The sequence below is a fragment of the Rhopalosiphum maidis genome, chromosome 2 (genome assembly GCF_003676215.2).
Source record: "Rhopalosiphum maidis isolate BTI-1 chromosome 2, ASM367621v3, whole genome shotgun sequence".
In the NCBI taxonomy this organism is placed as follows: domain Eukaryota; kingdom Metazoa; phylum Arthropoda; class Insecta; order Hemiptera; family Aphididae; genus Rhopalosiphum; species Rhopalosiphum maidis.
In genome coordinates, this window is record NC_040878.1 from 66,626,900 (window position 1) to 66,698,988 (window position 72,089).

The 72,089-nt window shown below is 29.1% G+C and overlaps 1 protein-coding gene across 1 annotated transcript; it reads right to left on the reverse strand.

Annotated features, from left to right (window-relative positions):
• Positions 1–27,400: 27,400 nt before the first annotated feature.
• LOC113552545 lies at positions 27,401–41,318 on the reverse strand. The gene is made up of 2 exons (XM_026955406.1): positions 41,216–41,318; positions 27,401–27,855 (listed from the first exon to the last, which is right to left on the reverse strand). The coding sequence occupies exons 1-2, from the start codon at positions 41,316–41,318 to the stop codon at positions 27,401–27,403; spliced, it is 558 nt and encodes a 185-aa protein (XP_026811207.1).
• Positions 41,319–72,089: the final 30,771 nt, after the last annotated feature.

Genomic DNA, 72,089 nt, shown 5'->3' on the forward strand with positions numbered 1-72,089 from the left:
CAATAAAAGGGGGTGGATCATTTAAAAAACAAAAGTTTGTATTGCCACAGGGCATTTAAAAAAACCGGAACAAAAAAAAATAATCAAACATTTGAAATTATAGTCTAAGTTTCATTTAAAAATTCCAAAAATTAGGATTTGAATAAATGTATTGTTAAAAGGAAAAATAATGATACACATGCTTAATAAATCACTCTGTATAATATGTACGTGTATTGCACTCAGTAGAGAGTGTATGTGTGTGTATGTGTAATTTGTCTCTTAGTGCCACGAGTGCAAGCGATAGATAACGTGCTCATTCGATAATTTAAGTACTTACACCTGTCTGACCGATTTCCATGAACTTTCGAAGCTCATTCCAGTGTTTAGACGATAATCAAATACCTGTGGTACAATAGAGCGTGTGGATTGTTTCAAAAAATTCCGTCACCCATACGTATTACCTACCGTTAACCGCTACTGTAGTTAAAAACCTTAACATAGGATATTTTATTATTTATATGATTGATCTAATGGATTCTGAAAATGTTGAACTCCTCGTTTTTATCAATCGGCTTTATCATGGTAATTCTAAAAATTAAAAATAACCTGGTAAATTAAAAGGAAATCAAGGAAAACAAAAATAAATACTGAAAAATGGGAATGTTTACATAACACCTGTATTTGACAAAACCAATTTTGTTATTTTTACATAATTCGAGTAAAAACCTACTCTAACTTATGTAAATCAACCATTATCTATATAGATTATTATAAATATATATATATGTATGTTTTTCCTTTATGTATTTCTACACTATTCATCCAATCACCATAAAACTTTGGAAATATGTTGAGTACACTCCTTCAAAGGTTTTTGGCATATTAAATCCTATCTTTTGTACAATACGCTAATACATTTATAAAAATATTTATCCATTAATATGAACCATCTGATTACCTGGCTTAAAAAATAATTCAATAACACAGCTATAGAATATCGAAATTACACAACGGTATCAAGATACAGCGGCAGCTGTACTTAAACGACTTCGACAATAATAAAATTTCCCTTTAATCGTTATTCATTATTAGAGTTCCAAATTTGAAATATTTCAAAATTGAAAATTTCACTCTTTTTGAAATATATCAATGAAATATTAAAAAATATTTTTGCTTTTTTTAAATGTGTTCGGTTATATTGATTATATACAGAAAATATTGACAGTAAATATGCAAAAATATGCACTATACATTTTTGATATTTATCATTTGATGTATTATTAATTGGATCCTTATTGGTTATTATTATTATTATTATTTATTATACATATTTTCTTTGTTTCGCACAATAAACCAACTTTTGAAAATGTTCACTTGTAAGTTGACGTGATTATAAACTTTAAGATATAATAATTTATATTTTATTTTTCATTGCAATGAAATATTTCAAGAAAATAAATTTCATGAAATTTTAAAACTCTATTCATTATTGTAGTCAATAATACGGCCATTAAGGCAATATGAATAATTACGTATCCGTTGTTGTTTATTTTTAAAATTTATGTAATTTAATAATATTACAAAAAATAATTAAAACAATGTAACATGTCGTTTTTATTTTATGTTCACATGTTGTATACACAATTGTCCTTGTCTGTCACACGTTGTTAGAAGACAGAAAATTTAAATAATAATTTAGTTTGAGTGACAAGTAGTATGTTAGTATGTTGTATATTATCATTTTATTCGCATTTTCAAATCTATATACGATTAGTGATTAATGAAGATGAATCAAAAATGATCGTTTAATCACATTATATTTTTATTAATTTAAATTGTATTATACCTCATATCTTATTTTAAATGGCAATTTGGATATTTTTTATAAATAATTTTATACTTCGAATTAGTGTTGCATTAAATCGTACTAAATCTAATGAATTGGTTCAACTATTTAAGGCAGAGTATACCCTAGTATACTCCAGCTGATAATTACGTAGTTGTCATTAGTACTGACAAAACACGAAAGACAATAATTAAGAGTTAAAATTAATAACAAATTAAAAGAAAAATAGGTCAGTTTAGAAAAAAAATTTTAATTTTATACATTTTTATAAATTTAATCTAATTTTTATCTTAAATTTAATCTTATGTTTATCTTTAAGTAAAAGCACTAGATTAAATTAATTAAAATATTTTTTTTGTTTTCAAAAAAAGTTTCAATAAAAAACAACAATGCATATTAAATTTTCTTCTTTCAGAGAGCGCGGCTTCAGGCGGCGGGCCAGCTAAAATTTTAATAAAAGAATTATATCAAAAAAAGACTTCATATTCATCATTATAGTATGAAAGAGACATTTGTTGTATCGAGAATGTTTTAAGTTTTTTCCCCTTTTTTAGTTTTTAAATAAATTATTAATAAAGATATTTCTTTTTTGTAAACTGACCAACAGTGCTATAAAATAAGAGATAAGAGATATTTATAGTATACCCATCATCAGTACTTAACATGTTTTATACTATTCATTCTGTCCACTGTAACAAAGTTGTATTCTAACTGTTGTTAACATCATAAAGTATTCGATAATACTATATTGACCATAAACCGTTTAAAAATCAAACAAAAAAATTCAAAATTTAAACCAGATTGACGTAGTGATTATTGTAATAATAATATGTTCTGGTGGTATACGCGATGTGCGTATACATTAACATATGAATTAACATGGTTGCGTGTGTTATCTGAAATCGCACGTTTTTAACCGATGGAAATGGGGCGTGTGATTCACGCGCGTGCGGCCAAGCCGCCGACAGAAGAGCACGAAAACACACGAAAGAGAATTAAGATAGAACCGAGCGATTGTTGTCGCTGTCGGGGAGCAGGAGAAGACGATCGCCGGAGAAGTTTTGCCGGGTAAAATGGAAATGGCCTGGGTAGTGATAATGGGTCGATGAAAGGGTTGCGAACATATCGCGATCGAGTGGTGGCAGTGGTGTAGAGTGCTATTTACGGTGTGATTTTAAGCGGAATGAAGGGAGTCTGGGGACCTCCTAACTGATATATAATAATAAGGTTTTGAAAACAAGAAGCAGCAGAGTTGCGGCGAGGAACATAAACCAGAAGGGTATTGGTCTTTAGAAGTGCATGGTGAATTGGTGTGTGTGTGTGTGTTCGAAAAGGGATGTATATAATGTGATTATATTATACGGTAGATAATTATGGACGATTGGCTGATACGGAACGCGAGGGTAACGGCGATTGATTGAACGCGTGTGCGTAAACAGACTATACATTGATGCTCTTGAAGAACGCAGACTATGCCATGTAATACAATTCTCCTTGAAACGGCGAGATCGAATTTATTCAGTTCTGCAGTGAGATAATATAATCTATTAAACTTTCACTTTATTATAAAGGATTAATCAATTTTTAATATAATATGTTATTTTTAAGTAAACTATGTAAATAGTATAACACATTTGCAAAACAATCTTAAAATTCATAATTTTTATCTTAGTAATATTCATATGCATGCTTATACTTTATAGCTTGTTTTAATTATTTTTCTTGTTTTTAAATGTTGGGTACTGATTTTAATCACTAGATCAACAGTATAACTATCTACTATTCACGATAATAAAACATTTGGCAAAAGTAGTGAATTCACGCCAGTAAATATAGCCAATATAATAGGTGAGATAAAAGTAACTTTCAAATGTTCGTTTCGATACTAATCTGCTTATACAAACTTCAAATCCAAGTTCCTAGGTGTATATAATTAAATAATCTGATATAAAATTGAACTCGGCGATTTATTTTTTTAAGATATACTATGCTTGAGTATAATATTACTATATTGAACATATTATATTAAACGCTACAATAATATAAAATTAAATAAATCGCTAGTCATAATAAAATATCAAACAGTTCAACATGTAATCTTATAATATCGAATAATATTAATATTATTATTTTAATACGAGAAATTACATATTACAAAATCACCATTTTTATTTACGATCGATATGAGTTATAATATAATATTATATACTTGTTTATGACTTGTCATTTTCTTTGAAAAATGTATTTCCTTACCTGTGATTGTCATTACCTAGTTTTTCCAACCTATACAATATTATATGCGCAGTGCGCTGATAACAAATTTTACTATCCCTGTGTCGAGAAATAAATAATATAGCTATCAACAGACTTTCTCATATTTTAATAATACGTACGAGAACTTTTACTCCGACGGCTATCATTAAAACGATTAATTAAAAAAGGAACAAAATACAAATTAACTGTTTATTTACGAGTTTGTTTTATTTAATTGTAGTTTGGAAATTGTTAAGACTTAAAAGCTTTTAACGTTAAATTGCATTTAGATAGATTTAAATAACTCATTAATCATTATTCATAGTCAAATACATTCAAATTCATTAAAATAAAATGTAGATTTTAAATTCGTGTTATAAGTGCATTGATAAGTAAGTTTTAAATTAATTTAAAACGACGATTTAAATAACAAGTCAATAGCTAACAGTTATTAGTTTTACAGTAGAGTCCGCTTATAAGACTCACGGATATAAGGTTCAGTCGCTTATTAGACTCAAAATCGTCTGGAGCGTATCAATATACATTAAAATAAAAAAAAAATCGCTTACAAGACTCAAATTTCGTAAAATAAATAGTAGAAAATACATTTTTATGGTTATAATTTAGAAATAAATTGTTATTGAAAAATCAAATAATATTCGTGTTGATTATTTCTAGTTTCTGTTGGTACCTATACTAATGTATAATAATTTTTATCGCAGATAAAAGTTCACATTTATCGCAACGATTATCGTTATTATATTTTCGGCATATTAGAACAAAACAAAAAAACAAACTAAAATTACAAATTTTTTTCAAAAATAATTTTTCAAAATAAATAATTAATACATTATACGTACAACATCCTTTATAGTTTTTTATTAATGTATAATTTTTATAATATTTTTATATGTAATATTTATCTATTGTAATTTTAGTTTTTTTTTATCAGGGTTATTAAATTTATTCAATAATAAGTATGTAATATGTTATATGTGCTAAAGTATTAAAATTTAAGCAAAATATGTAGTAAAATAAAATTAATTAATACGTAATTTATTTATTTTTTTCCACTTCGCCTATAAGATTCATTCGGTTATAAGACTCACTTTGTGCTGGTCCCGAAGTGAGTCTTATAAGCGGCGTCTACTGTAGTTACTGTTTTGTTTTTATTTTTAGATAAATCTGATAAATGTGATAAATTATGAATTTTATGTAGATATACACTTGGCAATTTATAGACAACACAATAATACAATACAATGTAGAATAAAATATATTTTTTTTACAATTATTTTTTTTTTTTTTTTTTTTAATTTAAACGTATAAACGTGTTACCCAGAGCTACCTTTGAACTATGATAAACATTCCTTTCAAAATTTATGACGGACTCACAATTACTAAGCATAATATGAACATATTATAAAATATTACATATGTTTATTTTTAAAAACATCCGCCCGTGAACTGCTTGCACTTTTCTTCACACTCCTGTATTAACTATAATAATACTAAAAAACAGCATTAAGCGATTATCTAATAAATTATTTAAATAAAATATCTATACTTATACATTTAAAATAACAATAATGTGAAACAACTGTTTTAGTTTTGAGTTCATAGGTAAAACTAAAGTGGCTATTAAGCATTAAAATAATATTATGGTATTCTAGTGTCTGATGCACAGTAATTATTTTGCAAAACAATATTTGAAAAATATTTATTAAAATGAGTTATTATGGAAGGACAGCGTATAGTGAAACACATTCTGCATATATCGTAGAGTGAGGGATGTTGAAAACAATTGATGCATCCATGACCGAAGCAGTGGCGCATTACAGTGGGTGCGATAACTGCGGACGGAGGAGCGCGGTATGGTTTTATGCGTTCGTTCCACACCGCCCCTCGAGAGTTATGGCTCTAAACAAAGGGGTCCGCCGATTCATTAAGAATGTTTACCCCGATTTTCACTTTTATTTCTTTTATTAATTTCGCGTACCGTTCGAGGATATTCAAAGACCAAAGGCATTAAACGACTACCACTGTAAAGACCATACGCTGTGTATTATTGAATTATATTATAACGGCTGGTGCATTCTGCGCCACAGACATCATAGACGTTTTTCAATACTGAACAGTCGGGATCGAAAAACAAAACGTCACAGACCGCGTTCATTTTTAAACGTTGATTTTCCGCTGGAAATAGAATGCGGTAGGTATATCGATCTGAGTCGAATTGATGAAGCCTGCGAATACGTAGATAACATATTTAAGAAGACGCATTTTCCGGACGGTGAACCCCGTGGTAATGTTCACCAAATTCAAAGACACATTATTTTTGATATTTCCGATTGGAATCTGTCGTGTTTTAGATAGGTTTAATCATCTAAAATCGGTATTTTACGGTTTACTCAAAAGCATTTAATAGAACGTCGGTACACTTTTATGGTAATAACAATTTTACTTAATGTATAAATAAACAATCAACAATAAACTAACAATATGACGCGTTTTATAACGTCGTCGTTTTTGCGCAATGCAACTTAAAACTGTTTAGGAAAAAATTCAGTGTTTGCGATTCCTCTCGCCAAGTGGTTTAAGCACAACGGATTTTAAAATGTCCGTCGTGATCGGAATGCGATAGTATACTTTTTCACCGGTAGCTGTGTTCATAGGTTTTGGCGTGTTCCGTGCCGTCGACGACAGCAACGGTGGCGTTTTAGGAGCCGGTGGTGGAGGTGGTGGAAACAATGGTGTCGTTGGTACCAAATACGTATCCGGTGGTTTCGGAAAATTGCTCACCGTCGAAACTCCGAATGTATCTGGTCGACTGCAACCGTGGTTATCGGGAGAGGGCATTCTAGTTGACCCAAAGTCATGGCAACTACCCAACTCCAACGACTGAGAAGAATGATTCAATGCACTGATGTTTAAAGTATTCTTAATTACATCTCCTGCGTAAAAAAATATATATAGTAAAAATAATATTGATTTATCGTAAATATATCATAAAGCCGTTTAATAGAAATGTATTACTTTCTAGGGTTTCGTTCCAGGCTTTCAGTGACCGACACTTCCGAATCGACTTTTCAGTATCACCTAAGCAAACGAACAACGTGTGGCATGTGCCGCTTACGTATCATTAAAGTAAAAATAATGTATACTCATAGATTGTCAAGTGTAAATTACTTTTTATGGAAGTCAATTTTTTTTCAAACTCATGGAACATCGTATTCGACGTATAGTTACAACTTTTTATTAATGCAATTTCGCACACGAGTCTCTTTAGTTTATCGTCAATCGTTTCTGTAACTGTCCTCTGGTCTTTAAATAATTTGTCAATTTTTTCGTGCAATGTTTGCACAGATTGTTCATATTGACGCCACTGGAATCGAAGTAAAAATAATTTATTGTAAAATCATACTTTTATTTTTATTACTTATAAACTACAGTTTAACGGACATAGGTCCTTAAAAATATATTTAATGATGAACTTTTAATTAAATAATTTAAATAATTTTGTTTCAAAGGTACTTGTAGATATCTCATCAATATTTGTTTTTCTTCGCCGTGTCTGACCGTATCTATATAATATTAATCATATAAGATATTTGTATAATAACAATTAATATTATCCATCATTCACAACAATTATTACCCGATAATTCTGTCAATGTTTTTTCCAATGCTAAATTTTTTTCTTTCATTCTTACGAATTCTTCTTTTAATATTTTATTATCAATATATATAGTATCATTCACTGCCGGTAAATCTACTTGTACTTCCGTATTCTTATATATTTTATCATAATAAATAATCGTTTTCAGATAATTCTGTAAAATACGATATAATACGACTCGAATATATTTCCTTCTGAATGTCCCATACGTGACAATAACGCCTAGTAAAAATGAAATGATTAAATAATACATAATTGGTATATCACTCGAAAAATCTCTTTGGAAATGTTTATTAACTCAAGACTGAATAATTTGAAATGAACCTTTAAATATATAATATACGGCAAGTGTTTATTTTATACATAGTTACCAAAATACCATAGAGATTTCCGTATTAGATAATTTTAATTTATATACAAATTATATTGTATTTTTTTATATATTTATTTTTATAGCTCTGCAATCAAATGTACCTCATCATTGAGTAAATCACTATAATGAAAGGTATTCATTATGGTGATTTACTAGAATTTACTATTCAACATATTATGTTAAATTTAAATAAAATGATAAATAATGCAACGATAAAAACATTTTTATTAAAATTAATAGGAATATCAAAAATTAAAATATTTTTGAAATATAAGTACGTAACATGTTGTTAATAAAAAACATTTCATGAAAATTTCAAGCACAGATATTCGTTTTCGCTGTTAAGTACATCAAACAATATTGTCGTCAACTTAATTTGCGTTGGTAACTTTCTTTCCTCATTTTTTTTTTACACTACTTTTTCGTATAATAGACACACGCATAATGTAAAATAAGTACGTTTATCGCTCCATTCATTTTTTAAAACTATTTCTTTCATTCTAATCATTATACAAGCAGTCCATAGAATTCTTCTTATTATTATTGCCATGTAACTTTTATTCTTGTTAAGGTACAGTAATAAAAAAAGCATAATATTTTACCGATCACATAGATTTATTGGTACACGCCGCATACCTACACACTGTATCTTAATAACTTTTTATACTCACTAATTTGCAAATAGTGGAGACTGGGACGCACATTTCGTTATAAAAACAATGCGTATTAAATTAAAAAAAAAACATTTATATATATACTTCGAATATTTATAATATAATTTCAGACTGAATAATTTAGTTGGTTCTGTGTCATTATTATTATACGTCAAAGAAGAATTCGATTAGTTCAGCGACGATATACATATAGGATAAGACGAGCTATCATTGGACGATCTGTGCCGCTTACACGCAAGGAAAAATTAATTAATATCTCTTTCTCTCTCTCTCTCTCTTTCAAAGCAGAGATCCACGCATTCTTTAAACGTGATTGATACATATACCAAATGTGTATTGATGCCGGTCCCGACCAAAGTGATTGATACGTTAAATCCACAAACAGGCCGCTATTTATAAGCATATAGTCTGATCACGACGTCTGTGTGTACGTTGTAAGATTTTAAAGAAAATAATGTTTGGTGTTCGATGGAAGGTGTTTTTCTTTCCAACCAACCACCACATCATTTACTATATTCATTCGTATCGCAATGTTTGTTAAGGCGCACCGTACCTATTTACTTATAAGTACTATGTTTTTGCCGTGACTAGAATTTTGCACACGGGACGTTCTTCCAACACCGCCAATCGTTTGACATCTCAAAAATAATCAATGTAACAATATTGTTTAAAATGTTATTATAATCTGGACCACCGCTCCGTGATTGGCTTACTCTTTAGTAACAAATTTTTACTTGTGTGTTACTAATAAACTACACTATACTGCGTATAAAATTATATTTTTTTTAAATGAGAGGTGAAATAAAGTATTACATTTTTTTTAAAAATACATGTTCAAAAAAAAAGTATATTACCTACGGTGTTATTAATATATTACCTATATATTCATTTAACGCGGAAAAAATTGAAATTATATAAAAATTTTTTTTAATACATTTGAAGATTAATGAAATATTGACCACTTATTCAAATTTATTTAACAACTGTTCTATTTTAGGTGCATTTTTCTATGAAATAAATGGTATTTTAAATCTCTAGTGATTTTGTATAAACACTAAGTACTGAATACTATATGCACTGATTGATGATCTCCACAATCGACGATATTTATTCTATTATTATCTCACATTATCTATTCAATTATAGAATCGATTCGCGAAAAGATGGCTTAGCGTAATATAATTATAAGAATATCCTTAAGACATAGAAATTTGAAGTAATTTTAAAGATAAATATGCATTTAAATCTGTCCTTATTTACTATTTACCAAAAGAATATCACTACAAGTAATGGTATTTTATGTTTTAGATGAATAAATGTGTATTACCCTTACTTTAAGTGTTTTTTTTTCATTGTATATATTAACCTGTATTTTTCTTTGGGTTCGTAACACAATCACACAGTATACATAACGAGTACCTATCGAACAGAAAATACAATTGTTGAAATATGCAATTAGTATTAGTATTTCATCATTGTAAGCACATATTGTGTACACGTATCGATATTGTAATTTACATTTTAATAATAATCTTCTAGTTATAATATTACCTACATATTAGGAGTGCTAGGACATAACTTCCGATTGTTGTACGGATGTAGGGTGTGAGTATAGTATGACATAAATTATGAAATATATAAATAGAGCATTCAATGTACGTACGCAGAAACTAGCTCGCTTAACATCGTACTGTGTGTACAGCCCCTGATTCAGTTCAAATGTATGTTATGTTTATATTAAGTTACATTAAACTATTGAAGTATTATAATTTAGCTAGTTTAAATACCTAAATAGTAATTTTACTCAATTTTCAGTTGAAACAATTATATTATAATAGTTCATAATATTCATAAAAGATTTTTTTATAAAATACAATTGGAATTGCATTAATATCTAAAAAAAAATTTCTTTCATATAACGTTATACTTATTTGTTTGAATTTTGTGAATTAAACCAAATCTTCAATCATTTTATTTATTTGGCATTTTATTACAGTATTAACTAACAGATTACTTAATATAAGTTATAAACTTATTTTATTTGTCTGAAAAACAAAAACGTGACTTATTTATTAATTGTGTTAAGTCAGAGGGTAATTATATTTAAAGTCAGATAGACACTTAATACGAAAGTTTCTTTTTTATGAATGTATTAACAACTAAAAATAACATTACTATTATTAATATTACAATTATTTTTTATACACTTATAGTTATTAATTGAACACATCGATTAGTTTTTTTAAATGTTAATTATATATGTAATTAACTGTTTATGTTAATTGATAGATGACAGCTATATGATGTTATTTATTGAAACAAATATAAAATTTGGTATGTCATAAAATTATAGTACGTGTATTAAAATAAAAAATTAAACAATATTAATATCTCATGAATAGTCTAGTTCCGAGTGATCAAACGAGACAGTTTATTGCAAATGAAAACCGTCATAAAATATTACCGTAAAAAACTCGTAGGAGTATCGCATAATGAAATTAGATAGCAGTGTCGGCAGATTAATGGTTTCGGTTATTAACCTATCATTAATTTTAAGTTTTGGTTTTTTGACTTAATTATTGTGCTATTACACAGGGAATCACTCTTTCGTCGTGACGAAATCTCGTGGGCTAGTGACTTGTGTGTTCTATGGGATCATCAAGTATGACCTAAGGTTATTATTATTATTTTTTCATAATCATATTCTAATAATAGTAACCTGCATTTCCACACAATATTCAAAGCCAAATATATGCACGATGGTTTAGAAAATTAATAATCTCGCATGGAGTAGATTCTTTGTGAACATTAATATTATATTTAATTATGATTTATCATCTATGTGGACCTGTTATTATTTTGAACAAGGATAATACACAAGTAGGGAGAATCTCTTTAAAACTCGTTTAATCCTCACTAATTCGTTAGTAATCTGAGCTCTTCACTAAGGACGTATAATGGTATGTACCGTTTTGTATACCCTTTTCTTGCATGTATCATTCATTAGACGCATATTATGTCATTTTAATGACCGATTTAGTTGACACGAAAAAAATTGTGTATATATATATATTTATCACATATGTATGGTATAGATTGCGTTATATAACACGATTGTTGATAATAATATATATTAAATAGTTTTGTATAGTCATACAAAACAAGTATATTTATGATATACCTATATCAATTGTTAAGATTTAAAACAAATACAAACGTTTTAATTAAAATTTTAAATCCAAATTCAAATTTTAAGGTTGGGCGGTTTTGTTTTTAATTTTTACATAAAAGTTATAACGAAATTTTATAAAAACTAAATTAATATTTATTTAAATTGTTTGTTTTCGGTCGATATCAATAAGTTTATAAATTCATTAAAAAATAATTTATTTTGGTGACTTTTACAATTAATTGCTTTAGTTTTCTTTCGTAAGTCTTGCGATTTCGTTAGGTCTTAATAAAAAATATTATTTTATTAGCAACTTAAAATATTCAAAACAACTGCAATCTTATGTTTTATTATTTTATAAAACACGAAAACCTATGAACACTATTTCTGCGATTACTGTATTAACCTTAATAATAGTACGATGAACAAAAAAATGTTATCCTACCCTATTCCTGTAGAACGGCATGCGATTTTCTTCAGCGGATGGTTCGGACCTAAGGATCAACGAAGTACTTATTATTGCACGCGTATATGGTAATAGGTTTCTACTGAGGCTTTAAGTCAGTTCAGTGCAGTATTTTAATGACGACCATCTACTCCCCGTGTAATTATTTCTCTGGAGACACGTTTATCGCGATTATCTAGAACTTGGCTTGGTCGTTATAACCCTAAAACTCCTTCGTCGATGGAACCAAGCCAGTAGCAGAAATTTCTCTTGCCTATTCGCTCTAACAAAATGTCTACCAAAGTCCTAAATCTGGCTTTAAGTTTGTATTCGTATAGAGTGATGGTTATGTGAAATAGCGTGAGGCGCGCGTGTGCTATTTACACACAAACTAATCACACACACACGCACACAAAAAATGTACTTAAAAAGACACGGAAGCCGGATGGGATTATTTTTAGTTTAATTAACTAGGGTCCCTTCCACGCACTCGGCCTAGTAATAAACAACAACAACAACAACAACAACGTTATTAAATAAAATATATTATTTTTGTCTTCAAATTACTATTTTATATCACTATTTTAATGATTGATATACTGTATTTATAGATACTACGTTTTTAGCATTATACATTTATTGTTATACTTAAAACTTGAAATAATCAAATTTATAAAGTTATTTAAAAATAATATTTACAAACAATATAATACAGCAAGTTCGTCTTTAAATTTCAAATTATTTACTTTAGTTAGATTCTTGATTAAAACCTGCTACAGCTGGATACCTACAGATACTGCACGTGCAATTTTTACTATACAAATTTCACGTGTGATGTGTAGCATATTATTAGAGGTGTATAATACGCACACGTATAGTGTTATTTGCAACTACATTATAATGTTTTGTGGAATTGAATTTCACCGGTACGTCACGTGATATGTGTGCATGTGGTGCGTATAAACGCGTCGTTCACATTGATAATTTATAGTGTATAATATAATACTTCCCGTTACGGTTTGATAAACGACCGGTAAAAAAACAGACGGAACGTAATCAAAAGGTACAAGACGAAGAGCAGTAACACGGACAGCGTCACTGTGTGTACAGAAGGGCAGCTGCAATCGCAGAACAAACGAAACTAAAATGATACCGAAATAATGCATTGAAGGTGGAAGATCACATGCATCGGATTTTTCTGTGTTGCGAGTAAATAGTAAAAATCGAATTTTATCACCCCGTACACTGCACCGGCCAACAAAGAAAAATATTTCAAATTTTGATGCTAAAAAAAAAATAATGTTTTTTTAGACTTCATTCTGATGTAATATTACTTATAGTTCTCATACATTAAAATCTGATCATTTTTCATTGTAATAGAATAATTCTATTACAATATATTTTATTTAAAATAAAAAATAATTCATTGTAATAAAATATATTCAATTTTAAAAACCATTAATAAGACAGTAACACAATTGAACACATAGTGAATATAGTCTACATATTATATAAAATATTAATTTGAATTTTTTTTGTCGTACTTATATAATATTGTTGTATTATAAGTGGTTATATTTCAAGACGTTTATTGATTAAAGTCTGTACTTTAGAGTGTGTTGTATGCAAAGCTACTTTAATTCTATTTCTTGAATATGATTATTGGTCGCGGTTCGCTTCTATATAGCACACAGACAAAAGTAATAACCAATTGTTCGGTTGTTACGAGGAGGTGTTTGTACGACATCCATCCTTCAAGTCAGATATCGATATTTACTTACCCGGTAATAGGTTTTCGGTATATATTTCACTGCTGAAATCAGGTTGACGCTCACTCCATATGGGAATAACGCATGATGTAGGCATTATAAAATATGATTGCTCTGCACTAACATTCACGTATTATATTTCCATCTTGTTTTTGAACAAAAGGTTTCAATGTGGCACTCAACGACCGAGTCGAATGTCACATTAATGTCGCTCAGTTTTACAATTCGAACACTTATCAGATACCCCGCGCAACCATTGCATTGACGTGTGCAGGACCTTTCTCGACCAAACTTCCTATTGCATTGACCTATTCGTATATCGCAGTTGACACTTTATACTTTTTTTGTTTTACTTGGACACGTGAGACGACGTTTATTATTCTCACAAGTTTCGCCAACATAAATGTTAAAACTGTCAATTGAATTACTAAAGGAAAAAGTTTATTATTAGAGAAAAAACATTCTAGTCGAGAACATATTATATATATATTGTAAAGTATAAACGAAACACGCGCGTGTTGCTATAATTCAATATAAATACCCATCTAAACACGGCTAAATTAGATTTCCGACTTTTGTTATAAGACGTCCGAGTCTGAACTATAAAACGTAAGGCAAATACAACTGTAGCTATCTTCTCGACCGATCGTATCAATAAAATTACTCTTAATGAAGTGTTTAGCTGTAATTATAGTTTAAAAAATATATATATTTGAATAGTTGCGAGTAGGTGAATAAGCTGAATATAATATTATAATATAGTAGTGTGTACACAAACAAGAAGACAGAAGCTTTACCATTGTTTACATACCTATGTAATAAACTACGGTGTAGTGCTATAATTTAAACAGTGTAAATGTGTGTACTGGACTATCGGAAGTAAAGGATAACAATATGTCGTCTATTGTTTTTTTTTTATTTTTATCGTCATTTAAAATATTAATTATGTTATATACTGTTGTATAACAAAATACACGCACTTGCCAACCGTACCTATGGGGGTGGGGGGGAGGGTGCGATGGCGAGAAGAGAAGGGTTTGCGTACAGAAATGGCAAAGGGAAATATTTAAGAAACAAATACCACCAGTGAATTAAAATCACCATATTATGTTTACCGCGAGAGCGAACGTGAAATATATTATTATATTATTATTTCGCCCGAGAATTCACTGGGGAGTTCATTAAATATTACGGAATAAAATTGCGGCGAACCCGTCTGTTTCTTTTTTTTAATACCTGAACAACCACGCTATATACAACAACACAGAATCACAATTTTATAAAGGGTTTTTTTTTTTCAAAATATTATATTTCTAGTAGGTAGGTGCACACGCGGGTTCTTTTCAATACGAATTTAACATTTTTTTTTTCCGTGTCAATAACCACGCGTAGAGTACAAAAGAAACTCGGCGTACACCGGGTATTGGTTTTTATTTTATACCATATATATTTTAAGATCCGTATAAATTGAAATCGCTGGTGGTACACGACGCCACACTATGCCTTTATAATATACCACTACCGCTGTAGATCGGTAATAGGGGTTTTTCTTTTTTATTACTCGGAGGTCTCCGCATGCGACTATAATAATAATAATAATAATAATAATATATACAGTGCAATATTGACTTTTATCCATCCACGAACGATGGACTTCAAAACGCTATTATTATTATTATTATATTAAAAGACGATCTCGATCAATAGTCAAAGAACTAAAATTATTCTTGATGAATTGCAGTGACATTAATATTATTATCACCATCATTATTATAATGTCCGTCTGCCTTTATAAACAAACGATTTACAATTGCGTCGTAATTACTTCGTGTTTTTAATGAAATGCACCAACTACAACAATATTATAAACTTTCTACAGATATTCGTTTTTATTATATTTAGTTTAACCGTGTTTCATTTGTTCTGACGCCGAAATAAGGATATCATTGTTATTTGTTCCAAGTAATATAAACATTGTACGTTTTTTACGTTAAACAGTTTTTAAAATTAATATCGGACGAATAATTTTTGAAAAGTAATTTCAAAGTGGCGCACGTGATTGAAGTTTGTCGGAATATTAAAATTGAAATTTAATATAATATGCTACGCGCACTTTGTTAGAACAATACGCGCGTAATAAAGAATAATGAATGTTATTATTTATACTTTGTACTAAGTTTCGAGTGTAACAATAAGAGAAGCGGCTTTGGCTGCAACACGGAAAAAATATTCACTTTGTAAATTAACCGATATTGTGTTCTTAAAATATCAGACAGCGAGCAGAGAATAATACTATAGCAGTGACTCGAATACACCCATTTTAGATTTTTAGATTTCGAGCGAAGTAGGGGTGATTGGATGTATTGGTTTGACAATAACGTGTCGAAGTGTCATACGCATAACCCATTAAAATATTTGAAAAATGAACGCTAAACACACATAATATAATATTATCTTCTACAATGTATACATTGTAACAAATGTAGATAATACTATACTCGTCGCGGATTCCACAAACATATCAAATAGGTCTTTAAAAAAATACAACTTCTCTAACATTATTAAATTATATCTAATTAATATTGACTTAAATTGATCAAACTATTTGTATAAGAAGTCTTTCTAAAGTACTGAACTTTTATTATAACCATAATGTTAAGATTATTACATCGATTATAATACCTATTCCGTTTCTATTACAATTTTCTTGCAATTAATACTTTATCGAACTGTGAAAAAAATTGTTGTTTTCTGAGAACTAAATATAATATTATATTACATTGTACATATTTTATAGATAGTTTTACCCGTTTTTGCATATTTTTTTAATTAAAAGTATAGGTATTTAAGTAATACATTATACACAACAAAAATATATATAAAAAAAAATATGGTCTTAAAATATACTTAAAAATCCCAAAAACCAAAAGTTAATTTAATGTATTATGACATGATACAATTATTGTAATGAGAAAAATGAACACAAAATAATAACACGTGCTTATACTATTATGATACTTATTTTCGTATTTCTTTACGCCGTCCATTTTTTGTCAAAAACAATAAAATTGCTATCCGGGACATGAGAAACGAGAAAACCGTGGCAAGGTATGTCATGTACGGCTGACTAGAGAAATGCATTTGACGCTGAATTTCGTGGTGAGGAGATCCGTAGTGACGTATGCAACTAATAATCAAAAACGTAAATCATTGTGGTACCTAATCAAAAAATTTGTTAGGCTCTTATGTTATGTTGCGCATAGTACCTACGTTGTACGTTCAAGCTGTTTCTCTGTTGCACACCCGAGATGTTGAAAGAACGCCACACCTATTCGAGTTAAGATAATATGTATAAAACACGCAATAGGTATAAAAATGAGCATTTTTATACTCGCAACTCGCTTAAAAACTAGAACAGCGTAAAAATCTGACGAGAAAGCACAGATAATGCTCACGTCTTCAAATTCGATAATAGGTTATTTCGCTTTAATGTTTAAGTTAAACACACAAAATTGATCGTACTGAACGAAAATTTGTATGTTATACGTTTTTAAGACGGGTTTAAGACAACACACGTGGGTATGGCGTTCTCTTAAGTTTATTATATACCATCTAAACAAATATACAATCGACAACAATAATATAAAATTATTGTTAAAGATTATAGAATGTGCTATAAATATTGTTTAATATTTATAAAACACACAATATAAATTAATATCAGTGTTATTGATTATCACAAATATATGTTTTCGTTAAATTATTTAATATTGGTTTTTATTTGATGTATTATTCATAAATTCTAAAATTGTGAAAACTATGACTGTATTTTTGGATTTTTTTCGAACATGGTTAATTGTATCTGATTGATACCTACGAGTTAATTTGGATACATTTTTTAGTTTCGGAATAAATAACTAAAGAACAAAACTTGATGTTTATCGTCCAGAAAAAATAATTCTGTGCGTTAATTTATTTTATTAACTTCATTTTTTTTTTTTTTTTAAGAAATTATACATATTAATTTATTCAGGTTTTTTAATCCCAAAACTCGGGTTTTTTTTTTGGTTTTTTTTTTTGTAATAGTAGGTATGTAAAATGAATCTTTTTTTATATATTTTTAACACCTGTATACATGATACCACCTTAACTGTACAAATTGAAACTATAAAATACAACACAAAACAAAAGCCATCAATATTTTTTGAAAAAATTTAAAATTATTAAAATTAGAGTTATTTATCGGTAATAAGTTATTACTAAATTTAACGAATTTTCAAATAATTTTTAAAACACTAATACATATCATTATAAGTAATTATTTAAACTTGTACATAGGCGTATGATAATAGTACATCATAAAATAATCTTATCATAGAACGATATCATAACATTATTCTACTCTAAAATGTGCCATAATTTTTAATATTTTTCAACGCCTATCGATAACTTTTTTTTTTAAATATTTAATATTTATTATCCGTATAAAGTTAATATAATAAATAATATATTTAATAAAGATACAAAAAATATATAAATAATATTAGAACGGAGTTAGTGGTCCACTGATACTACTTTAAACCAATAACTCGAATAAAAAAAAACTGTTTTTCTCGATAAAAGGTATTATTTTATTATTACTCACGTACCAACTGCGGCAATGATTGCGATATTATTAGGTAGGTAATGGCGTAGTAATGCGTATAGTGGTTTGCGCATGATTCGTCTGGTACATATATTCGCACAAATAAACCGCGAATGCGAGCTGGTCGGACGCATTGCGTAAACCCGAACGCAATATAAATAATAATAGATCAAAATATTCGATTTATATTCAACGTTTAATGACTTATCGTGTAAAACACGATAACGAACGGATTTTCGCGTGAACTGTACACTATATTGAGTATAAATAACTTTGTGGTTTTATTATTATTTATGATGTTTTAGAAACGCGATGGAATTTTAAAAATATATTTAATAACATGTATATAAACTGTACATAAAAAAAAAAAATGAGAAATTCTCTCCGCTACCGTCGAAAAAAATTGGCTACAAAAGGCTATCATAATATCTCTCCGTGTAATAGTGATCTGACTCGTCGGTACTTTTTCATAAAGGACAATAATATAAACGCTACCGTGGTGCCATTTCCAGGAAATAAAATCATACTATACGTCAAAACCTGCAAATGTTTTATGAATAATGCGACAATCATATTAAAATATATCACACTGATAAAATGTATTATACTATTGTGCGTCACATGTGCAGCTGTGCTATGCAGCGGGAGAGAAAATAATTGTTCGCTAAATCTATTCCATTAAATACGTATACATTGCAGAGACGAATAACGTGCCAGTCAAATATTATTATAATATGGCCCGTTATAAAAAATGGCCCGTTCAAAACGAAGAAAATATGTTTTATTATCTATTAAAAGAAAAAAAAAGTACAGTCGTTTTATAGTGTGATATATTATTTGATACATTTCATATTTTTGTACTTTTATGATATATTGTTTTGGTATATCAGCTATTATAATATAGCTAAGATAATCCCTTTAAATACAGCCTATCTATAATGTATTATGATAAGAAAATGGTTATTGAAGTTTGAAATACACTTGAAAAAATAACAAGACAAGTATCATAATATTAATATACATAATATTATTATATTTTATTAGTTACTGTAAAACAAACACAGGACAACCGTGTACCCAAATTGACTATCCATAGCGCCGTGTGATCATAATGATGTTTTTTTAAATATTATGCCATAATATTATAATTCTATTAGCATACTACTTTATCCACACAAATTATTTCAAACAAGTGTTAACCAGTAGTATGAGTGTATTTAAATATATTAGTTGTTTTCTTGACTTTCGAAATGCAGTCGATTTTTATAAAAATTAATTTAGCATTTTTTCGTCGATTAAAATGTTTTTCGTGCTGAAATATTATTTTAAAGCTACGAAGATAAAATGTATAGAAGGTGAAAATTAATTAAACTCTAAAAGCATTAACGAACTAATACGAAAATAAATTATATAATCAATTTGTTTCATAAAAAAAATAAGTATAGATACCATTAATCCTCTTTACTAGCTTATTTTGCAGATTATAAATTATAATTGTGTATATTTTACAATTTATTGAAATAATATAGTTAAATCATGATCATGATTGACTAATATAATAATTTTTATATTTACATCAATCATCATAGTAAAAATCCCGTTTCACGAAGAAAACAAGTAAATCTCACGTGTAAACACGTCAAGACGCTTACGCGTTTATCGCAACAACGACTATTAACTAGTGCCCAAATTGTTCATAAAGACAGATTTTCCGTAATGCCATTCAAACTATTATGTTCATTATATACTGTTCCGTTATTTTACTTTTTCATAATATTCGTGTGTTATATAACTACGTTATATGTCAAGTCGTGTCAGCCAAATTTATGTTAACAATTATACATGAAACCCCTTTAAAACGTAACAGTCTCACCCTCTTACAATAATAATAATATATTAACGTGTTCATAGTGTGCAAATCGTGAACGAGTCCAATTATGGTAACTCGGTATTAATCATTCTCGAGGAAAACATTTTTGGTAAGTATTATTAGTCAAATACACGCACGCGGGACTCGAGATTTTGTATTTTTACATAGGTAGGTAAACTATATATTATTGTATTTAAATGCATTGCCGGTGACATGTAATTATTTATGTGAATACATTCTTTAAACGATTGTCTCAAACCCTGAAGTGATTTAAATCAATTTATAGAGTGGTTTACTTTGAGCGTTAATGTCTGGTACAGATAATATTTATACTCATGTGTTCGATATTTTGGTACCGTTTGGGGGTTCACGCAACTATTGGTAGTATGACGTATTCTCGTATAAATGTATAATAGCATATATAATTTGTTATGAACTAGTAACTGTATCAGGTGAACCGCTATGTTATTTTTCGATATATTACCCGCGGGGAAGCTACGTGTACCAGTTTTGGTACACTCCTATTTTACCGATAAGTTTTTGTATACCATAATTGGAACACCGTAGTATTTATCAAAAAGTGTCACGTAAATAGGGTACACGTAAATACTATTTGAACACGGGAAAATATTTCGTAGCCCACTAGGCAAACAAATTCATTAATTTCGTTACAAAAAAACATAACTAATAATCGAATATTAAATAATAATATTCTTTTCATAAAGTTTTAGGTTTGTAGCGAAAAATGTATGTTATTCACTTTTTTGTATTAGCTTAAATGTCAAATGACATCGATGTACCAAAAATAGTATATATAGCAGTTAACTTACTATTAACAAATTGATAACCATACTTATAGAATAGATATTCTATTCATGTTTTGACTTAACCTAAAACTGAATAATACATTTAAATGCAATTATAATGTAACATACTATAAAACATATTATCCCTAAAAATATGTGGATTTATTTTAAATCAGTAAAAAAACTATACGTGTCTCAATCTAAATTGCATAGTTAAAGTATTTTTTGTGTGGTGATGTAGCTTACCGTGGAGTGGTATAAAGTGACAGATGCAAAAATTCATCAAAGGAGGGAGTGGTTAAAGTGTATTTATCAGATATTATTCATACTTAATAACATACTTTTTAATAGCACAATTTTTAATTGATTCTTACAAACTGTTATCAATGACAACATTTTCATACTTAAAAAAATCACTTTCATTTTACAGACTGGGTACAGCAAAAATAACATAACGAGTTCAAAGAGGGATATTTATCCTATTACCCCTCCCTTGGATCCGCCACTGGTGGTATAGCAACACCAAAAGTGATTTAAATCAACGTATACCTTAATATAATGTCCAATGGCGATTTCTTCAGTTTACTGGGTGTCTATTTGAAACTCCTTACTCAATGGCCAAACACGCGGCTTTTTCACTTGTTACTAAACAGCGTATATCGGCTGGTACCCTTTATTTACCATAGGTATACTAAACGATTAAAATGTTTAAATAGATTACCGACTGATGCAGTTAATTCTCAACCCTACTGTCCTAAATCAATTTATTTCACAATAATTGCCACTCGTATTTCTACGGCGTACTTGCATTTTTATTATTTTATTTTTTAACCAACATAATATCATGTTCTACCAACTATAGAGATAATTTTATCTCATTCGGAGAATAATAATTGCTGCTTCATCTTCAATATTTATTGTTGTATTATCTGTCATCCAACTTTATTGTTTTGTTATGAGTGTACATTATGATTACTCTGCTAAAATATTTATATTTGTAAATATAATTCAATTACCTATGACTGAATATTTAATCATCACATATCACAAACTTATCGAAAAGTTCAACATGTAAATATTAATGATAAATTATCTTATCCGTTTATTGATAAGCTCAAACACGAATAAACTAATACCGAGTTATTAAATAAAAATAACGTATAAATTAATAAGAAAATGTAAACATAACTTCGCATATTGCGTGATTGAAAAACAAAAATTATAATAAAACTGATTGCGAGTAGCTTGTTTCATAGTACTGTGTACCTATATGCGACGCACGAAAGCCCATTTCAATGTCACCTTATTTAATTTTTTGGTTGAAAAGTACATAGACATATACATGTTACTGCAAACGTATATGTTTGATTCGTTTTGTGCGGATATACGTCATGCCTGCTGTATTTGCATCACTGTATAAAAATCCTGAATTTAATGCATAAATGAGTAAAATAATTAAATTAATAGCTTTCTATAATAACAAAGGACACACGTGTTTTGGACTCAAAATAATAAAACAATTAATATACAGTGGAGCGTCGATTATCCGCACTGCAATATTTTTGAGTACAAAAAGTTTAATTTAATCTATTTTTATCATCCGTTATGTTTTATCGTATACTGTAATGTTATATTATATATAAATATATGTGTACTGTAATGTTATATTATAAAATGGCTTGGCGACGAAAAATTGGTTATTATTTCAAATAAATACATTATGTTTTTATTATATTTTTTATATTATTTATGAATAATATATTTAGAATTATATCTAGTAAATTAGTTTTTAACTTTATATTGACATTTTCAATGGTTGTTTGATTATCCACACAAATCGATTATTCCCACCCGCTTCGGTCCCGATTAGTGCGAATAATCGACGTTTCACTGTAAATGCAAATAGACATAATGTATTTATACAACGGTACCTATTTTATAGTAAAACCAAGTGAGTTCCAATTCATAATAATAATAATAATAATTACATATTAATATAGTCATCTGTTTACCGAAAATACCTTTTGGTATAGGCCATCATTGATTTAATCATATTTTATAATCAACGATATTATATACGTACATGTCATTATGGAAACCCAATCGTTGGAATATTTTATCGATTTCATCCGACACCTTTATACACGGAAACCTAACTGCTCGGTGTCCGCGACCGTCAAATAATAACACACCTGCGATGATGTCCCCCGAGAAGGGATAGGGATGCCGGTGAGGTATTGGACGCATTGAGCCCCCACTCCCGGCGCCTGAGTGAATGTGAATGATGGACACGTCCCCTTCGTAGTTAAACAAATATTTGAAAAAAAGGGTACAAAAAAAAGAAAACGGTTTTCTGAGGTGGGGCCGCGGATGTCCTACAAAGGACCGTATTGTATTATCGTTCATTCGCGCTGCGTAAAAACAACATAATAATAATAATATAATATAATAATATAGTTTATCCGGGTAGACGGAAAACCGAAAAACAAAGAAAAATATTGTAGAGAAATAGAAAGGGAAAAAAATGAGCCGCAAACGACGAAACAATATACGGCGCGTCCGTGTGTGCCGTGACTATACTAAAAACGCGTTATACATATATTATATCAAACCGTCGGCGGGGTGGTCCGCGCGGGGACCGGTAGGAATATATAGCTAACCAAACAGCGGCGGCCTGTGTAAATGTGAGCGCCTGTGTGTGCGTGCGTGGGTGTATGCGTGTATGCGTGTGTGTGGCAGCTAGTGCTCGTTGTTTTATCGATTAGAAAGACTTTTGTGCGTGCTGCGTGGCCGTGGTGAGGTGGTGGCGAGGGTCGGTCGTCAGGTCGAGGAAGGAATCAGTGGCGTTTTGTAGGAGCGTAATCGCTGGGGCTTACCGTTCAAACACCTGAGACACGCCGAAATTACACGGACTATACGCAACGACGACGACAATAGTTGTTATAACAATTATTATTATGCTCCTCAAATCGATTAAAAAAAAAAAAAAAAACGCTTCGACCGCTTTCCGGTTCCAATCGTCGATGGAATTACAGCACCGGAAACGTATTTCTACACGAATCTGTGTGTGTGTGTGTGTGTGTGTGTGTGTGTGTAGTGTTAAATGTTACATAAACACCAACTATATGGTCACATTTATATAAACTGATTGAAAAAGCGTCGTTTCTACGTATTCGTTTTTAAGTTTTACCCTTTCGGTTTCTTTTAAACTCCCACCACGTTCTGACCCTTGTGGAATCCTAAGCGTGTGATGTATCGCACGTACTTTACACGCAGAACACTTTTTGTTTCAGGTTTCCGTATTTCTATTCAAGAATAACGTACTATATACGCGTATAAAATGCATAATATATTTTATTCGTGTAATAATGCAATTGTCACTCAGTCAGCTACGACTCTTGTCGCTTTCGTCGTAGTCATTATAACTAATGAAGATTTTATTGATCTAATGATATTATAATTTTCAATAGCGAGAAAAATAGCTCTAATTTTAGCTATTCTATTTAAAATTGCATGATGCCTGGTACGGATTATGTTAAATTAAACGCTAAAATGTATTTATAATTGTATACTAATACAAATTATTTATTGTTATATTTTTAAAATCACAATGAAAATCACTTATAAGTTATAACTAGCTTAAAACCGATTGGAAAAAACAAAATATTTTGAATGTGTATTAAATAATATATGATATAAAGTAGAAATACGTTATATTATATTGATCGCTTTACATTCATACATTATATTATATTCTTTATATTATGTTACTTTTATGATAATCTTATTTATTTCCTATTGCAAAATATATCGAAAACAAGGTAGCAGCTACCGGTTGATTAGTAGCGAAATATGGATGTTGGGTTTGTGCGCTATCAATATTAAAAGTAACATATAATAACCCAACACCACTAATACAATGTTTTAATGACATCGAATTAATTAAATATACGTCCATCGTTATTTCATATATCATGTGATGAATAGTATAGCCTAAATAAATAATTCGTTTACCGACAATAATCAGTATTTGTCATTTTATCATAGACTGATTGAAATGAGCTCAATTTTTTACATATTATCACATGTTAATATGTTATTGGAGTTGATTGAATCATATATTATTATATTATTTTAATATTTTATTAAATCATTATACATTTATTATTATATTATTACTCATAATCCTCTGTATGAAAATAAAAAGGTCGGTATATCATGTTTATAGCGTGTTTTTTCCTTACCTTGTTTGTAATTATTATTGTACTAACTATTAATAGGCATTCAATTTAAATACGCATTTATTTTTAGGTTATTAAAAATGAATAAAAATTTGGATTTTAGATATTACTTGTTAATCGTTACTATAAACAATTCTAGGATTTTTATTTAAAAACAAACGTAAAATACATTAAATGTGAATAACATTTGTGAAACAAGTCACTCAATATTTATGGTTTTAGATTCAATTTATGTTACCCATCCTTTGATAATATAAAAAGACATTATATTCGTGCAGTGTTAAAATATTTATATTTATTTATGTTTTATAAGTGTGTGTAGAGAGTATTTATTAACATACAAAAATGTTCAGAGAAATAATTGTAATAATAAAATGCATAAAACTAAAAGTAAAAGTTCATAATATAATAATAATAATAATAATAATAATACACAATATTGTAGTTTTAATAATATAATTTATAAAACGTTTTTTTTTTTTTTTTTATAAAAGTTCGTAATATTAATGGTACATACACGTATAATTTTTATAAAACAGTGAATAATTCCCATCATGGCATCATGCACTGTTATTAAATACTATACATTTTAATTACACGCAAAGCTTTGAATACGATAAATACTCGGAATCGGTCGAAAGATAATGTTATTGCTATGTAAAATTTTAATTTACATGTTTGAAAATAAAAAAAAAAAATAAAAAAAAAAGGTGATCGCATGGTTGGAACAAACATCGAATAAAAATCAATAAGGTACCTCACAGTTTATAGGTACGATGGCAATATGATGGGTACGGATTGGAGCAGCGGCGGAGTATCTTACGAACGGAATTACGGTAGCGTATGGCGGTACAGGTCAGAGGCCAGCTCGACTATAGTAGTCGTATGCACACGCCGAGTCAAAACATACAGAGCGGTGGCCTTGGCGGATTTTTTTATCAACTCGACAACGATATGATATTGACTATGATTGGGTTATACGCGGGGAGAACGCTGCGAGCCTGTAACACACTCTGTATGATGTATTATATATATATATATATAGGCAGGTACGCGGATTGAATGCACAGCGCGTATACCGGACAACCGTGAGATTCGATTGAATCAGTTAACGTATATTGTATGCACACTGGCGTGTCGTCTAACAGAACATCTATATCATTATATAGGTCCGACGAGATTTTCACTTCGGCGCGTTCGGCGAGACTTATCGGTGGACCGTGTTGCAGATGTTCAATCGGACCGGTCAAAAATCAATATGTAATCTAGATTAGATTTCGATGTTAAAATAATTAATGTATCAATAGACGTATTATTTTTATTTTTTTTTAATCAATTTATGCGCAAACCTTGTGTTTGAAAATGAAATTCGCAGAGTGACGTAGGTACACGAGTAACCTATCGTTATTTAGTAAGACAACAATTGAAAAAACATACATTTATTTTTTAAGCTCCGTTGCCATCTTTATCTACTCGCTGTGCCCCGACGGCTGCAGGACAACCCCGCCGCATACTTACAAACGAAAGAATATAACATGTATTTTTTATTTTGAACAACGGACATGACAGAAACGGTTTTGTTTGGGAAGACTGTTATAATGACAATATAATAATATCTGGACACGATCTTATCGACATTGATATTATCTCATATTAGAGGCGATTTACAGAAGCTCACTACCCTCGGTCCAGCGGCGGCGGCGCTTACGAAGCAACCGCTCACGAACTCCCTTGCGCGTTTCCACAGAGATTTCCGGACCGGTCGCTCGCTGGCCGAATAATCCAAGACTACGCGACGCCTCGGCGGTCGAGTTGGCGGCGGCGTCGGCGGCGCCGGCGGCTGTTGACTCGGCGGCGGCGGTCGACGCGGTGGTGTCCGCGCTGGTCGACAGCAAGGCGGTTGGCCGTACCGAGTCGGCTGCGAAAGATCGGCGTCCCGCAGCAGTGGCGTCATCGACGCGGACGACCAGTCGTATCTGTCCAACAGCCGGTCGATCGGTCTCACCTTCGATTGCGGTACGGCCAAGTCGAGTACGTCGACGACGTTGTTGTTGTATTTGTTCTTCATCTTGCTGTTGTTGGAACCCTTACCGATTGATCTGACTTGGCAATTTCGATTTTGACTTCCACCGCCATTCACGAGGAGTGGGGGAAAAAAAAAAAACGTTTCGCGTCCAGTAAAATGTTAAACTGTATATTAACAAAATATTGTAACAATTGTCGAGTATATTTTACTGGCAACTTCGACTAATCCGCACCGAACTGTTTATAACTCACGAGAACGAATTGAACGTAAAACGAATAATGCTTAAGAACAATATAATATTTATGATTATTTATTGGCAATTGACGAGACTGCGAAATTATAATATGACGTTTCGTCCGTACCGCCAGGTCCGTGCGCTGCTGTCGGTCGGAGCGAAACAATAATAATGTGATATACAACCAGTATGCGCGGCGGAGCGTCTTCAGCTCTCTTCGCACACAACGGAAATGTTTCCAAATGTCAGTCTTAAGCCAATAAACGTATATTATAAATGTTATCGCGATAATTAATGTGGCAATTATTTTATCACGGAGAAATAATGAAAATCGATTTTTTTTTTCTTATATACTTTATATAGTTTTCGTTTTCGTTTCCGTTGTAGATAACTTCTGAGAAGAGATAACTATTTTGATAATTTATTAGTTTGACAGCAGATTATCAATATAATATTTTATCTGGTACGAATTTAATACTGCTACAAAAGACGGCAACAAAAATTACATTAAATTGTCTTCAGTAATCAAAACTGCTAGTTATAATGGTTTTTTAAACATTATTCTTGTTGTGTTATAAATTAAAATGTTATTGTTATTATAATGATCAATAATGACCGAGTGTGCTAGACATTAGAGAGAATGAATAAGTCGAAATATTTAATTCAAATTTGTTATTGTCACGAAAAGAAAAAAAATCAATAAATTAATATAATATCATTGGTTTCAAATATCCTACAATGTAAATAATAAATAAATGTTACAACGATTATAGTAATGTAGCAATATCGGAGGAAAAATTAATATCTATTTGTCTAATGTAGTTTTGGTTTCCGTTTAAGTTAGCTATAACTTAGGAATGATTACTACTATGACGATGGTTTGATAGAATATTATTAATTTTTTTTATTTTAAAAATAAATTATCAAATGATTTTTAAATTTTTAAGGTATTTTATTTTCAATAAAGTACACATATTAGTAACAAATAAAGGGAACGTATATACCAATCCATTAAATTTGCCAAAGAAAAAAAATAATAGAAAAAATACGATAAATATAATATGTCTATACCGGTTTCCTTATTTTTCTTATTTTTATACCCAATTAAAAATATCAAAATTATATTTTTTTTTTTACTCTTTTTTCAAGTATTGTGTTTTGAATTGTTTTTATTTTATTTTAAAAATGTACAAAATATTTATTGTTTTCCTATTTTTGATAATATTTAATGGAAAACAAAATAAATAAAAGTTCAAAAATAGAATATGAAATTTAATTTGACCATTTAAAAACCAATGGAGATTGGAAATTTAATATGATAAAATCAAAAATGTCAGTTGTTTAGTATATTTATTAAAATAAACAGATAAAGACTACTGCAAAATGTCAGAATCATTAAAAACAACAGAATCTTTAAGTGTATGAACGTATAATATGGACCATTTATAAATAATAATAATTGAAAACCAATTATTAATGATGAGATAAATAATAGTATGTTTTCATGATAATTTAAAGGGTGATTACAAAAATAAAATATAACCTCAAAACGAAATATCCATAATTTGTATACGTATTTGGTGTTTGTGATTTATTCGACAGCAATAAACAAATAAATAAACTTTACTCAAATATTTAACAACTATTATGTAGCTAAAAATGTTTGTTAAAAAAAAACATACCAGGTTAGGTCGTTAGATGTAACATAATAATCATAATGTACAAAAAAAAAAAATTCAAAAAGTACACTATGCTGTGATTAAGTAATACAATGTGAGTTGCAGATTAGATTAGAGATAACTTATTAATTATTATAGTAATATTGTACCATGTTTAAACGTTAAATTCTATTGCCTATATTGAGCCCCTTAAAACATTGACAAGCGTCGTTTGGACAAAACGTAGGTATGTAAAAGATAAAAATTACATCAAAAATGTTAATTATAAAATTTAAATTATTGTAATTTCGATTATTAAAAAATGTAATACTATAACCATATAGACTAACATTATTTAAACTTGACGATTTATCTGAATATAAGTTTTTTAAAAAAAATTATGAAATATCATCAATATACATTTATTTTACACGTTTATAAAAAGAAATAAACAAAATTGAAAACTATATATCGACTGCAATTCGCCGTGAACTTATTGCATAATATTTTATATTTCCTCGTACCAATTTTAAAGTATATTATAGGTTATGGCCTTTGAGTAATAAGTAATGAGTGACAAATAGAAATAAAATGTTTAATACTTAAAAGAAAGAAACACTGGTAAGTACGTCGTTGAAATACACGATTGCCGTTAGCCCCACAAAGGCCTCCTGGGAAATGATTTTCGTGTCAGAATTTAGAAACGTTACATCAGAGAAGTACAATAATTATTATATGGGACATACCGTAAACAAACGAGCAATAAGTACGGAAAATATCATAAATAAATTAAATATTCTGTAACGGCCGTCACAGAAGACAGAACGACTGATGGGACGGTGAAATTGATCCACCAATAACGCCTTGTTAGCATACAGTGTACACGAATAAATAATAATATTATAGAGCTGGTTGGGAGTTAATGGATTGCATGATATTATATACTTATACATTTTCTCGCAGTGGATTTTTTTTTTACTGACAGTGATTTTTATATGAATCTATTCTCTTTACTCTAAACTATTTGAAATTCAAAACTATTATGTACTTAAAAAAATAAATTTCCTTTGTACACACTACTGGTTATAAAAATAAATTGTGTATAAATTGTACGGCGTGTTCTGAACAATAGAAAGTTTCAATTATTTCAGATTATGACTGCAAATTATATGTTTAACTGTAATCTTATCGGATTATTATGTCCAATGTATACACTAATGCAACGATTGAAAATCGATTTATTTGTGACAAACACCGACTTATTACAGCTGATTATTTTTACGTAAATGCTATTTGTTGCACAACCATGTAACTAAAACATTATCTAGTATTCTAGTTTATGACGAAGGATAGCTATAATATTAATTATTATCTAATTATAGCTAATAACTAATAGGTAATCACTACTTATCTAGTTAAAAAATCATAACATTTTTATAAAAAATTTACATTAACTTTTGTTTTGTTAAATAAACTGTACAATTTTGTACAAAAATTACTATTGAATTAAAGTTTTAAAATACATTATTATACTATGTTGAAATATCAATTTATACTTTTTATTTTAGTTGTGAGAGTCGTTACTTTTATTAGTAACTATAAACATAGTTATTCAGTTGTAATAATTTTCATACTAGAAAATAATAAAAAAGACTATTTTTGCATTCCGAAATATGCATGTGAAACTCATAAAATTATACTATTGTCAAATGATAACTTATAAACTGTTAAGTACAAATCTTTAGGGATAATATTATATAATATGGAATTTTATTATTTATTTTATTGTCTTATATCTATAAACAATTTTAATCATATTATAAAAAAAACGACTAACCGTGAGTAGAAGTAATTACTTTTAAATAATTATGCAACCGATATTTTAAATAGAACAATGACAAGATCGTCTCTTTTTATTACTGCAAACGTAAGTATCATTAAAAATAAGAAATATAAAAATAAATATTTACAGCAATAAAACTGTGTAAAACCACAGGAAAACCAAAAATATTGTAGGTAAATAAAAAATGTTTATTATATATTATTTATATTATGACCTACAAAACTTAAATATTATAATTATGTAAAATTAAATAAAGTATTTAAACAACGATTTTATTGATTATAAATAAATCATTCCAACGTGAAAATTGGAAAATACATTGAAATATTTTTATCATACAAATCAATATATACGCTGTTAACCAAATTTGATTCCAAGTTAAATATGATGAAACATTTGAACGTGGTAAACGGAACTATAGGACGCAATGAATACGATTTAACTTTTCACATCTATTAGGCAATATATAGAATACCAATAACACCGTATAGTAAATTAAATATATTGTTTATGGTTATTTTACTCTTATAGCATATACGGCTGTCGGCGATACGGTCACTAGTCAGCCTGTGTTCAAACCACGAATTACATTTTGTGTATAAAATAACCATTTAAAAGGTTTTTAAGAACATATTTTTTCTGTGTATCCATCAACCACCATCTAGCTGCTGCACATTTCCGGTGTCTGGGGCATTTTCCTTCAAGGTTTTGCCATAATGCCAAAATATCTTGTCACTTAAGAAGGTTTTACGACTACGAGTTCCAAAGACTGCATAATTTAATCCGACACGAAGATCTTATTTGTTTTTTTTTTCCCAATCCACCGTGCAGTCTACATCAGCAGAATTTCGAGGCGATGCAATAATAATATGAGTACGGAAGAAACTAATTGATCTCGTCGTACAACTATTAAAATTGATAGCATGTTTCTTTATAATTATATTAATAAACAACATAGTCGATTTTTTTTTTTTTTTACGGTAAATGATCAATAAACAATCCAACGTTAATTATTCGTTCTACTGAATTCTATAGAAATATTGAAATAAGACACGACAATGACCGCCGACGATGACCTTCTGCCCACATCTTTCCTAGTATTTTGACAATTATGTAAATGCTACGATATCGTACTCGATAGAAACAGCCAGTGGGGCTATGATTAACGATGGCATTATTTTTCGTTTTTATTATAATCAATTACAATACAATTATTGTTATTGCATTCACGTTTATTTTTTTCTTTATACATTTTATTTTAAATTTCTCATCCGTCTCATCTAAAGTCGTTGCCGATTGTAATTAAACGGCATTTTCATTATATGATTTTTATACCATACACTGACACTATACAGTATGAAGGCACGAAAATTATAAGGTTAAAATGTATATAAATTCAAACCGAAGACGTTGTGTAGGTAGTTAATATTCACGTAATTAAGCTACACGAACGAATTACTATTACGTTCTAATTTTGTTATTTAGCTCAAACATCAGTGAAACTATGCAACTCATAACTTTCAAATTAGATATATGTTTTACAAAACATTATATGAATACAGAACATTTATTTATCTAAAATGGTAGTTATGATAACATTTATCTAAGATAATTTATCGGATAACTTATTTTTTAACTATCAATCATATGTCCATATAGATAAGATAATAATATACAGTGTTATTTGTTATTTATCTAAATAAATTATCTCGCGCCGATAATTTCATATCACTATTATTATTATTATTATTATACGTAATATTATATCTACTCGAATACAATCGAATACAATCGGCGTTATAGGAGACTGCAACGTTGTTGCATCGCACATCGTTTGGGTAATATCGTGTGCACACACCCGTGGTAAGTATAGTAATACAATAAATCAAAATAATAAAACCAAAAATAAAAATAAAACCGCGCGGGGTCCGTCGAAAACCGCAACGCTTTTGATGATGACTATAATAATTATAATAATAATAATAATAATAATAATAATATATAATAATAATGCATTAATGGTCGCGCGTAGTGCTCTTTACCTACAAAATATATAAATTGATTTACCACCCGTTCCTTTGATGTGACCGGCGGCGCTCGGGGAACGACACAAACGCACAACGCGTATAATGGGACTTAATGGATTGTACCTATGCACATCACGATGTTATAATATTATACGCATTTATATAATATATACATAGGTGTCTACTAGTAATTTTCACCTTTGAACGGCAGCCGACGCGACACGTATTCTCGCGCGACGGTGCAAGGAATAACGATAATAGTAGTAATAATAATATAAATTAATAATGCGTATTTTACATTAATATATTTGACTGTAAACGCGTGAAATATTGTATATTAGGTGCTATACATCACGTCGTGTAATTTTTTTTTCTCGAAAAATGAGTTTTCTTTATTTTGTCTTTTTTTCATATAATAATAATACGATACTACTTTTATCATCAGACGATAAATTACGATTCAAATTACGCACCATCTTCGTCGTCATCGTCGGGACGGGCGCGCCCAAAAAATATATTATTACGAGGGCCGTGGCCGTGCGTTTCCTTTCAACGCGAACCGTATTTTTCTCGGCCGCGCGCTCGTCCGACCCCCTCGCGACTTTTTAATTTCTTGTGGTTTTTTTATTATTTCCAAAACGCTGGTGGAGGCCGTTCAACACGTTTTTATTATTACATAGTTTATAGTGTGGCTCCAACGTTTAATAATTAATATTACACTTTGCCGACGCCGCTGAAGACAAGACGCGTGCGGTGAACAGCGCGCCGAAATAATATATTATTATTATTATTATTAGACGAACGGGGGAAAAAATGGCACTGAAAACAAAACGGTGAAACGCGTGTTTAACGCGTAAGTTGTATTATGCACATAATGGTTATATATGTATATAAATTAAGTATATATTGCGGTTGCCAGTGCAGCCGCGCAGAGTCGCTGGGAAATCTGTTTTTCGTTCATTCATCAGCCGTTTGTGTGTGTATAATATGAACGCGCGAAACAACGGCGAACAATACAATGACGACGGGCGCGAGGCGGTTATAATGAAAAATTAACTTTTGAACTTTTGCACGACCGAAATGGGGTGATAAATAAATGCGGTGATGGTGTGTGTGGTACAATACCGGAAGTGTGTGTGTGTATGTGTGAGGGGTTTGGGAGAATGATTCTCAATATAATAATATAGTATAAAACGAGCTTAAGAGATTATATGGAATGAAAACAGTAAAAACCACACACAAATCGTGTATTGCGTTTTCACAAAATTTTTCGAATTCATATTGTCCCATGTATTATAATTATGGTCGAACAATTTTAGAGTGTTTCTTCTCTAAGCTCAAGACCATAATATGTATACATGCACTATGAAAAATTATATTATTGTGTTCGATAGTACCAACATTTTCTTCTTTTATAAAACTAAAAAGTATTTTCTCCAAACAGAATACCGATATAACGAATACAACATTGTTTGTAAAGTAATAATATGTTTTAATATTTCTCTTGTATATTTAATATGAATTTATGTTTCAGAAATACGTGGGTATACTCGTATAGTCGTATCTATTATATGCAATTTAGAGTTATGAGTTTGTTACTACGACAATTTAATCCTATAAATAATTAACCAAACATAAAGCCCATTTTAGCCCAATAAAATAAATTATACCTAACTGAGTATTGTTTTATTTGTCAGGACATTGAACTTTGACTTACAAACAACGTGTTGATGACCAGAAAAGTATAAGTACGGCAATTAATAATAAATCAAAACAGTATAATAAATTAAACAAACAATTTAATTTTAGCAAATTTTATTATTATGTAACCTAACCTATATAATATATAAATACATAATATGCACATTTTCATGAAAAATTTAAAATATGCAATGAAAAAACTTTCTTACGCATACCAGAACGCTCTTATTTTAAAATAGCATATTATATCGTACATCCGGTCGTAAATCAAAACAAGAAAACTAGTACTAGAAATTCCTTTAAATTCTACAAATGTCTGAAGAGTGTTCACATTGGCTATAAACCACGTATATAACTACTGCTGTTCGTCTCAACTGCTGCAGCCAGAAGAGACGGAATTACAAAACTGCGCTGCAGCGTTGTCTTCGTGTACTTTTTTGGTCTCACCGCGCCGCGCTATAATTAGTACGGTTTATTGTGTACGTATATAATAATATATTCGCCATTCTAGTATCTGGGTCCCAATAGCGAAATGTCGAAATCTATTACTGTACAATGTACATATTGTATAATACGAATAGATTAAAATAAAGCGTTCAAATTGTGCGCTATAACTGTTTACGTACACCACAATGCTCGCATGATTTTACGACAGATTTTAATTAAGTTATTTTTTCTAGAGCGGATAACATCGTAATTCATAACATACTACTACAGTATTTACGATTAATATTATCGTGGAGTATATAAATAATTCTATAGATATAATCTCCGTGAAAAATGTCTACGACGCTCGATTTAGATACAGAACGGAATAACCACGATAATGTAATCTTATAATGTTACCATACATTATCATATAGTCTTGTATTTTATAGTAAGAGCATAAATTATATTGTGATCTATGTGGAAAAAAAGGGTCAGTCGTGATATTATAATGATTTTGTATCCCATACAAACGTATACAATTTTTGCGGAGTTTGCCTCACTATAGAATTGTTTATGCCCAACGACATTACGATGTCTACGCAATCACATAAACATAATATCGGTTGAATTAAATTTTTATTGTATATAACTCAAAGCTTACAAATTCAAAGCGATGTGAAAAGTATGTGAATGCGTGTGTAAGACATAATGAAACATATAATAGGTTAGTATTATATTAAATATATTCATTGTTTCGAGAATATTAATGTTAAGTATTCTTCTAAAATATATTAATATTGACTATTTGATAAAATCATCACCGACTTTAAAATACATTATAAAGAAATAAATAATGTTAGATAGATAATATGATAAATTAAAACTTATAAAATTATAACGTATATATAAAATATATATCGTATATACACGACAATACGATAGTGCAATATTTTTCTAATTATTCTGTTATACGAATCATGGGTGCTACGAGGGGGGGGTGCAAGGGGGTGCACTTGCACCCCCCTGGCTTTACAAAAAATGTAATTAAATTAAAAAAATTGAATGGTATTGAAACTATTTTATTTTGCATAATTATCTACATTATTATTTCTATTATTTATTATTATACTTATTTTACATAACTGTTTATCTATAATATTATTTATATTATGTATTAAAATACTTATTTTTTAAATAATAATTGTAAACGCCTACGGTTGTTTCCAAATTCTTCAATTGAATTTTCAATGAAATTGGTATTCTCTTCTAGTCTCTTTCTATATACACTCATCATACACAATCCGGACAATCGGCCATCACCAGGACTCGGGACTAACATTTAAAAATGATTTTTTTTTTTTGCTTTTTTCAACGTTTTTCTATTATATAGTATTAATGTATAGGAAATTAGGACATGTCAGTTGTCGCGTGTATATTCAATATATAAATCGGTCACTTTTATCGCATGCGATAAGCTTACGGGACACGAATTATCGTGCAGGATAAAGGCTACTATTGTCATTATCGGGTTTTCTAATCGTAGCCACTAGCTCGCGTTACACTGTAGCCGTTGAAAAAAAACTAAAATAACTATGTATTATCATACGATTTAAAAAAATATTTTTACGTATTTAACTATTATTATTATTGTTATTATTATTACGTATATAAGCATTATTTAGAAATTAGCGTATACCTACTTGCACGATGCACATGCATCCCCCTGATAAAATTCCTGGCGGCTCCTATGATACGAGTGCACATATATATATACACAAAGTGGTTCAATAAGAATGCCCACGTCCATTTTTTCATTGTAGTATGATTTCATTTAAATTCAAATTTTCAAATTTCTAAATAAACTTGAAGACCATATTTTCTAATTCATGAGAATTTCCCTGTTACTTAAAGAGTGTCTGGCGGCGATACAAACTTCAATTTTTTAAATGAAAAGCATCTTTTTTATTTACTGTAAACTATTTATTGGAAATTTTTTAAAAAATGTATTTAATATATATATATATATAATAACTTAAGTAAACAGAAAAAAGCAATTAAAAAAATATTTGTTCAAATTTGGTTTGATACATCAACATTTCCAAAAAAATTATCTACTCAATAGTTAACTATTTAAAAAGAGTTGTCATTAAAACAAAAAATTTTGTATCTCCACGTGACACACCTTAAATAATTCAAATTTAGAACTTGGAAGTACGGTCTTTAAGTATATTTAAAAATTGCAAAAATCAGATTTTGAATAACTTTGATAATGAAGAAAAATACGGAGTAGATATATTTGGTGAATCACTCTGTATATAAAACTATGTTAGAGATTTTTTGCACTCACAATACGATATTAATACCAGGAATTTCCTATCTGTTTTATAAAAAGCTGAAATCAACAATAAATACGAACAAAAGATTTATTAAAATATAAACTCACTTAAGAATGGCCATATATTTTTAAAACCCTCATAAAATTGGTAGCGCGTCTATAAGTTAAGATAAACACATATAATATGAAACATGATATCCAATACATTTATTGTTAATTTGTTGGGTACTGTTGGAGCACTTTCCATTTTTTTGTAGCTGCATTTATCAATAGAGTTTTTTTATGTTATGCGCTACCTCTTCACTCCAATGGTACAGCAAATTATTTTAAAAATAAAAATATCAACTTGTTCTGTTACTCTTACACATACTTCACATACTTATTATAAAACCATATTATTAACTTCTTATGTTTAACTATAATATACATCAATGGTGTCGACAGAGGGAGGGCTGAGGGGCTGCAGCCCCCCCCCCTGAAATATCAAAAAAATTTAAAAATTATTTTAATTTTTAATGGTCTATGAAAATCGCTACAAAAATTTTAAATTGTACTTTATAAAAATTTATCAGCCCTCCCCGAAAAAATAATCCTGGCTATGCCACTGATAGACATAATAGTGATTGACATTTTTATAGAATATATACTTTAATGGAGCATAAGAATAAGTATATTTATCGTTCTGCTCAAAATCTTAAAAATATGTAAATTTATTGTAGATAATAATTAATTATGTTATGGAAGAATTTGGCATTTGTTTTAAGTAAGATTTGACGGTTATAACGATGTTATAATTACTGATTATTTATATATTATATAGCACTAAAAAGAGTAGAAATTGTAAATTGTATGAAGGTTAGCAAACTTTGTAGTCTGTATCCACCGTTTACTATTGTAAGAATACTAAGAATTATTAATATGTGTAATATGAAATATGAAAACAAACTAATTGTATAATACTATAACTTGTGTATAATGAATGCTTAATTACTATATTATAATTTATCAATTTAAAATAATGTTTCCAAATTGTACACGAAAAAATATTTTCTAAAAATATTCAAATCGCTCTCAATGACGTGTTATTCTCTATGGCTGCATTTTTAATTGGAATTTCATTCACATAATAATAATAATAATAATAATACATAATCTGACGTAAAAATCAATTATTAATTTTATAGCCTGCATAATTCTGCAGAGTAACTGTATAATATATTATGCGTCGAATTGCAAATATTATATTTGGGTTTTATCGGTAAAATTCCGCGGAATTATTGACGGTTGTAATTTTTTAGCGTGAATTACCAAAAATTAACAAACTTTCACGAATAGGTGGTTTTTTTCATAAACTTCGTCAATGTATAAACAAATACATATATATATATATGTATATGTAGACGTAAGTTTTTGGGAAAATTGAATTCGCGGTAGAGTGAGGGGGCGTGGGGTTATGCGAACGAGTACACGTTTTCCGAAGAAATGTTAAGGCTTTTCGGATCTACCAAACCGTAATTAATTTCTTTTTAGGTCAACCTAGCGCCGCTAAAGTCGGCTGTAAAAACAATATTTCGTCTTTTCTTTTCTTATCGCTTTGGCATCCACTGAATATCCCGGAACCGCGACCACAGCGAATTGATCAAAAAATACACGCACACTAACACACGTACCAGCAAGCGGTCCCTTATAAATCGTAATTTCAACTCCATTCACAACAAACGGCACTCGCAGACCGGAAGTAATTACAATGAAGATAATCACGTAATGTACGTATGTACATTGTATGTGATGTGTATGTGCGCGCGTGTGTGTGTGTTTGTATGTATTCATAATTTAAACGATTTAATTTGTGTATATAATAATAATATAATATATAAAAAATACACGGGTCCCTGCGCCACTGCACCTACTCTTTGATGTCGTCGCTTAGCACACGACAGTCGACGCTGAAAGTTTTTATCATCTAAACGTACACTGCAGCTGAGAGTACGTAAATTGCTCTGGATTATCGCGATAAAGAATAATAATATGAGATGGTTGTACTTATTATTAATTTATCCAAAATTGTGGGGCGCACGATGCGGGTCCCGTTCCTGACACGGAAATAATAATTATTAAAATATTTTATTTCATCGAATGTAATGTTTTACATACTATAAACGATTCGAAAACATTGAAATAAGCATGTAAAGCGTAGGCATAATATTGCTCATGTTAGAAGGTTTACGCCATACACCTTCAATTATGCCATAAAATTGTAATAATAACTTGTGGAGTTAATAAAATAATTAGTTAAATTTCCCTTAGACCTATAGACATTTCGTTAATACATTTAGAGAGAAATATTAATTGCATGGGTGAGATTTGATATTATTTTCTAGTACGAGTTCGTGCCAATTATACGTTTCAATCGATAATCATACTAAATATTATAATAGACAATAATATTGTTAAGCCAAACAATTATAATATTTAAAAAATGGTAATTTTTTTATTATATATATTATAAACAAGTTTAGACAGAAACATTGAAATATTATAATCTAATTGTTGTATATGTATGTCATATCTTTGACTTCGAAGCAGCGGTAGCGGCGTCATCCGTAGTATTAAAATACAACTACGCAGCAGCTGTATTTGAAAACACGTTCACTATAAATATAATATAATATTATTCAGCGGTATCTATATAACATTATCTACATATTGTAATATACATACATATTACATACTTACTTTTTCATCGGGATATGTGAGATGTTTTATTGTTTTTTTCTTAGTATTGGACAATATTAAACGCGGTATAACTATACGGCATATGATATACATTTTAAAACGAAGTTTCAAGTCAATATATATCCATGGTATGTTTTTTCGTTATCCCCACCATATAGTGTATAATATTATGAAAAAACGAGAAAATCGACCACAAAACCGGAAGACACGAGATCCTCTATTTTCAGTACTCTTCGTGCAATTTCTCCAGCTAATACTCGTCTTTATCGTTTAATGTAAAGTGGGATGGGGTGACGGTATACATAATATACCTATAATAGAATGAATAATAATATTTTCAACCAGAGTCGTTACGCGATACTGTCATATAATTAATAATTATATTATATAGGTACCTACTGTTCGGTTACTGTTATTTGTTGCAGTTTTTGCGAGCGGTGTTGAGATTTCATTACCGCACGGTAATATATTACCTGCAGCATCAGCCGGATAATAAGAATAATGCAATATTAAACAACATCGTACTAGAGAAGGTTTTTGTTTAACCACTTTTCGTTTTCCATTTTTTTCCGCCATTTTATCAAAATATATAATATATTAATATATACATATATATTGTAACAAATGGCCGACCATCTAAAACATAATAACATTACCATTTAAACTTTTTCGCATATTTTGCATATATACTATTAGCCACCCTAATTTCGAGGGCATATTATATAATGGTAATAATATATTATATTATGACGACTTACTTTGCTATAACAGTGGTTGAATTTCAATGTTTTTTACTTGATTTTTGAATAATGAAAAAATACAAATTAAATACTACCTACAATGTATTACATTCTACTAAATTCTCAAACATAAAACTGTTTAATTCGTAAAGAATTAATATTGATCGAAATAAAAATTCGACAAACCCAACTCGATATTATGTAACTACTAAAGTAGGTACTAGAAACTAATGACTAATTAATAATTATCATTGATTTTCACTGTTTGACTTATGCTAAACAAATGTATAATATAACATAATGTTAAATCATAATAGCGATATATCAAAAAACATTAAAATTAAAATGACGCAGAAATGTATAAAGTATGTGTAAACTAATAAAAAAAAAAATCTGCTAATGCTTAAGAAGTATTTTAAAACCCACGCTATTCAAAATATGCTGAATGCAATATATTTTTTGTTTTTTTAATAGGTTTATTTCTTTTAAATGTATTAATTAAGTTAGACTTAATCGTATATTTTGTAATATTTTTTTTTATAGGTACCTTTTATGTACGCAGTAATAATAATTATATCCTTTCACCGTCACAAATACCTTTAACTCTCTTTCCCTATCATTTACTTTGTAATTTCAAAAATTTCCTCATGATACATAATTTTATATTTTACATTTCATAGTTCTCAATTTTAAGTTTTGACAAATTTCTGGATACTTTAACATAAATTATCTTATTATAATTCATTCGTACAGGACTACAATAAAATTCTCACAAAATGTAAACAAATTTTGTTCCGTAATATCGTTATATCCCTTTTGTAACACTGCATTGGGAGATTTACGTCGTACATAAAATAACAAATAACAAGAATGGAGTAAAATCGTCTTCTAAGAAATCGAATAGAATTTCAAACAGAGGAGGGAGTCGTTGGGTATAATCTGGATAAGCGGCGTGTTTATGATACGACACCCGATGCTGAGAAACGGTCAGAAAAATAAATAAAAAAATAACGTCACGGAAAACGGTTACAGCCATGCGACACGATTAATATAATATCCTTTATCATTTTTTTTATAAAAAAAAAAATTCGGAAGAATATTTTTCGGTACCTAATCGCATTATAACACAATAATAACAACAATAACAACGTATCTAAAGAGTTTTTTAACTATAGATCCATTACACGCCTATATAGGGAGTTTTTCGTACGTTTTTTTCTACCGTGAATCCCACCCCGAATTCATATTATTATTATTATTGTTTCTCTACACATGGGGAGCACATCAGCCTTGCTTCTGTAAGCCGTCGCGCAGTAAGGGGGTGGACGGACTCGCAAGTATACGACGTATAAATGTAGTAACATATATTGTAATAATAACAGAAGGTTCTCGCACAATGCTATCGATTCTCTGGGAGTCGTGCGGTGGTCGTTATTGCGTAAGTATACTATTTTGAATAAAAAAAATTTTAAAAAAAATGCGGCGGGACGAGCCAACACGCGACTCGTCCAGCGGTGTGTGTCCCCACGCAGTCGAAACCGTGAAATCGATTAATTGTGCCGCTGCATATGTGGAGGACGACGGACGCTGTTAGGAAAAGGACCTCGGGGTAGAAGAAAAAAATAAATAAAAAAAAAAAGACCCGAAACGAAAAGAACACCGCGACACAAACCGTAAACCATTTATATAGTAGGTACCATTGTACTGCTGCAGACCCGAGTCAAATGTGAATAAAAGTCACCAGGGTTCCCTTTTTTAGGCGTGCCAACCCTTTCCGTATACAGACGCACGCAGTGCACCGCTATATAATACTATTATTGTTATTATATTATATTATTATATCATACACTGTGTGAGCTGCACTGTCTGACCGACCGACCCACATTTTTCTACGACGCGTTCCGACCGTTTTGAGTGTTTTAACGATGACATCGACAGCTACGTCCGTGTTTAGTAACGGCACTCGTATTGTACAAATGTCGCATTTATTGAGGTCCTATAAATTAAAAATAATATAAAGATATATATATATATATGTGTGTGTGTGTAATGTATGTGTATATTTATTATCGGAGGTTATATTGGTGTGACGTTGTACAAAGTACGGCCTCTGCACTGGCCGACGGAGATTTAATATCCCGAGCCCAACTGCTTTATACGCAGCACGTCGTTCCCAGGAATTCTTTATTTTATATATAATATAACAACGTGGGGTATTCTCTGTTCCCATTCCTTTTTCTTTTCTTCAAAAAACGCGTTTAAAGAGAATATTTTTATTGTTATAAGTTAGTAAAATTCGGAAAATATTGCACCATCCGACCGGGACACGACATGCGTGCGTTAAGCCGATTACAATACGGTATTTTCTAATTTAATCACCACGGTCCTTGCATGTTTGTCTTCAACAACCTTATATTAATATGGCGTACCTACTTTTCTATCCTGTAATATATTTTATAACGATTATTCACTAAATTTTCAGTGCACATATTTCATTCACGAAATTACAACTGCCGTTCCTTGTATCGTCCGCGTGTTTACTGTCATAACACTCTTAATGTTAACAAAATTTATTTCCAAGTTACACTTGCTGGAGGATCCATCTTATATAGCTATACGTACAATTGAAATTTATGACGATATTTTAAAATATACGAACGTTTCGGTAGCTTCAAATAGTTGATATCGAATGGTTCAAATTCAAAGTTATTTGTTTTATGAAAGGATCTGTCGCTATTTAAGCTAATCCAATTTGTGTAAGATCGTATTACCTAAATTGTTATTACTAAGTTTTTAGACAATAAAAGCAAAAAGATAAATTACATAAAATCAATATAGTACATTAATACGATTTTAATTTATTTACAAATGAAAGAATAAAAAATAAGAATCTAAGTAAATTGTATTCTGAACCAGCGACTACTATACTGATGAATCACTCTATTGTTTATTATTTTTTTATTATCTGTCATAGTTTTTGTTTTGAATTGAATTCTTGCCAATTTTTAAATTACAAATAACTAATTATAATATGACATTAACAATTTTATACCAAATTAAATGTTGCCTGTCAGTGGTACTCTAGTTAGATACAATGCAAATAATACACTAGAATAGAATATACGCAGATATATTCAGTAGTAACTTGTTAGTGTTCCATATTTACTAATAACGTATTCAATATCACATTATTTAGCATTGTATTATACTTAAACGGTTTTACTTATATTGCAATACAATAATATATTTTTAATATTTGAATACAATGTCAAAATTTTAGAACCGTTTTGGATTATTTATAATTATGACCAAAAATGAACTATTTATTCAGTGTTAAATCTAATATTGTATAAAATATTTTTGTAGTAATTTCAACATTAGTTCGAAAAATTGTCTCCACATTAGGTTTGTATTTAACAAAATATTGACATTTTTTTGGTATATATACTCGCAGTTGAGAATCGTTTTTCAAATACAACAATGTACATTGGTTTCATATTTTAAAGACAATACCGACCCAGCGACACACCCAATTTCTGTATCACGCTTAAAACTATTGATTTCAGTCTCTATTGCAACTCGAACTGTATTATATGAGTTATTGTACACAAAGTTAAAATTCAGGGAAGGGTCCAAGTTTTTGAATAGTGTAGAAGTTAGACAATATTATACATATGTTTGACTAGTAAAATGCATTACACTTATTATTTGGTTTGAATTGAAGTCAACAATGTGTGGTATATAGTTATATATGTTTAGGGGTCCCGAACCGTCAACTGGGCTCGATATTAGTTGTCCCGCTATCGTTAAACCGATTTTAAATATTAGCGCATCAAAGACCCTTTGCAAAGATCCAATCAGGCATAAACAAAGCGAGACATTAACTTATTAGAGTAAAGTTTAAAAGTAAATTAGACCATTCGCACTTAATGTAATCAGTTTCAAATTGAATAATGATGTATAATATATTAGTTTAGCGCGAGGATTTACTTTAATCATCTCATATTAGAGCATATTATTGTGTTCATGCCATGAGAACCAGCTCTATAGTCCTATAGGTTGACCTGTTAACAGTTATATTATGCATTTTAATATTTTTTTTAAATATTAATCTATTATTATTTTCAAATAATAAATGTTCAATTTAATACCTTCAACGCGGATGATTCTGTATAATTTTCATATTATTATCTATTATTTTTTATTAAATCTGTAACAATTTTCTCATACTCTCAAGTTTTTATAAATTTAAACGGAAAATATTAGCAAGAATTTCAGAATTTTAATAATGCATTGTGTACAAATGTAATATACATATACCTACCACTTATAACATTATTTTTGTAAAACTCACAACGATTACCCAAAAATACGATAAGTTTGTTACCTACGTAAAATGATAATCTTGGTCTTATCATCGATTTAAATTCAACAGCCATAACAATAATAATAATAATAATAATAATAATAATAATAATAACATTGGTCCAGCATCGCGTTTTCCATCGTATCGTAGTATAGTATCGTACACTTGTACACATCCGTGGTCCTAAACTCCTAACCCTTTATTGCGCGTGGTTATTCTTTCGTCCGTTTGTATAATTGAAGCGCTATCTAATTTAATTTATTTTTGTTTTGTTTGACATCGACAATTTCAGAATAGTGAAGTAGCTGTTACAGGTCGCAGTCGTTTGTCTCTCACGACGACGTCATGTCATCGTAATGTTTTAGCTTCCGCTCACATTATAATAATAATATTTGTATAATTTATTTATCAAGTATAATAATATTGTTATAAACTATAATATATGTATATGCATAGGTAGCTACTACCTACGTGGCATATAAGTAGATAAGTACTATATATATATATAATATGTTTCAGTGACAGCTGACAGGCTAAGACGTCAAACGCAGTCTGCACCCGGTCTGTAGTCAATTTTCTCCACAGCTCAGCTATATACATATATATATATATATTACTTTTACGAAGGTATAGTTTTGTATGGGTACACAATGTACAGCAGTTCAAAGACGAGCTCGATTATATTGCACACTGCAGGACGGTGCGTCGCATTAGCCCCAAAAGTTGACACGACAAAAACATATCCGGTAACCGCGCTGTATACACAATAAATGCAATATTATTTTATAATGTGGTATATAATATTATATTACAGTGTCACGAGGATGGCGGTGCGAGAAAATTGACGACCGCACGATGTGCGGGAGTCGCGAGTCGAGATCGTAGGCGGATAAAACCGTAGACCCAACAACTAATAGTTTTTCAGAGATACCTTTCTCGTTTGTTAATTAATTTGTAAAGAGGCATAGTGACTAATGAAACTTAAATTAAATGTATAATACGACTCTTGGGCGCACGTGTTTAGTGCCCATATAGACCCGTATCACTTTTCTAAATCCCGTTCCCGATTCGACGTTGCGCGAGACTAAACAAAAACATCAAAGACTCTCAAATTGGACAGCGTGGGCGCTCCGCACGACGAAATCATAATATGCTGCGGACGACAAATATTATCGTCAGTCTCGCATTATATAAGCCACCACCGTGATTTATTTCGAACGCACGGCGCAGCGCGATAGCCATATACGTACGTATACCTTTGCCGGAGTACCCAATTATTATTATTATTATTATCATTATTGTTATACATACGTGATATACGCGCATCGTCGGATGTTAGAATAATAATAACAATATGTAAATTTTTCTTTTTCACGTCACTCCAATTAGCCGGATTATCCTCTAATAACAACATAATAATAATAATATACGGCCCGCGCACTGTCGCGGGAAAACCGCGCCGCCGTCTTATTTGTCTCTTATTATTCATCGGGTCGAGATCATAATCTGTGAGGATCATTAGCGCGCGGTGCTTACGAATGTGTAATATCGTTCCATTTGCGGTCAAGCGTTATTATAATATATTGGCTAGGCAGGTACGGCACCGGTTTATTTGGTTGAAAACGACTGAAAAAATAAAATAATAATAATAATAATAAATTAAAAACGAGTGTTCGAATGCCAACGACAGAATTAATAATTATATTGTGACCCGACAATTAATTTTAATTGATGTATATTATATTTTTACGAGCGAAACTTTTTTTTATCGCTGCGATTTCTCATTCGTATTAAATGTGTCTGGAATAGGTAGGCACGCACATAATTATTTCACTCCATATATAATATAAACGTTTAGAAAACGATTTTTTCTCTCGACGAAACACATTCGGAGCAGCTATTCATTTTTTTAACTATGTCGTATTTCAATTTATATTCCTAACCAAAAAAATAATGATACGATGTATATAAAGATGAAAAATTCAAATCTACAGATTCATAAATAAATCAGTAAAATTATTATACATTTCAATTATTCTTCACCCGTGAAATATTTTAATCACTTTTAAAAACAACTGCAAAGGAATATATTATACGCACTTGTTTTTTTTTTTTTTAAATGACATGAGTTCGTCATTTGTGAAATATTTTAAATTTAGTCATGTTGGTTTGAAGTATTCACATGTAAGTTTCAACAGTGGCAATAACATTTATAGTGAATGCACATCAATACATCATGGTCCAAATATTTAATTAATATTAAAATTAAACAGGAAAAACTTTTCTGACGCTGTGACATGTGGTTCTACAAATATGAAAATCAATATAAACATTACAATTTGACTTACATCACCTTGAAAAAACATTACATATTTTTTACATATCATTATACTGCACTGCACTTATATTTACGCCGCAAAGCGTGGGTCATATAAATATTTCCAAATAACATTTTAGTTTTTTTTCCAAGTATTTTACTAACGTAACCGTGTACGTGCACCTATCTCTAATATTATACTGTTATATTCTCGTATATAATTTAGTTTCAAAAGTTTGGTTGAATTATTAAAAATAAAAAATAAAAATACATCTAATAAAATTACATCTTAATAAAATTTATATTTAGGTTGCGTGAATATAATTAAATTATACACATTTCTTTGATAACGTCGACAAGCGCTAATGTCTCCCACGACATTATTACCAGTAGGTATGCAAAAAATAAACAAAATTGAATGATAGATAAAATCTTGTGATAAAACCAAACGCCGTATTCGTGTTTTTTATACAATTTTTATTTATTTTATTGCCGACATTAAACGTAAGTAACCAAATTACTGAAGATTTTCTTTTTTTTTTTGTACCATATAATGGTGCGTTATATTTTATTTCGTCGAATCAGCTCAATCGCTCTGAAATCCTTTTTACTACCTGCATCCTCGTATACGTATTTTATAATTATATGGGATTATTATTATAATAGTAAGGTTAGCCGTTAGGCATTTAAATATTTATATTTTAATATTCGAAATACTATTGGCAATGGGTTACCCGCGCGTTTCGGATAACATCATAAAAACCACACGATATGCAAATATTATAATTTATAATATTAAAATTTTACATAACATTGACTTTGCTCAATAGCCGATATTTCGATAACCTACCAATAAACCTACATTAATAAATTAACATAACAAATATTATTCTATTAGTAACTAATTATTAAATATTATTTATTATATGTAGTGTATTGTTTTGATGGGGGTGATCTGTGGACCGATCATTATTATCGTACCTTACATTTTTCGTGTTTGTCATCTAAAATTCTAAACATTTTAAAAATTAAATAATTGTAATGTCCATTACATATTAGTTTATTTTATAATATACAATTATTAATACGGGCAATTTGGTATTGTTGAATAATATGTTTTAATCTAAAATACAAGCGTTTTTGGAATATACGTTGCAGTTACAAATTTCAATGGCTTACAATGTTTCGTCGCTGATACTCGTTAGCACTTGTGGTACTTTCTGTTGGCCATCCCCACAGGTCTAATAGTATTGTATAATATTATAATATTATGATTTATACATATCTTTTGCACGGCGTAAGTATTATGGGATAAATCTCATACAGGTATAATATACCTAAAGCTACAATGCTACATTGTGTAATTAAATTAATATGATGGTAACACCACCACAGGATTTCCATGGATAATATTATTATTATTATTATTATGCTGCGCATAAAGGAGAATTGGTATTTTGCGTACACCTAAGCTATAATTTCAATTAAACATCACACACATATACGCATGTTTACACAATTGTTGTATGCAATATTATATTATAATATAATACATTATTGATCGTAATGTACCTTTTAACACGACCATCACGCGTGCTTGTTGGTATAATATATAATATATAATATATAATTTACAGTAGTGTATTTACACGTATGGCGTTGTAGGGACTTACCACTTACGCTATGAAAAGTAAATTAAAAAGCTAATTTACATGCGTTTTATTTTTGCAACCCCTATAGTTTATAATAGGTACTTACTATTTTTTTTTATAGAAAATCCTGCTTAATACTATCTCTCACTAACAAAAAAATAACAATCTGTAAAAAAAAATTAGATTCAAACAGTTCATTATTTTTTTATTATTTTAATTGTTAACTATAATTTTGTATAAAATTAATTTGATTTTAATATCTAAAAATATATTCTCCATGACTGTAAGTTATAACTGACCTAGCAATTATTACAATTACAATATAATATACGTTCTTTAACGTCGTCACGCTTTTGAAAAAGTTTTTGCTTATTAATTATAACATGCATTTCTTGGGTAAAAAAAACATTTATTTTAATGAACTCTATCTCTAAATAAAGTCATTTTACAATTTTATTCGAATAAAAATCATAACAGTATCTACTAAATATTAATATCACAAATTTCAAGACTTGACGATTAATATAACTTGTAACTCTTTTTTTCCATACTTTGAACTGCGTTTATTAATAAAACACGATTGACGAGATTATTATTTTATGATCCATATCTCATTAAAATATTACTCTAGCTCTAACTCTAAAGTATCAATTTGCCTAATCGAGAAGTAGAAATTTCCACCCACTTGCGCATATAGTCTAAAATGTCAGAAACGACTCGGGAATTTGGAACGTGGGCTTTTATTTAAATTTTTTATCTTAGAACCGGATCGAAATTTACGATATTTGCGTATAGCATGCGCGCACCGATGCAGCAACGAGAGACGTGCACGTGCTCACTTCGAGCGCGAAAAACAAATTTCTACAGTGACAATAATAATAATTCAATGGTGGGGCGTGCTTGAAAAAACAAAATAAATGAAAAAAAAACCCTAAATTTAAATCACCACCGAATCGTCCGTGTCGTAGCGTAATAACTCGTTACAAAGGGACGGAGGAGGTTCGCTGTGACGCTAGGGAGGGCAAAGGGACTTTTTTCCGACCGCCGATTTTTGTTGCTGGAAGGGGATTGTGGGGAGGGCGAGGGATAGAGATGGGCGCGCGCGACAAACGCCCGGCCGGAAATTGGCAAAACCCGCTTGCGTCCAAAGTGGTTCGAAAAACATATTACGATATAATATATTATTATATAATAATATTTATGGCATAAAGCGCGTATACATATGCATCGCCATCGGTCATGCACACGCCGCCACCGGAAACGCCACCGAAACGAGTATAATATATATTATATATGTATATATCGTATGTGTGTGTGAGCGCGAGTAAATCGAATACAATATTATAATGTACGCGATACCGTATGTTAAATAATAATGATATGTGCATAAAGCAAGATATGTGTATATATAATGTATTAGCATGTATATTGTATATTGTATATTGTATACGACTGTTGGATCGTATCTAACGATGACGGCGTTTAGGGGTGAGATAATGAGCGATCGAGTTAAAACGCCTAACCAAATCGATGTACCAGTATTATAATAATGTCAGATAATTCTCTACAGCGCATGGTTCTTATAATATCATGTATCTACAGGTATTTTAGGTTACATATAATATATGACCGTTTTGCGACACCGCACGTACCGCATTAACTAATATTACACGTCCGATAATTTTTTTTTATATTTATAGGTAGAAAAAATTATAAGAAAAACTGTATTAAATTATAAAAAGAAAATTTTATATAAAAGTCTAATCACAAAATAATCTGCAAACTTTCGAGGTTTAAAAATTCTAAATTTAAATGCTTTTAAAAGCTTTTTGTGACTTTGTTTTTTTACCGTTTTTTATTGATAAGTGAACAACTTATAAGGAAACTTGTAATAGATTTATACAAATTTTTAAATTTCTTTTTAAATGTTAATACCAGAAATAAAATTATTTATAATGTCTATAAATAGCTTAAAAATAAATATGAGTAATTAGAAAATCATATTATATGTAGGAAATGCTAACAAAAATATTTTATGAACAATTAGAATATTATCTAAAAATATTCATTTTTGAATAAGAGGAAAAGAACAAAATTGATTTATGTATACATAGAGTACAATTTAAATAATAATCTCGTATTAATAATAATATAATAAATTCAGTATAGAGTACAATTGGAATAGTTATGAAAAATATTTATAGTTTTATAAAGTTGACGTCAATGCCTAAAAGGTTAAAAATGTAAAACGTACTTTTATAATATTAGATACAAACATCATTAAACCGTCTTAAAAAATCTTAAGTATTTTCGGATAAAATATTACAATTTATACCTATATAATACCCATTTCATACGTACATGTAATATGTATCAATGGTTTTCGGAAAAACAAAACGGTGCAAAATCCAAATGCTGATTGGCTGTCTACAGTATAGCACTAGATTAAATATTATATCATTACTCTAGTATATTGAGTACTACTATAGTACTAGCAGTGTTGTCTTGCACGTTTCACGGATTCACAATGTTCTTCAAACACAGTTGTAGACCCACACACGCATAAGACACTCGTCCAGATCAGCGTCTTTAAAAACGCGTTTTGGACGACTGCGGTATGATGGTTAGCAGTACAGGAACGGGCAGTGATCAGTATCGATTAAGGTGATGGTGATATATTTGTGTTGGAGACCGTTAAAGGTGAGTTGCGTAAAAAAAAATTTCACTAATGTTGAAATGAAACGGCTGTTTCCGGGTATGGTGTAACGGTGTCCGACATCAGCTGCGACCGAATGCAGACATGAGTACATTGCCGGCAAAGCGAGTATTACGTAGCGTATCAGACAAATTTACATTCACAAGCAAAATTTATATTTGTGTTTTTACATAGATTTTAGTCAAATTTTTATTATGAATGATTTCGTATCATACTGCACGCGCGCTCATTGTTTGTGTGAATCCGTGGTTACCGTTTTTCTAAATTTTATTATTATTATAATTATAGTTATTTTCATCTAAATTATATTATATTATATTATACTGATGGGCTTTGTTATTATTATTGTTGAGCCATAAGCGCTAAGGTTCTTGTATTGTTCTTATTATATTTATTTGTTAATAATATTTGTTAGTCTATTACCATATTGTTGTAGGGTATAATTGCAACAAACTCCTATTTTTAATACATTACATTATGAAGTACAACCTATATTTATATAATATAATTGATATATATATATATTATAATAGATGAACACACAATTCATTCACATAACACTTTATTATTAATCAAGTTAATTTGAACATTACTGATGATTGAGTTCTCGACTGTTCACACTCATTGTAATTACACATATCTGAGTACACAACTTTAATAAATATTACAATACCTAATAATTAATTGTTTTACATAGTGTTGACAGATGAAATGAACTAATAATCTAACGTAGCGTAAAATATCGCAAATCGCGTAAATATATTTCTTTACACAATATAATATTATGTACTTAATGCTATAAATGATCATGAGAATTAAAGAATATATACTTAGAAATAAGAATATCTTATACCTATAAGATTACACTGATAAGTAATAAACTTACTATGCCATGTTTTTATCAACGATTTCGACCACCTCTTCAGAAAGCATTTTAATAATTATCCACCACTTGTAGTATTGTAATAACGAAACCACGAAACCATCTATAGTGTATCACTGTAACATTAAATCGTAACATTTAATAATATTGATAAAATATATGTAAAATTAATGATCAATCATAAAAAGTATTATCATGTAATAATAAAATAATAGTAAACAATTTAAAAAATATAAAACTATTAAATACTATTTTTTTGCTTACAACAGACACCACAGCAACACAACTTTCTGAAGACACTCAGAAGTCGTTTTCCCGGTGAAGACAAAAAGTGCCTACGTTGACAATGGTGAAATTGTTTCCACAGAATATTCCCAGATTTCCTGATGGCACCATTTTGTCTTTAGCTAATATCCACCACTGCTTGTCGTAGAATTCCCAATTTTTATCATCCGGTAATACCTTTAGCATCAGCTCCTCGTTCAACGGCTAGGAATGTTTTTCGTCAAATGAAGACGACAAAGAAATAGATGGTATAAATCGTGTGAGCCTACCACGTAAGAACAACTGTCGCTTCGATTTTGGTCGTGGCACTGACCAGGACGGCAATTTGACGACGACGAATGGCACTTTGTCGTACAGGTTTGCGACCGTTCAGTCAACCTGTACGGCGGTGGCGGTACTTATCTTCTACCTGTCGAAATAAATTTGATCTTTGTGCGAGTTCCATGTGTTGATCGCCAACTCAATACCTAATGTACAGCAATCATTACCCTACCATAGGCGGAAATCCATTGAAAAAGTTGGGGGACTTACGATTTTTCTCATAAACCAAAGCCGTTAAAAATTTATTAATTGTATGCAATATGCCAATATGTATGTATAACGGATTTTATTTTAATTTTCATTTAATGAGATAGATCTCTGAAACCGGAGAACGGGTTTTGTTATTTGGGATCTTGTTAGATTCAAATTGGTTAGGGGAAGTGCAGCAGAACTTTATATTTTATAATTAATTCACTATAAAGCTTCAAAAAAAAATTAAAACACATTTTATTGGGAATTTTTTTTTATGTTTTTCAGCTTTATAGCTTTGTAGTGAGTTAACGATTGAATATAAAGTTCTGAAAATCTTCACAGCACTTCTCCTAGACTGAATGAATCTAACAAGACCCCAAATAACAAAACCCGTTCTCAAGTTTCGGTAATCTACCACTCTAAATGAAAATCTAGCGAAAAATAACTATTTTTTTAACTGTGAAAAATTATTCAGTGGTTCTTTTATCATAAAACATTCATGCATTATTTCAAAAAATATTCATGTTTTTAAAAATATTTTTTTACATTGTTTCAAGTTGTTAAAAAAAAAACGTTTTTATTAAAAAATTATATTTTTAAATATTTTTTATCCTTATATTTTTTTTAAGATTTTTACTTTTTTGAATGAAAACATAGAGTTTTATTTTCATATTCCAAAGCAGAATAATTTCTTAAGTATTTTGATACATAAAAATCAAATTTAAGGCGAGTAGTTAATGAGTTATAAGTATTTAAAGTTTAGTTGCGCAGAGTCGAGTGATACGGGTTACCCGAAATAATGAGTGTTTTATAATAAAAGAATCACTCTCTATATTGTATTTTCAAATTAATATAATTTTATATATTTTGTTTTATTTGACAGACGATAAAAAATAGGACTATAGGACAGTGTTCCAACTTATAATTTTAATTTTCGTATAAAATATTATATAAACAAATTTATAATATAAAAATTATTATGTGTTATATTTCTTATTTTTTAAGAATATAATTTATGAAAATGAAACTACAAAATTTTTATGTTTGCAAGAATGTTTGAGGGGGCTTGGTGGGGGGGGTTAAGCCCCTCAAGCCTCCCCCCCTGATTTCCGCCAATGTACCCTACCTTATTTTTTTACTTAACTTTCTTAAACGTAGACGTTTTAAATTCGTATCATTATTTGTTAATATTATAAGACAATCGGGTATTAGAATTGAATAAATCATTTGATTATGAACAATTAATTGTTGAACCCCTTCTCTCAAACACAAACTGCTATCTCCAAATAAAATTAAAGCTACCTATATGATATTATAATTTTTTTTTAATTATTACATATTTGGAAATATGGTACCGGTGAGTTGTAGGTTTAGACGTATTTTTCAATGTGGAGTAATTCAAAATACTTTTCAAATTGATTCCAAAACGTTGACACTACATTTATTCAGAATTTCAAAGTACAGTTTATTGAGTGAAGAGTGGTGAAGACACATGTAACGTTGAGTTCAGTCGGATTATACTTGGTGGTAGCTTAGGCGGCAAAATTAATTAGTGGCTATAGTTCGCATGAGATAATAGAATCGTTCTTCGTGTTTTGATGACGTGGAGAATAGCTTATATGAAATGGTTCTGATTGAAAGTAGACGCTATAAAAAAACTTAAAAATTGATTATAAATGAAAATGTAACCACGAATCACGTTAACATATCGTACATATTTCGGTTAACGTAGATCACAGTGTTGAGGATCGACGACGGAGTGAACATTTATTAAAAAAAATAAACAGAACACAAATCATGAACAGAAATTATTGGTTAGTTAGTGTCACTGCGCTATGCACAACTATGCATTATATATTATTTTATTTATCTGTCAAAATAATTCGTAAAGGGAGCTGCTGGATTTGCAAAAACGATTGACCGACGGAATTGATTGACATGACATCAGTAAAATAAAAATCACGTAGGTACTGATATTATATGTTACGTGCGTAGTTGCATAGATGAATTCTTCGGAATAGCAAAATACCAAATTATTTCGCACCGCGGATCGGCTGCTATACCGGCCCGACAGACGTCGCCACATTGCGTAGGTGCGACTCCGATTGCGATCAGCCGTCTTGTTTCGGACCACGAGTTCGTGGCGAAAAAACCGACGTGATACACATGGCCGGAAACCGGGACGACGCGTAGTTTTTAATTTAACGCGCGTGTGCTGTGTCTACAAAATATCGTACACGCAGTAATAATCATTACAAAACATGAGCTCTTCGAAACCGCATAGTTTATTTTGAGCTAACAACATCTCAGTCGAATGACTGTTTGTAAAAATAAACAGACACACACACATAATTTAAAAAAAAAAACATTCAATTAAAAATTACACGCGTGTTATTAATATGCATATTTTATTGTAGACAATTTAGCGTTAACGATATTACAAATGTTGACATGATCACCAACGAGACTACTCGATTATGACCAATCAAAATAGCGCACGTTCTATTATTGTGATAAATCATTATAATATATTGAAGTGTGTGCCGCCGCTTTTGTCGCTTGCTCGTGGTCGCAAGCACTGCGAGTGCAATACGCGTTCGTCGTCTTCGACGGCCGTTACAACGTGCGTTACTATACTGTGCAGTTCCGTTACCGCGCGCCCGCATATTCCGGGTGACATCGACTCGTCTGCAGTTACCTTTGTACACATCATGCTTCGCACTCGTATATTACACCGCGTTCCGACGTGTGTCGTGTGTCGTGACGACGTTCCGTTGGCGCCACGCCGTAACGCCATCGGTTTGCAATGTTACGTAACGCTTTATGCCGAGCCAATGTACAAAAGTCAATCTGCGTTTGATCGAGATTGGCACCGCCACAACCGACGCCGTTATTACTCCGATGATGATTTAGTCATGATCCAGACAATATGTGAATAATATTAATAATAATAATAATGTTATTGCTATTTTATTATTCAGTAATATATTCATACGGTATTCTATAAATGCTATCAAAGGCGCGCACTCGGGTGCAACAGAAGGTTTACGCGCTGCATATGCGATTAAGATTTTCGCAAGTCTATATGTTTTGAATGTACGAGAAAATCAATGATTTTTTTTATTTCTGAGACAAAACTTTAAACATAAGCATTTGTATAATACAGACAGATATATATATATATATATATATACTCGAACAACGACTAAAAGTAAAAAAAAACCAGTCGGTATTCACATATAAAGTCGAATGGCATTATTTTTACTCGTATATTTAAATTAAGTACTTAACCACTTAGGAGACATTTCGTTCTTCGCCAAAGAAATGGGACGGATCGGGATCAATGTCATTCGTCGCCGTAATCCAGGCGTCATCTGCCGTCTTGTCGCCACCGCTATATCACTTATATCAGATAAGACCCACATTATATTATGTTATTTTAAATTTCTGATGTAAATGAAATACTACAGTCCACGCGCTGTGATGGTGTTAGGCTATTATTTGCAATAGTTTGTTCAACTCATTGTGTACCTGTATTATTTGGTATGATCATACATTCCTACCCTCCCCCCATGATGTTTATGTTTTGTTTCCAGGTGTAAGTAACTTTTTCATACATTTATTGTTATTCGTGTTGAAGATTAAGAATAATAATCACTTCTTTTCCTCGCTAAGAGCGCCTAATTCATGTGTAGTTGTTATGCCCTATCTTCAAGTATCCGCAACGCATAATAGAAAATAGATTTTGTTCTTAGTTGCGCTATCAAGCACACGTTTGCAAGTGTCACGCGGCCCACTAAAGATGATTTCGACAGTTCCGCGACGGTGCGTAAACACATATTTATTGACTTTTCTTCGACCATCGTTAAATCAAACAATCATATGGATTTGATTGTAAAAACTATACCTACCAAACTGCCTATCAATATTTACAATACCTGTCGAGAAAATGTCAAAATAACATTCATAATCACTTAAATCATTGGTAATATTTTCTAATTGAATTAAGTTGTAATACGAATGTTCTAAAATAAAATATTAAATTTTACGAATCATTTTCATATTTTAAATATTTTAAATTTTAAAGAAAATATGCTATGATAATCATATATAAAAAAATAACTGGTAACAAATATATACCACTGTAATAAATATTGCTGTAGTTTTACAATTTGTAAAAATTTATTATGATACACTTACAATATTATTTAAATTATAAAAATATAATATGAATAAAATAAATATATATTATACTATTATAGTTGGAAAAAAAAGTATTAATATGGAAGTATATAACTTAATAAGTAGAACACAATAATTTATAATGGATGTGTAAAGTATTTATAGTTTTAAAACAATTGATGTAATTACTTAATAAGTTTAAAGCATAAAACATACTTTCAAATTACAAACAAACAACATAAATCTGACTTATAAAATGTTAAATCTAAATCTTATTTCCCGAAAAAATATTAAAATTTATGTCTAATATGCATTTAATATAGTAGGTACAATGGTTTTCGGAAAAACAAAACAGTGCAAAATCCAAATGCTGACTGGCTGGTTACAATCACGCACGTTTTCCGAACACAGCTGTGTCCAGATTAGCGTTTTTAAAAACGCATTTTGGACGACTGCGCTATGACGGTTAGCGGTACAGGCGCAGGCGGTGAGCAGTAACGATACAGGTGATGGTGATATATTTGTATTGAAGACCGTACAAGGTGAATTACGTAAAAAAAAATTTCACTAATGTTGAAATGAAACTATTGTTTCCGGGTACGGTGTATATGTCCGACATCAGCGGCAATCGGATACAGACATGACCGGTTAGGCAACAACTTTGGCTATGGAAATAAACTGCGTACTTTTTGTATGTGGGAACCCGTGGTTATCGTTTTTCAACATTTATTGTTATTATTATATTATCTATATAATTATATTGTATATTGATGGGATTTGTTATGATTATTGTTTAGCCATAAGTACAAGGTTATTATTCTTATTATATTTATATTTGTGAATAATATTTATTAGTCTATTACCATGTTGTTGTACGATAACATAGAAATCCCATTTTTTTTTTATATCCTATATTTATATAATATAATATATCATACATGTGCACACAATTCATTCGCCGAACGATTTATTATTAGTCAGGTTAAGTCGACCATTATTGATGACTGCTCACGCCCACAGTAATTATGTTGTAAATAATGTAAATACTTAATGAATTTGATGCAGTGCTATTCATACCGTAAACAAAAACACACACATGCATACAGATATACAGATATTAACAAAGTCGTTATTATGTATATCTTATTCATTATATTTTACAATTTTTTGAGTTGTAATTTCAAAAAATTGTATTCGTATAAATTGATTGTTATAATAGGTATACCTATAAAAAATTTAGCTATACATACAATTTACATTATGCATATACAGATATGTAATAACAATATCAATGATACTAACGATAATTATAATAAATAATATTAAACAATTATAATTACATATTTATGTTCTTAGGTTAGTTACCGGCCGATCAATTAAGCATTCGTAATGAACGTGTATGCTTGCACTTTGAATAAAATGTCTTGTGCTTCACCTACATCCAAAAGTCGTTATGAGTGATGCTCCATTGTAACTGTTATTGTTGTATATTGTTCGTCATTATACGTGTTTACACACGTTTTTGTGTTTTTATTATATATTCCTGTTTAGATGTCATCCAAATCGGTGACTTTTATCACTTATAAAGTTATAACTAATTTTGTTATTCCAAAATAAATGGATAAGCTACCGTTTTTATATGAGGTCAACAAGTGTTGTATATAAGCTAAATAATTTTAATATTTTAATTTTTTAATTTTAATTTTATAATTTAATCATATACTTATGTCCACCTCTATATTATAAAAACCTCAATCTATTTTAGCTCACATCACAGTCACCAAAAATCTTTAAATTCATCATTGACAATTCATTAATCTAAATTTCATACAAATGTGTCTTATACCGTATAGAAAAATAGTATAGGTTTCACATTACACCTAAACGTACCTAAATGGTTTCAAATAATTATCAACCTTTCATTAATGAGTATTATATAATTATTATTGATTGAGTTACCCAAACATTGCTTAATGCTTTGCAGTAGTACTATTAAAACTAAATACAATACAACATTTTTTAAACTGTATTTTCATTTATTAATTTTCTTAGTGTAATAACTAAAAAATATTTTTTTACCTTATATAATTTTATAAATTTAATTTTTATTTTAAAAAGAAGACTTCTCGCGACCCAATTTTAAAGTTAACGCAACCCAAAAATGGGTCGCGACCCACCGGTTGAAGACCACTGATCTAGAGCTCTGCTTTAAATAGACTATCTCAAGTTAAGAAAGAGGTTGTGTTGTTATTGCGATGAACTCGGATGAATAACGACGAGAACAATTGTTAGATGATACTCATGATGACTTCATACGATTATATATTATATCTATATACTTTTTGGTTTATACTAAATTATGATTTATGATTATCAAATGTTATTAATACATTTGTTTAATAATATTTTGAGATATGAAAAATAAAAGTTAACTTGATTAATAAGAAACTCTTTTATTAAATTTACTAGTATAATATAACATAAAAGATAAAACAATTCAAAAGATTAATCTAATATTCTATAATAATGTGATTAATTAATATACATAATATACTTAACTGTAGTTTAAAATGTAGCAACAGTTTTCTAGTATATTTTAAAAGAGTCAAGATTGAAAACAATATTTAGTGTAGATGTTGTCATTATTTTTGATACAAACACTATTTAGTCGAACTTTTTATATCATAGTGAACAGTTAAGAGAATTATAATTATAATTATACCTTATGCCATGATTATTTTGCGTATAAATATTAGGCATACGTTAAACCACTAAAGTATATTTATGCTGGTTAATAATTGATCGATTGACTCAACATTTCATCGAACCAATCGTGGGTCACTAAAATTCTAAATCGTGTTTGAGACTATTAGCTTATTATTGATTCAGATCAATTGCAGTTTTCACGAAATTTCATATTTTAAATAGCTGCGTAGTTTAATAATAAAAATAGAGTAAGCATGCATTATGAATCACTCTGAATTCTCTATATATAGTACACCCGTGTAAATGTATACTTTATGTACAATAGGTTTTTTTATATTTATATACATATTTTTTTTAAATCAGTAGGTATTATGTTATGTAGTATATTGTGCAGATACTGAACACAAAATTAAAAATTAAAACACGGCGGTGGATAACCGGTGAAAATTAATAAATATTTTAAAATAGAACGCAACGGGGAAACGATCGCTCACATCAAAGAATATTCTAATTTAATTTGTTCAAATTGACTGCGTTGTTTGTGCTGCTCCTCTCGGTAAAATAAATAATTAACACATTAATTTAAAACACAAAATTTCAAAATGAAAAAAATGATTTTTTGTATAATATACCATTTCCAACACCAAACGCTCCAAAAATGTACAAATATTATTGTTATAGCTGCAGCGCTGTATATTATATACTTTTGGATACAGTAAAATCTTAGTAACGCAATACGCATAAGACATATTACACTTACACTATAACTTACAGTAACATAAAAAAAAAAAAAAATAACAGTAGACAATTTTAAAGTATTACTACAGTGAAACCTTTTGTGGAACCTTACTTACACCTTTTAAAGACACGGACCTTCTGAAATTTCTCACCAACAGTTTCCGTTTTTATTCTTTGGAGAGATTTTTATCATAATACTGAGAAAAGAATTCGTGCCCGATACTCGGATATAGAAACGCGTGTCACGTGTATAATATATGGTACAGTTTATATTCGTAATAGGTACACGAAGAGGCATGTTGTTATACACTTAATATTATATTATACAATACATTTTTTTTATTATTGTTAAAATATAATAGAAACCGAAACGTTTATATATGATATGTAATGAAGCCGTTTAGGGGGAGAGCGATCGAGCCGTAACTATGGGTTGCATTGCCGGCAGCCAATCTATATACAGAATTATGATACTATATAATACTATATTTGTAAGTATTAAACCATAAAGTATCGACAAGAGAATATTTCATATAGGTACCTTAACCTTGTGAGATATTATAATATTTTATATATCATGATATTCGCCGCAGCAATGACTTTGATGTACGCGCTTTTTACTATATACACGTTTTCAGGACACATACCCCGGACGAAAAGTCTACTCTTATCGTATAAAGTTAGTTCCGGTTTGTGATGATGAGACATTGCTTACATCGTTTTATCTCAGATGTCTAGAACTCTAGAAGTCGAAGGAAGTTATCATTCATTTCTTTTTTTTCTAAGAACCCGCTATCGTAGAATAATATACATATTGCTCTCTCTCTCACGCACACACACACACAACCTAGCGATTTTTTATTTTTAATATTCGATATTGTATAACATATGTGATACGATGTCTAGAGAAGACATTATAATATTATATAACACGTATAACGGATGGCACCAGTAAATATTTGAGAAAATAAAAATCTATATTTCCATGTTATATACTGATGTTGGAAAACAAGTAACAAAAATTATTGTTTGCATGACATATTTCATTATTATTTACATTGATTCCATTTTTTAGTTAAATTCAATAACATCAGTTAGTTTAGACGTTAAAACTAATAGTTTTTTTCTAAAACATTAAACATAATATAATGTTATTAACATTTACTATTGGTTCATAGTATCATTATTCATTAATTATTGATAAATTTAAACACTGATATATTCTACAATAAAATCAATTTTTTTAATTTAAATTTAATGCAATTTCCATCAAATTTTAACTAGCATTTTCTATACATTGAATACTTTTTAAAATATTTTGACTTTATTTAAGCTATTTATAGACACGTAAAATTTTCCAAATTATCAGTTTCTATTTTAATCAAATTATTGTCAATATAAAAATGCTCACTTGGCTAAAAAGCTTGAAAATGAAATATAAAGTTTCTCATAAGTTGTTGTTAAAGCTATTTAAAAATATTAAAGATACATACATAGGTATAATTTTTTCAATGAGAATTCAAACTTCGAATTTGGACAAAATTAGATATTTTAACAAATAATAACAATTTTAGTTATTTTGTTGTAATTCATGAATTGATATTTGCGGGTATTTGAAAATATTACTTTAATCATTATATTTTATATACATAAATACTCAATGGCATTTTCATAACATTAATTTTATTAATTTCAAACTATTTTTTATTTATACCACGAATCTATATTCATAATTCACATCAGTCTTCGGTAAGACGCTATTATATTCAAATAGTGCTTGAAATAAATTTAAAAGTTTATTTTAAATATCAATAAAAATCATTAAAACTCATTTATGATATCGCAAATGGTTTATAATATAAAAAAAAATCAATGGATAAATTATAATAAAATAAAAAATCGATTTAAAATTTGGAAAAATGTTATTCAAAATTAAAATTAAACAATAACCGTTTGTTCAAGTTGTTAGTCAGTATGTAATTTAGTTTTTTTAAAACAGCTTCACATCCACGTGTGACGACAAGTTTATATGAATCGTGTAAACGATGATGATCCTGCATATTATATGACTCATGGGTAGAAAACAAAAATAAAATCGTAAAATTGTGAATGTGATATTTTAAATCGAAATTAAAAGATATTTAAAATCTAACTATAATAAATCAAAAAAAGATTAAATCAATATTGTTCAAAAATAAAAAATTTAAATTAGAAAAACTTATATCGATAAAAGAAATTGAAATTAAAACTGGAAAATTGTATTTCGATTTCAAGCTTTGCCTAATGTTGATAACAGTAATTAATTATATAAATAATTAATATAATTATAAAGTGATAAATGCAATACATTTGATAAAAAAATCAATCTAACATATTAGTAATAATAAAATAAATTACTTTAATAGCAATATCAAAAAATGTATTACCATGAAACATACTAAAATGGACTGATAGACTTTGGTCAATCAAAAACGCTTTACGTATGCAATGATTTATCATTGAATTTAAATTCAATATATATAGTATACAATACTATTACATTCTTCGGTGACAAGGTACACTCGACACCTATCAGTACAGCAGTGTGCGAATTATATACTTATATTTTTCCTCAATTTTTATTCTGCTGTTACTATACATTTTATATAAACGATATGATTGTTATACGATTGTTAGTCAACAATAATAGTAGTTTAAAATGTTCAGATGATACACATATTTATAAAATAATTAGTATAATTAAATACGAATTTGAATACAATATTTTGTACTCACCATTACACATATTATGTTTGATTATATTATTATGTATACGTGGTGTACATTATGTGTATATAACATTTTAATTTCTTAGGTGCACTTTTATTGAAAACTCCATACATCTATATAGGTATATAAATGTATAATATTAAATAAATTGGTTGTTTTATAAGTTTATCAAAGGCAATCGTTTACCGAAGTTCACTAAATATTTGTGCGTCTTTCAGTCTTTGAAAACTATTAATGTGGTGGTGGTGATGCATCGTCTATACAGGCGATTATGCGGCACGGTCAACGAAAAGCCGGAACAAAGTATTTTCTGACAAAGATCACTGTCGCTATATGTAACAATAATAATAATATAATACACGCTAGCCGTGTTGTGGTCGCGGTCACCATTAAAGACGATATTTTTCTTTCGCCATACTTGCCACGAGACGAGTTCTGTGATCCTTTGTGGCGGTGGTGGCGGTCGGAGAGCACGTCAAACTCGCGTTAAAGAACTCAGTAGCGCGTAAACGGGTAACGCGGTCTCGAGTTTTCGGAATCCAAATTTCCAACACTGCACCGCAAGCCAAAGGGTTCGCAATTACTCCGATTAACGACTATACGTACCTATAGACATTCATGCTTTTTGTGTAATACAGGAGTTGCAGCGAGGGTGAAGAACGCGTGCTTTTAGTCGGACTTAGTTGGTCCATCGTTGCGGTGGCGTATACTAAGTATAGGTATAACGAAATTATTTTGCTCGACGTGGCCCGTGGAATACCAATTGGATTGATTACGACGGAAGAGCGGAACTTCAAGCGAAACAGTGATAGGAGAGGAGACACGAGGAAACACACACACACACACACACACACACACACACACACACACACATACACTCAGACACAGAGAGATGGTTATTAGTTGTATAATTTGATTTCAAAAATGTCTGAAGACGACTGCTACCAACACTATATTATGACCCGATGATACATAGGCATAGCGGATAAGACAATAAAGACTGTAAATAACTACTATCCAAGCTATAGTAAAAATTAGACGATACGTTTCAATCGGAATTTTATTTTTTTTTTTTATTAATGAATTTCATAGGTTTTATGTTATAATGTTTATTAGGTTTTCGGGTAAAAATTTAAATTACAAAAAACATAAGCCTTTCGCACACGATGAAACGGACAGACCACTGTAATTTGACTAGCGTGTGACGCGTTTCCCCCGTAGATACGCTAATGGCACGATTACATAATATTATATACATATAACGTCTAACGCAACTCATGCAACCGGTTGACGATTGTGTTGATCGATTGGCTTAGCGTCTCGTGACAATCGTTTCGTGATGGTGGAAGCCTAGTCGTACGAAACATACACCACTCGCGTCTCACGATGTTCATTAAATTCAAAATTAATCTTACTAACCTCTTCTATACTACTTTTAAATTCTATAAAATTTATCATTGGTATTTTAGAAAAATAATGTAATATGTCACTGGTCCTTTTAATTTTCATAATTTTCAATTAGTATTTAAATAATTTAATTTTAATATTTCAAATTTTTAACTAGATTTAAAAAACTAGATAGCAATGGTACATTTATGTTATTAAAATATTAAACTGTGGTCATAGGCATTTTACTTAAATTATGAGATAATAATATATTATTATTTTTCCAGAGTTTATTTTATTTTATTTTTTTTTTGAAAAACAAAATATATTGTCCTCCAATGTCTATAATTTTCCTCTATATTATCAATATAAGAAATTATCAGACTATTATTAATTTGTAAAAGTATCACAAAGAATATTGTTCTGTATAATATTTTAATAAATGGGAAATATTAAATTTGAAATTAATTACAATTTAATTTAATTGTAATAAAATATTGTAAAACGTTAATTTTAATAATAATTCAGAACTATAATAACTTCAAATTAAAATATAATATACAAATTATCATGAACGTTTTAATTGCCTATTCATTATTAATATTATAAGTGTCATAAATACTTATATACAAGAATACTTAAGTATCAAACAATCTGTATCATAATTGCATATATAAATAAATAAAATGTACAATTTTAATATTTAAAATATTTTTGTATATTTTTAATATTGGAAGAAAAATATGATTATAAATACTATTTTATAATAAATGCCCAATAATTGATGTTTAAATAGGTATTTGGTTTTTACTTATATATTATAGAATATTATGGAGAATAAACATTGACTACTATTGTAAAAATAATATTGATAAATGATAAAGATCGTATTATAATTTATTTATTATAGGAATCATAAGACATACTTAAACATATACTGTATAGTGTATAGTACTTTTGATTTGTATATTTAAGATTGAATGTACCCGAGTAAAAATAAAACGAGCAAAAATAAACGATTTAGAATTTTTTATCTCTGCAGCTTCTGGTTGTGTAATAATAACAACGCCAGCTAGTACCTTGAATGCGTATATTATATATTATTTGGAATATTGGAACGTAAACATTTGAACGTGGCCACTAGAAACCATGGCATATAGTAGTAAAATTGTAATATCCTCGAAACTAATAACCCAAAAAGGTAAACATTTTTGTTTAAACTTTTTTACGTTTTTGGAATTTTTTTTATCGGAATAATTCGTATTATTTATACACGGATGTTTTACGACTGTATATATATATATATATATATATTATTATACATTATACAGAGTAATGACATATATATACTTAATATAAATATACGAGTATAATACATAAAGATACATTTTTTTTACTACAGATAAAACAACAAACATTTATTTATCTGATTTTAATTAAAATATTGAACTTTTTTTAATAATTTTACGTATAAAAAAGTATGCGTGTGCTGCAGTTTATTCAGACTCAAATATCAAAAATGTACAACACCAGAAACTTTTTTATACAATACAAATGAACGATAATAATTAAACATCGAATATTAGGTATTTTGCTTAATTTATACTTTTAACCATATTACACGCCACATACATACCTACATTCGAAAATCATAACGTAGGTAATGGTAGTTCAGTTCTTGATCGACAATCGAAGAATAGATTATAGATAGATACTTACAACTAAAGAATATACATTATATTAGGTATACTGGTTTTATTTCAGATTGCAATGTATGTCGAATGCATAATGAAAATATATATTTGAATTGTTCGTCACCGTGCAACTAAATACAAACATATTATAATCTACACGTTCTGTCATGCCTTATCCGTTGTATAATTTGTTGTAATAGATTCTCGTTTCGTTTTCATGATACTTAGATTATCCGTAGATGTGTCATAACATCTTTTAATGAGATGGATGTTTTATTTCCGTAATATCAAATTATTTTGTTTATTTATTTATTTAGTTTTTACTGTTTTACTATTTTAATGTATAAAAATAAATTCTATATGGTTAAGTTTATAGCATAATACACGCCTTTCCCAAAAATTATCGTCACTATGATTTCTTGGATGCCATAACGTTCTTAGTTCAAATAACATGTTGTAAAAAAAATGTATTTAACAAACTATAAAATATTAATTAAATCTAGAAATTTAACTATTAAGTTATCTTAAACTGAATTCATGAAGTAATTAATTTATGTTAAAAAACATTCCGTGTTTTTTTTTATCTTACAAACAATCGTCCTACGTTGTAACTTGATCTCTTAGTTTTAGTCATAATGTTTATTCACGTCACTAAATAATGTACATGAATATTAATATTAATATATTTTTGTATCACGTGGAAAAACATGAACAAAATATTATTGCTACTGTAATACACTAATTACTAATACATTTGAATTTAAATGGTATTATGAACCTCCATTGAACTGAATGACAAGCAATATTATAAAAAGTTGTTGAAGTATATTTATCCAAAATAAAACGTTTTAAAGAGTATATTGTATGAAAATGTATAAAATAATATTTGCATGAAGTACATAAGTACTACACAATAAATATCAATAATTGTAATAGAATATATTTGTTCGATAATTATAAATATCATTTATTTATTGATTATAATTTATAATCAATTGTATTGTCCACATTATTATTTTCTTTAATTATTATGCATTATAGTTTCAATTTGACTTGCATTTATCAAGTAATATTATGAACGATTAGTATGTAATTATAATGAAAAAGTATTGAAATATTATTTTGAATGCTATAACTTGGGCCTGGATTCAATGCAAAATGCATCTTTTTTTTAGTTAATCTTAGACAATGCTTTCCAAGTTTATAATTTGATTAATGTAATAAAAACTTCAAAGTTGAAATTTTTATTTTGCATTTTTTTGCATATTTCAATATTTTTTTCATTTTTAGAACATATTTTAGCATTTTCGGTCATTTTTTTGTTTTTAATGCATATTTGTACAATATATGTGTATAATATATAGTATGTTGAGGTAGTTAGTATCGTAAATAATTCCAAAAGTTGGATTTTAAATAATACTGCAAGCAATAATGGAGAAGCAATAAAGAAAAAATTAGAAATTGTTTTAAAAAGAATTATGGTTATACTGCCATTGAAACGATTTCAAGAATTTTAAAGGTAAGGAAGCCGCTCTAAAACATCCATCGTCGCTAGTCGCAAGTCAAATTTATAAGCCATTTTTAGCTTTTTTTTAGAGTATTTTTCAATGATTTCTAGTGCATTAAAATTCGGGCCCTAATTATAACATTATGAAACACGTATTAAATTATAGTTATATTATATATTATATAATTATATTATTTCAGCAAATTCGATCAAAGCCAAATTATTTTTAGTTATCAAAACAGATATAATAATCATTCTAGATATTCACGGTCTTGTGTTTACTTTGAGTTCTAAATAATTACCGTTACTAACAAATAAATAAAACTAACTATAGAACGCTTCTGTTTAACTTGAATTTATATCTGGTAAATCTGGTTGACAAGCTCCGTCGATTAGACTAATAAATTATAAAATTAATATTTAATTAGCGTTTCAAATAGATACGGACATATAGTATTATAAATCTTGCATCGCAAAACACAGTATCAAAAGGAAATAAATAAAGATGCACGAAGAATTTTACAATTTATTTTTTTAAAGACATACATGATAATGATATAAATACATAACGTGGGCAGGCATCTCTATGAAGTTTAAAAAATAATATTATACTCGTAACATAACTCGAATTTTTTAGGATTAAATTTCAAAAAGACAGAAAAAATACTTTATTTTAAAATAAATTCATTTTTATTTATTACCTTAAAATATATTTCTAAATTATCATCATCTAATTTGTATTATTGTTCGAAAATTTTCTGTTGAAAATTGAATGATTAGTGATTACATTTTTTTTTCTCATAAATAAAATTCATCGTAATTTGTAGTTGTGTTTACTATTTATACATACAAATAGTATCATTGTTTAATTTTTCAAAACAGTTAATCAAAATACGAGTAGGTAATTAAAAAAAAATATTAAGTCTAAAGATAATGTTTATTGTTATTTCATCATTATAATAATTTGAGTAATACAATAAAATTAGATATAAAATAGATTTTTTTTTTAAATTACTATAATTTACATCACTGTAAATCAAGTTAAAGAGTGAAATTGATAAATGAAATGCTTTACTAAGTACTAAGTAGGTAATGGCTTCAAAATAATATCAATAAACTGTTTATAAATTTATGTCGAGAATAAACTTTTACTACCTGAATTCGGCGGTGTTGAGTTACATTTGCAAAGAAACTGTATCCATAGAAAAACATTTATAAATACGACAAATTATTGAGTTATTCTTTACTAAAAATAAATGATGTTGTTTGGTGATTTAACATTATATTTTGTAATACTATTGTACACGCAGCAAAGTTTCTTTACTAAACATTAATACCGAATTTTATGTCGTTTCTTAACGGCACAAATGAATCTGTAAACTTCCATTGAGCACGTACGCATTAGTGTATATTATATTATGACTTTGGATATGTACGTCTAGACTTGTACATATTTTTATTAATACGAGAACTCGTCTGTCAAATATAATTTTGCAAAACCAGTTTTTTTTTTTTAATATGCCTACGATAAAATAATAGTCGTTAATATTTTTACAAAATATAACGATATTTTTTAAACAAAACTTCAGATAATTAAAAGAAAACTAAATTTAAACTTAGAGAAAAATATAGTCAACTAAATAAAACAATCATTTGTTAGAAAAAAGCTAGGGGGAAAAATGTATTAATGTAAACGACGAAAGTGTTTTTTTTATTTATTTTTAAAGTAAATTTGACGTATATTTCAGATATATGAACTGACTCAATGCCTAATAGTTACACAAGAATTTATATGTAGATAATAGCTTTTTGGATATAACATTTTATCATGCCTGATAGTATAAATAAACGAGAAAAATAAGAAAATAAAAATGAAAATAAGATAAAACAATTACATCAAGAGTTACGACATTTTATAGCACTATAGCGGCCATTTTTAATAATATTTAATTATTTTACTGTAGGCAAACAATAATATTATTGCAAGTATTTAAATGCAATATAAAATATTAATTTAACTTTCTTAAGATATACTAAATTATACAATATAAATATAAAAAATATACAATAAAATATTGATGATATAATCAATAAAGAACAATTTTAAACTATTATTTAAATATAAAATATAATTATGTGGTATACCGTATACATTACATTTTCAAAAATGAAAGATCTGTTCGATCATAATATGTTTGTGTGTTTACGGAATCTTCGGTAATCACATGCTATTATTGGAACTTAAATTATGTGAATTATCTAGGTAATATATCAATTTTTCGTTTGTATTTTCACCTTTAATTATTATCGCATAATCTTAAAATCTTTTTTTAGTTTTTATTTAATTCTCAGTTATAACTATTTGTTTTGAGAAATTTGATATTTGATATTTGCAATTATCTGCAATTAATTTAATAAAAATGAAGAGTGAAGCATTTTCTAATTTTAAAATAGATTACGTAAAAAACTCAATTATTTTTAATGTAAGTCAAATCAATATTTTTATATTCTTAAATATTAATATTAATATTCTTAATATTCTTAAATTAAATCTATAGCATTGTTAATCAATTTTTTAGTAGTTTTAGCCAAAGACCAAAGAGCTGGAGCAGAATTTATACGTATATATGTATACAAAATAATAAGCGTAATATTATGCAGGATTTAGATAAGTACCCTATCGCATTAATAAAGGTTATGAAAGCAAGAGTAAGACTAAAAATAGTTTTCAACATTTTAATATACAATTTAGAACTTTTAAAAATTCTATTTTTATAAGACATTTTTTAGCTTTAAGGAACTCAAGATAGTTTCACTAACTCTGTGAGTTACATAAGTCAAATTTTCAAACAGCAGAGATTGATGTTTTCGTCATGTCCGGTGTGGCGTTTGT

What these genes read in the sequence shown, in the direction of transcription:
- LOC113552545 (XM_026955406.1), bottom strand. Translation starts at nt 41,318, where the DNA reads ATGGCGGAAAAAAATGGAAAACGAAAAGTGGTTAAACAAAAACCTTCT. An exon ending in TTATCCGGCTGATGCTGCAG is followed by an intron (nt 27,856 to 41,215) that starts GTAATATATTAC and finishes GAAATTGCCAAG; the next exon opens with TCAGATCAATCGGTAAGGGT.